Source organism: Felis catus, chromosome D2 (genome assembly GCF_018350175.1).
Source record: "Felis catus isolate Fca126 chromosome D2, F.catus_Fca126_mat1.0, whole genome shotgun sequence".
Lineage (NCBI taxonomy): Eukaryota > Metazoa > Chordata > Mammalia > Carnivora > Felidae > Felis > Felis catus.
Window position 1 is genome coordinate 1,518,597 of NC_058378.1, and position 71,920 is coordinate 1,590,516.

The window sequence follows — 71,920 nt, forward strand, 5'->3', positions numbered from 1 at the left end:
TGGGAAAGGGAGGAAAAGACGCGTAGCCTGTCAGGACATCAAGACAGCACAGGCGGATGAGGGAAACTGCCCGTGGAAACACCAGGGCGCCTGCTCAGATGCCAGCACCTCCTCTCTGGACTTATTCGGCCCCAATGCTCGTGGCGGGATGAGAACCATTCTACGCGGCATCTCGATCTGAAATCTATTTGTAACCCAGGAGCTTCTCTCCTTATTATGTGTGTTTTCCCCCTCAGGTGAGCGTGTGATGAGATGATAAAAACCGTTCACGGCTGGTCGCGTCAATGCTGTCAGCTTGTTCTGTTTGATTAGAAAGCAGGGGCATTTTCTATCACACGAAGCTTGTTTGTTTTCATTTGCTGGGAAAAAAAAATACACTAGAAACAGAAATATGATAAACACTTGGCTGCATATCTTCCTCATTTAGAAAGGGCTAGAAACGGAGCACAGCTAGAATTTCCGTAAGAAGATAAAAGCAAATATTTATATTTTCACATAATCTGAAATTCTGTCATTGTGCCCCTAGAAGGAAATCTCAAGAATGTCCTTTCTTGCCTTTAAAAGTTAATCATGTGAAAATTTTGGTCTCAGCTTCTCTGGAGTGAGAAATGACTCACTCAAAAATTTACATTGATCTCTCATCCAGGTATATTCCAACTGACTAAATTGATGTCCTTTTCCTCTATAAATGTATTATTCAGTCAAAAGAGATATCTTGACATGTTAATAGTGAATCCCTGCCGTCTGCTTGAATCCTACTGTTGGGATGTCGGTCTGTTAATCATAAATACACTCATCTGCGTATCGCCTTTTGATAAACCCTCCACTGCAATTTCAAGGGGGAAAGCATCTGTAGGGTGAGAGGAGAGAAAAGTACCCTCTCAGAGGGGCTGTAGCCCAGAGCTTGCTCTGGCTGTAAGCAGCCACTGCTATAGTCGACCCTCTCCACATCAAAGCAGCAAAATATCTGGAAAAACCAGAGGCCAATTAAATGCATAAATATATTCTTTAAGCTTGTTTATTTATTTTGAGAGAGAGAGAGACAAAGAGAGAGAGAGTGCAGGGGAGGAACAGAGAGAAAATCCAAAGCAGGCTCTGTGCCGTGTCTGTGCCGTGAGCGCAGAGCCCGATGCCGGGCTTGAACTCACAAACCGTGAAATCACGACCTGAGCTGAAAGCAAGAGTCAGACACTTAATCAACTAAGTCCCCCGAGGAGCCCCAAAGAAAGGCATACGTGTACTTGGCAACTGTCAACAACTATCTGAAACGTGAATTCAAGTTGGAGCAGTTAACTCCAAAAATTCCCATCTCATTTGAAGTAGCAGTTTTTGTTTATAGGGATTCTACTGAGGGATACGATCACAGGCAAAACTCCTCATAGAAATCTGCTGCTGAAGTGGCTAAGACCGAGCAGGGATGGGGACGGGAAAGGTTTGGAGAGAGACTCCACGCACGGGGGTGGGGAGCTAGGCATGGTTCCCTCTGGGAAACAGAAGAGGGTGACATCTCGGCTCTCCCCCACTGGAGGTGGAGAGGAACATCTCAGGGAGACAGAGCCCGAGTGTAGACGCATGCTCCCTGCGCACGAAGTGAGAAGATGCCGAGGACCTGGGGGGCTTGCCCAGGGAGGAGGGACCAGACCCTCCTCTGGCATGGTCCCCAGAGGATACGCCAAATCCCCTTAGGGGGAGAAAAAGTTATTCAGAGGGACCACACATCTGGACTCTCCTTTCCCTGCACTCGTTCCCCGCATGCTCATCACTCGGGGTGAGGGCTGTCCTCCCCACTGCCGGGTCCGGTCCACCCGGCCACCACGCCCTCTCCTTGCATCACCCGAGCACCCGAGGGTCTTCACAGCCTCCTCTGCACCTCCTCTCTACCAACCACATCCGTTTTTCACATGGCAGGTCAGAATCACTCCCTGATACATCCTCGACCATGTCACTTTCCTCCCTGAATTCATTTTGTGAGTTTCGAGCTCATTGGGATGAACTGCACCATCGACAAATGTGTCACGGCAAACTTCCCGCGGCCCCCCAACCCTCAGTGCCCTCTCCATCCCTGATTTGCTGATGTTGGGCACAGTTCTAGCCACTGTGCACACTCCAGAAATCTGCACGTGTGTCAATTTATACATTCATTCACCGGGTATTTCCTAGGCACACAGGTGCAGTGTGCACCCAGAATCGCCCGGATGGGGCACAGTAGGCTTTCAGAATCTCTGTCCTCAGGGAACTAACTCACCAACCAGGCGCTCATCCCCTCTGACTGCACTTAGTGCTTCTTTTCTGGCTTCTCCCAACATCCTCTGCCTACCTCCCTCCATCGTAACTCTCCTCAAAATAGAACTATCTCACGTACTTCCCCGTAATCCCAGCGTACCATCAGCTCCTTGAGGGTAGATAAAAATTGTTTGCATCTTTATTCCCAGCGTCGTGACTTGGTTTTATAAAGTTTGTTGAATTTAGAAGTGCCTCTATGGTGTTTTGAAAATCCGTAAGAATTGTCATCTGCATAAAACATGTGGATTATAAAACAACAGGCTATGACTGGGACTTCACATATAAAAACAGAATTAATATAAACTTTGAAAAACCTTAGAGAATAGAGCATAAATTATAGCCGAGAAGAGAAAACTGTACTAAAGATCTGTCACACACACACACACACACACACACACACACAGATCAGAGAGAAATCATGTGAAACACAGAAGACATTAACAACGTCTATAAGAGTCTAGTTATTACCTGGACAGTCACAGTTTGGAGATGGAATGTTACAAGATGGATGAATGCTGTTGGGAAATGGTGATGTATCATCCGTCAGCGAGGGAAAAATGATGATGACTCAGCACAGAAAGCTAAGGATAAGAAATGCTTCAGAGAAAACAGACTTGAGTTTGGTTGCGGAGGATAAAGGAGGAAGATAGTGAGAAGAAAGAGGACTTGTCATTTCTATGCACAAGTAAATTCTGCACCAAAGCTAGTCAAGAGGATCTGGGATCAAGACACAGAGGAACTACCTCCATGGAGGTTCTGAAGGGAGAGTTTGCAAGAGCGAAGCTCACACATCAGCATAAGCGAAAGTGGCTTTCACGCAGGCACACCTGTGGCGGCATCTTGGGGGGCACAGCTATCCGGGAAGCACAGAAAAGGAAATGTAGCATCAGGATGTGGAATAGGAGGAAAGAGTCCGAAGTCGGGGAGAGATCAGGAAGACAGAAGGCATGCACACAGGGCAGTGGGTTCAAGGTCGAGGACAGGTGCGGGGAAATGGCAGCCGAGTCGGGTGACTTGGGGAACCGAGGCAGGTGGAAGCTTCTAGGAGGGTCAAGCGGGAGCATCTGGCTGCAGGGAGGGTGGAACATGGTGTCCTCTGTTCACCCTTTGCTGATGGTTGGCCTCTGAGTGTTACAGCCGCTGGTGGGGAAAAAGAAGAAGAAGGAGCCTCTATGGTAAGGAATATTTGCTAATTCCAAGGCAAGATGTATCTGAACAGATAAGAAGGGGGTTAAAAGACTAACCAACAATAGGGTTGGAAGAGATTCCCGTAAAACAGCAGGAGAGCACGCAAACAGCAAGGAGGGAACGTTCTCTTACATCGAAGGACGGTTCCACAGGGTTATAAGCTGAGTGAAGACACGCTCCCTGCCACCCCCAGGCCCTTTACCAAGTAAGAGGGTAGAGAATGGATACCGCTCAGAACCACAAGTTCAAGTACACTGACAATGGGCGCCTGGGTGGCTCAGTCGGTTCAGCATCCAGCTCTTGGTTTCTGCTCAAGTCCTGACCTCATGGTTTGTGAGTTCAAGCCCCGCCACAGGCCCCATGCTGACAGCGTGGAGCCTGCTTGGGATTCTCTCTCTCCCTTCTTTCTCTGCCCCTCCCTGTTTGCTTGCTCTCTCTCAAAATAAATAAATAAACAAACTTAAAAAATTTTTAAAGACACTAATACCAACCTGAACACTTCACTCAAGGGCTAAAAAATAGCTCTCACTCATATTGAGGATATTGGTTAATTCTAGTTGATAAAAAGCTGTCAAATATAGACAATGGCTTTTTTTCCATCTTCCTATTGTGAATCAACTTGGGAGGAGGAGGCCGGGAAAGCGATCAGAGCTCAGCGTGTCAGCTATTGTAGGGCGAGACTGTGAAGAAGGGTGTGAAGGCATCACCCAGACACTTGAGTGAGCAAATGATGTGGAATAGAAATAACGCAGAAGGAAAAGAAACCGTGAGCCCGTGTGACAACAACGTGTGCGAAGAAGCTTCCAGAAAAAGTGACGACAGTGATAAAAAATGAAAGTACCTCCCAAGAAGAAGCAAACATTTTTCTCAAGTGATTAAACTTTAAAAAGAAATCAATTTCTGCTTTTAACATTTTATATTTATCTATTATTCTTGAAACGTCCCCGGGAGAAACTATGTTTGACATGTGTAGGCGTTTAATAATAAAAAAAAAATACATGGTATCTTTTTTTTTTTTTTTTTTGTATACAATTTGGGATCATTCTTTGAAAAACAACTTCTGTCTGACAATCAGCTTTTAGGCTTTTGTTCAGGGGAAGCCGCATTATCACATTAGAACCCAAAGGTCAGACATCTGTGAAACATTGTGTTAAAAGCCAGGAAGCTGAGGCAGAAAATTTCTCTCTGCTTCATCTCAATATAAATTGCAGATCAAACAGTGATCTGGATTGACAATGGCCATCCAATCTCAAATGAATTGTATTGCATTTAACATCCAAAATGTCACACTGGGTATTGTGTGTGGCTATAATTTTCAACTGCCTGGCCTTGGACTTGGTATTTGTACCTTCCAAATGTGTCTTTTGACCTTCAGACGATAGGATTTTGTAGCTAGAACGACCAAGTGAAAGCTTTGTTACATGGACTGTAGCCAGTGATTGCTTATTTGCTAATTCATTTTTTAAACTATATCCACTTTGTTAATAAACAATAAGAGATATAATTTTAACTGACTTAATTTTAGCAGATGGTAACTCACAAAGAAAAATACCTTTAGCATTCTGCGCAATGGAAATATTTGACAACAGGAACTTGAAACCCCTTTTCTCAAGCAGAATCAAGAGTTAACAGATCGAATTCTAGTAATTTCTGTATATTTGACGTTCACTCAATGTTGCACATTCTACTGATGGTTGCTAAGCCTCGTGATAAAGTCATTTAAACCCTCAACTCTGTTACTCTCCACGAAGGTAGTTTACTGTGAAGGTAAGGTGAAACCACCACTAGAAAAGTCCACTTTGAAAAAGCAAAATTAAGAAAGGAGATTGTTCAGGGCACCTAGGTGGCTGGGGTAGCCATGGGAAGTTTTTAGAATAAGACAACAGAGAAGTTTGCTACATTGATTGACTCGTCTTTCGTGAACAATTTCTCTGTAGCAGGTGACGGTTTGATTGCATCTAACCCCCAGTAGAACTTCTTTCGGAACTGGAGTCTGTCCTCTCCTACCTGCCACTGCTTTCTCAAATGAGTTCATGTGATGTTCTGTGTTGTCATCTCAACAGTCTTCACAGCACCTTCACCAGGACTAGATTCCATCTCAAGAAGCCACTTCTTTGCTCATCCGTAGGAAGCAACTTGTCCGTTCGAGTTCAGGTTTTATCATGAGGTGCAGACGTTCAGTCCCACCTTCAGGCTCCACTTCTGAGTCCAGTTCTCTTGCTGGTTCCCCACATCTGCAGTGACTTCCTCCCCTGAGGTCTTGAGACCCTCACAGTCCTCCATGAGGGTTGGAATCAACCTCTTCCAGACTCCTGGTCATGTTGATGACCACCTCTCCCCATGAATCATGAATGTTCTTATTGACATCTGGAATTATGAGTCCATTCCAGAAGGTTCTGCATTTTCTTTACCCAGATCCATCGGAGGAATCACTATCTATGGCAACTAGAGCCTTATGAAATGTATTTCTTAAATAATAAGACTTGGGTTGAAAGGACTCCTGATCCATGGGCTACAGGACGGATGCTGTGTTAGCAGGCATGAAAACAGCATTAATCTCATTGCACATTCTCATCAGAGCTCATGGGTGACCAGATGCATTGTCAGTGAGCAGCTGTATTTGAACTGAGCATCAGGTCTCAACAGAGGGCTCTGAACACTCAGTCAACCATGTTGTGAACAGATGTGCTGTCATCCAGGCTTTGCTGCTCCGTCGATAGAGCCCAGGCAGAGGGGATTTAGCAGGATCCTTAGGGGCTCTAGGATTTCTGGACCGGTACATGAGCACTGGCTTCAACTGCACGTCGCCAGCTGCATCAGCCCCTAATGAGAGCATCAGCCTGTCCCTTGAAGCCTTGAAGCCAGGCACAGACTTCTCCTCTCCAGCTATGACAGTCCCGGATGGCATCTTCTCCCAACAGGAGGCTGTTTCATCCACACTGAAAGTCTTGTTCGGTGTGGCCACCTTCACTCACTCTCTCAGCTGGATCTTCTGGATGACTTCCTACAGCTTGTACATCAGCACCTGCGGCTTTGCCTGGGGCCTGTATGTCATGGAGGCGGCTTCCCTCCTTAAAGGTCACGAAACAACCTCTGCTCGCTTCAAACTTCTCCTCTGTGGTCTCCTCACCTCTCAGCCTGCACAGAAGTGAAGAGGCAGGGCCTTGCTCCAGGTTAGGCTTTGCCTGAAGGAACACTGGGGCCGGTTCGATCATAAGTCCAGACCACACAACCTTTCTCCGTATCAGCAGTAGGCTGTGTGGCTTTCTTGCCATCCATGTGCTCACTGGAGAAGCACCTGTCCTTTCCTTCAGGAGCTTGTCCTCTGGGTCCTCCATTTGGCTGATGTTTGGTGCATCCCTTGGCCTCGGTCTCAGCCTGTCTCAGCTTTGGACACACCTTCCTCTCTGAGCTGACTCCTTCCTAGTTTGTGATTCGTGACAGACCCGTGACTCTTCCTGTCACTTGAACACCGAGCGGACATTACTGTAGGAGCATTAACTGTCCTGATTGCAGTATTATTGTGTCTCAGGGAATTGAGAGGCCTGAGGAGAGGGAGGCGGGGGAACGGCTGGTCAGTGGGGCAGTCAGAACCCACACACATTTGTCAAGTAAGTCGCCATCTCATATGGGCATGTATTGCGGTGTCTGAATACAATTACAATAGTAACTTCAAAGATCACTGATCACAGATCATATCAGCAGAACAAATAAATAATAGGAAAAATTTGAAATATTGCAAGAATTCCCCAAACACGTCACAGAAACATGGACTGACAGACTTGCTAGATACGCGTTGGCACGATCTTCAAGCACTATCTGTGAAGCACAACAAAGTGGAATGTGATAAAACGAGGTGTGCCTGTTTACATCCAGATAGAGAACAGGCCTTGGAGTCACAACGGGGTGTGAGGGTCAAGCTCACCGTTAGTTTTGTACCTAGGAAACCTTTGCTTCTCAAAGCCTCAATTTTCTCAGTTGTTCTGGCCTGAGCCATATTTGAATATGGGATAAGACGTCCTGTGTGGGCACTGCCCGGTCAGAACGAACAGGACCTGCAGTTCGAGAGACCCCAGGCCACATGAGGCTCTGTGTCAGGACTTGCTCAGTGCTGCTTGGGGGCTGGGGGCTGGGGCTGGGGGGTCAGGAGCGTCCAGAGAATCTGAGGAGGTTCCTGCTGTGGCTGGGACAGAACACACTCTTGCCACAACAGAGGAATTCTGTTTTTAACAACCAACACCGCTGTCCTGGTGAAAGTCAGATGAACATCAGAGATGGACAAGCATTCCTTCTTTTCCTTTTTTTTTCTTTTCTCTTTTTTTTTTTTTTTTTTTTTTGGCTTTGAAGAGCCCAGTTTGGTGATTAAAGTTTCAGTGCCTCTGTGGATTTAATGTTCCAGGTTGGATGAGACAGCTCTGGAAAGGGTGGGGACGGGGGAGCTTGTAGCTGCAGGGCTCCTATACACACGTGTACTCCTCCCTGTCCGCCTGTGTTCCAGGCACCTAAGGGACTGAATGGGGGCCAGGGGGAGGGCACGGGTACTCTCTCCCCCTGCTCTGTGCCTGCTTCCCGCTCTTCTCTCCAGACTTGCCTCCAAGATAGGCGCTCCTGCTGGGGGACACGGTCCCCTGCAGTTCTCCCTCTTGGGCAGGGTCACTATGGAGCTGATTAAGTCGCACACATGTCTTCCGTGCCATCAGAAAAGGCAGTGTTGCCCCGCCCCCCACAAATGCGGACCTCACCCACTGCCTCTGCCTGCACACCGCCCCTCAGAGGCACCAGCCTCACACCTGCCACACGCCCACCTCGCACCTGTCAGAGGCCAGCTTGGAACCTGGCACACCAGCCTCCCACCAGTTGGGCACACCAGCCTCGTACCTGTCACACACCAGCCTGTAGGCACTGGGCCTGCAAAGGACCTGTCAGCCTCTCCAAATGGTTCTCTGGAGCCCTCTCAGAACGCCCACTCAAACCTGAACCCCGAGGCAAAGTCCACATTCTACGTTGTGTTTTTTGAGTAAGAGAAGGGAATCCTGTTTTCTCCGACTTCTTCCTCAGACTCAGGGGAAAGCTCTCCTCTCTGAACTCACCCTCCTCGAGTCTACCCCCACCTCCACCCCCCCCCATCTGATCTGTCACGACTTCCCAACTCCAAAGTCAAGTCCCTACCGCTTGGACCGTTTGGACCACCTTTGTGGAGATTGGGAGAGGGAAGCCGGTGCAAGGAAGCGGCTCCTGGTCTTGCTACAATGTCAAGAAGGTAACCAGGTCACCCAGGCTGCCGTGCTGCCATTTCCAGGGTTCACCGCCCCCCTCCCCGCCCCACGCTCTCTGTGTTCAGCTGACGTGTAGCTCCCTCCAGTCCAGCCGTCCAGGTCTGAGCGTGTCCTCAGGCTGACCCTCAGGCTGATCTCCTTCTCTTCCGCTTTACCCCTTCTGCGACCACCAAAAGCGACAGTGTGTTCAGCAGCGGATACCATCTTTCAACTTTTCTTCAGGCAGTTGGTTTCTTTCCCCTCTTAATTTTATTACCAATTCATATTCAAGCAACTACGTATGTTCTACTCATAATGGTAAAAATTGAGAATCTCAATGTACAATAATAAAGACCTCTGAAATATACAAGTGATATTTGCAAAAATAACATACAACTGATGAATAAATTATGATGGGTTACAAAATGATCTGTACAGTATGCGAAGACCTTCCATTTGATTGATAATGGAAAATGAATCTTCAATTTTAAAAACTTGGGAAAACAGTTACACTTCACCATAAAATAGAAAGGAAAAAGGAAAAGGAAGATTCAGAAAACAAAACCCATGAATAAAAATGCTGAAAAACTCTACATCATCTTACTCTGTAACCTTTGTTTCCAGTATTTATCTTTTCACAAAGCAACCGATGATCACCAAAAAAGACAAAAACAAACTTATAACATACAAACAAGTTAGATATCCATGAAGGCCGGCCACAGCCACGCAAGCCCAGACCCCACAAACCTCTTTCCAAGCTCAGTGTAAAGAGAAGGTAGCTAAAATTCCTATCTGTGTGAAATGTCTATTTGCACACATAGAGAGAAGGGGGAGACGGAAGACTGAAAGTTCCGAGCTCTTGACGGCCCCTCTCACTTCCAAAGGCAATGAAACGAGTACAGATGTACAGTCTTACCTTTAGCAGGGGCACTAATGGGACTCTGAACGTGCAAATACGAGTCCTGAGCTTAGCAACATGGAGAATATACACTGTCCGCAGAGAAGGGGAGTCAGTTTTGGAGAAGATACCAAAATCAGTGAAGTCAGAAACAAACTAAACATGTTGGCAGATATTAAGAGGTGAGTGGGTGTCTAACCATATGATGCATACATATCCTGCGTTGCTGTAATTAGTTATTAAAATCTGCAGTTATGCAGGAATTTGTCTGTGTAAAACCAGAGCTAGGAAGGAGAGTAAAGGGTAAAAAGGACTTATGGCTGGAACACAGTTTGGTTTCGTTTTGATTATGGGAAAAAATCAAGGAAATAAATAGGCTGAATTCAACGTTTAAACCGTCTCAGCAGAAGAAAGTGAATAATCGTAACAATTATAAGATGAAGAGCCAGGCTTCCAGAATTTATGAACACAAATAACGGTAGGAATAAAGCCCACAAAGACGTTCACAGCCCCTTGCCTTTAGCCTCAGAAAGAATTATTCCCATTTTAGAGGTAAGAGCTAGTGAGGTCGAGTGACTCAGGTATGGGAACTCAGCTAAGTCCCTTGAAATCTAGAACAGCTGGATTTGTTTTTTGGCCTTTAATTTCTATTTTGTTTTCAGCGTATGGCTTATTTGGTGTTATTTTTCCCACTCCATGGTGTATTCAGAGGTGTCAACCCCACCTGGGAGCTTTGTGGAATAGTTATGTCCTGGATGAACACTTACAACAGACGCGTTAATCACATCATTTTTGTAGTGTGCTTCCTTCTTTCTCAAAGGAATAAAGGTGGTACATTTTCACCATATCTAAGGGGCACGGTCAGCTATTAATTAGTAATAAATTTCTCAAACGTAGAGAATCTTTCCCCTTCCCACATACAATACTGTTTGTATTTGACAAAGTTTATAGTGATAGAATTTCTAGAGATACCAAGGGAAATATCATTAAAGTAACACAATAATTGGGAAATTTTTAATGAGTGCAGAGTTTTTTGATGCACCTTTATTCATTTAAAACTTAAAAAAAAATTTTTTTTTCAACGTTTATTTATTTTTGGGACAGAGAGAGACAGAGCATGAACGCGGGAGGGGCAGAGAGAGAGGGAGACACAGAATCGGAAACAGGCTCCAGGCTCTGAGCCATCAGCCCAGAGCCTGACGCGGGGCTCGAACTCACGGACCGCGAGATCTTGACCTGGCTGAGGTCGGACGCTCAACCGACTGCGCCACCCAGGCGCCCCCATTTAAAACTTTTAATACTGGAAATAAGTACCTTTGTACACCTTAATTTAAAAAATACTGATAGCCATATATTTAGAACTGACAAAAATACCGGTAAATTGCTACTTTTAAAATGGCACAGTACACTGTGACATTGAAATAGTGAAAGCCTTTATTGCAATCACCAAGATTTTTAAACATTTTCACTTCCTCGGAAACCAAAAAACTATCCAAATCATGTTGGTTTTGGAAATCGTGTCTCTTTGCGATACAAAGAGATATTGGAAACGGCCAGGAGAGACTGAGTTTCATCATTTAATGCACCTTATCTAATGCAAATGTAAAGTTACCTGAAGATTTGTGACTTTTCCCCCCATTATCATGTTTAAACAGAAAAAAAGCTTTCACAGGGATCGGCAATCTCTGTGGAAATATTGCAATATTGGACAGTAGATGGCTATGAATGAAATGGGGGAAATCCCCGAATTAGGCTTCCCCAAGCCCCTAGCTTTCATGCCTGCGGGACACAGCAATCCCTCGGTGAATCTCCGTGGCTACTGAGCGGTAAAAAACAAATCAGCCCAGCACTCAGCTTAATCTGTGAAGGGAAACATAACTTGTTGAAATGCAAGGAAAATATTTATATGAAGAGAAATTTTCTCCCTTGAAAATTAGAGGGAAAGCAACAGGGACAATCTAAACATGATTAGAAGTGCAACAGATCCATAAACATGAGTTTGAGAACTGAAAATAATCCCTTTAGCTTTCAGGCTTTTGTCCCCGTGTTTTGGTTCATGACTGTCAGAAAACAAAGCGTCAGAAGCTGGACGGTCAGATCATGATTAGAAAAGATTCAAAAGGCTTTCGTGGGCATTTGCTCCTAGCGAGACATCCTTCCTTATGGAGGTCTCGCAGTTTGGTTGATGGTCTGTGTCCAAATGGCATGGATGCTGAGTTTTGATAGAATGACAGACTAAAACAGGAACAGAACAGGGTGTAAGTGACAATCTATGCATCTGGAACTAGCAAAGCAAGGTAAGAATTGCCTTATGATTCTCAATTTACATGCTACCCATGGAGCTTCCTCTAAAATGAGAAGTCGTGTGTTGATCTGAAAACTCCAGCAAAGCCCGGCTGTAGCTGACTCTAAACTGTTGCCAACTCTTAACACCACAGTTCACGGGCAAGTAGTAATAATAGCTTTATGAGTTCAAGGGTAAGGCTCGGAAAGGTGTTTCTTTTTTCTGTTTTTCCAAAAAAAATTTTAATGTTTATTGATTTTTGAGAGAGAGGGAGAGAGAGACAGAGACAGAACGTGAGTGGGTCAGGGGCAGAGAGAGAGGGAGACACAGAATCAGAGGCTCCAGGCTCTCAGCCGTCAGTACAGAGCCAGATGCGTGTCCTGAACTCACAGACCACAAGATCATGACCTGAGCTGAAGTCGGACGCTTAACGGACTGAGCCACCCGGCGCCCTGGGGAAGGTTATTTCTTAATTGCTGTTTTAGTGAAACCAAAATTCGAGTTTGAAGTTTATTGAGCAAGTCGACATTAAAAAGTGAATGATGGGAAACCACGAGAGGTAAAGACTGTAAATCGTGCTGAACATTTATGCAGCTGGGAGAGAGTTCACTGGAAAACAAGTCTAATCCATGTGGTATACACTGAAGCATTTACTGAGAGCACTTACAGGACAGGCTGTTCCTAAGAGTTCCTGCAGCCGTTCATGTTCTGACTCTGTGCAAATATGGCTCTCAAAGGAGGCTTATGGAAGTGAGAGCTCACGTTAATAGTACCCTCTGTGCCAGACACACATCAGGATACCTTCCAAAAATCATTTAGCTTAGTTTTTCACAAGAAAGCTGCTCATCACTATCCCTATTTAATAAATGAGGAAATCAAATTCTTGATTTTACTTAAATTGTCCAAGGTCACAAATCTCCCAGATAGTTAAACTAAGATTGAATCCCAATCTCTGAGTACAATGACCACGTTCTTTGCATTTTGCTATGAACTGTGCTGTTAGAGACCTGGTTTTCAGCACCTCAGGGAACAAGTAATCTCCTCTGATGAAATATCTTTAATCATCTGAAATGTATAGAAAATATAGTTGAAGGTATAAAATGATGAGTAAGCTAGTTGTTGGAGCGCTGTAACTGACAGGTAATTAACATAGGCCCTCTCCACCCTCTCAGTGTCTGAAGCTATCAGTAAATAAAGTTTTTAAAGTTCTAGAAACCACAAATATAAGGCATCTGTGCTTTGGGGGGAAACCACGACTAATGCAAGTACGTAGAACGGACAGGAACAAAAGAGCAAAGCAACTTCAAATCCATTTTAAACCTTTTACTGAGAACCAGGGAGGGCTTAAGATGCTGATGCCTGGAGGGAAGACAGTCTTCCACAAAGCCTGGTTTCATGGCCCAAACCCCTCAGGTGGGTGCAGGTAACTCCACTAAGCGCAGGTAAGGGAAAGAGCAGACTTTGGTGTTGCACGGATTTTTTCCAGATTTAGTTTGGCAACTTACTAGCTCTGTGGGCTTGGTTAAGTTACTCTGGTTATGCTTTGTTGAGCTTCTGTGTCCTTTCTATTAGTTTGGAATAATAAAAGTGCAGAGAGCTTCTGGGTGGCAGTTAAGTGAGAGCGTATTTATTACTTTTAAAATTCGAGTTTAGAGCTTTCGGATTAATAACTGTGAACTTCATCCATCCGGCACAAGGTTTCCACAGGTGCCAGGTGTGGCCCATTTTCTTTTCCAAATCTCAAAATATGCACCTTGGTTTAGAATTTGCTGTTGCTTTTTTCAAAACACTAAGATGACTGGGTCATGAAATTTTCAGAGAGGGTAGGGTTTTTTTTTTTTTTTTTTACATTTTTATGAAGGAGAAAAGTACCTAGTATGTCTTGACTTTGTCAATACATATTGGTGTCCTGTTACTGAAGTATTCAATCTTCATGCCTACCTTCTTTTTTTTTTTTTTTTACTTTTTTAAATGTTTATTTTTTTTTGAGAGAGAGACAGAGTGTGAGCAGAGGAGGAGCAGAGAGAGAGGGAGACACAGTATCCGAAGCAGGCTCCAGGCTCTGAGCTGTCAGGACAGAGCCTGATGCTGTGCTTGAACTCATGAACTAGGAGACCACGACCTGAGCCAAAGTCAGATGCTCAACCGACTGAGCCACCCAGGTGCCCCCATGCCTACTTTCTTTTAAACAAGTTGAGTAATTGTGTCAAGTTCTTTGACTTGAATATAAAATTCTTTCCGGAAGTGTAACTGGTCCAACCCTGTTTATGTTTAAGATATTTATCTGGAGAAACAAGAGTTTACTGGCCTGGAATTTGGTGTCACCAGCTCCAGGACACCTGGTAACGGTTGATCCTGTGTCTCATGAGTAAGGGGACTAAGTCTTCTCTAAAAATTACTGGCAGCCAAACTTTGAAATGTCACACAGTGGTACCAACAAGGTAAAAAAGCAAACAAGCAAGCAAACAAAAACCCCCCAAAACAAACAAAAATAAAAAACAAAAACAAAAGAAAAACCAGGCAAATGGAAACCAGACCACATATCTTCCAGCCTAACTCAGTGCAATCCATAACATTCCCCACCAGGCCTTTTGGGAGAAATAGATCAGCCACCGCATATCTAGGAATGCAAAGGATCTAGAATAGCCAAGTCGTTTCTGGAAATGAAGAAAAAGCTACAAGACATATACTTCCCAATTTCTAAATGGATTAGGAAGGTGCAGGAGTCCGAACAATGTGGTGCCACTGTAAGAATAAGAAAGTTGATCGATGAAACAGAATCGACAGTTCAGGAAACACAATGTGTTGTGGCCAATTGATTTTTAGCAAAAGGTGCCAAGACAATTACATGCCGAAAGAATAGTTGTTTTGACAAGTGGTGGTATAATAACTGGGGCGTCCGTATTCACATACAGTCATACCACACACCGTTCACAAAAATTAAAATGAGTCATAAATGTGAATGCAAGGATTAAAACTAAAAGTCTTTGAGAAGAAAACAGAAAAAAAAAAAAAAAAACATTTTATAACTTCTGCTAACCGAAGTATTCTTAACAGTTTAAAAGACACGGTTAAGAAAATGAAAGACAAGGGGTGCCTGGGTGGCGCAGTCGGTTAAGCGTCCGACTTCAGCCAGGTCACGATCTCGCGGTCCGTGAATTCGAGCCCCGCGTCGGGCTCTGGGCTGATGGCTCAGAGCCTGGAGCCTGTTTCCGATTCTGTGTCTCCCTCTCTCTCTGCCCCTCCCGCGTTCATGCTCTGTCTCTCTCTGTCCCAAAAATAAGTAAATGTTGAAAAAAAAATAAAAAAAAAAAAAGAAAAGAAAATGAAAGACAAGCCACAGGCTGGGAAAAAGATATTTTCAAATCATGTACCCGATAGAAAAGACTTCTATGTAGGATAGAAATAACTCTTACAGCTCAACATTAACTAAGCAAGTAACCATTTTTTTTAAATGAGCAGAACATTTGAAAAGATATTTTACCCAGGAAGGTATGCAAATGGATAATAAAGATATGAGAAGATGGTCATCCTCATTAGTCTTTAGAGGAAAATGCACATTAAAACCACAAGATACCACTTTTCACCCACTAGATGGTTATACTCGCAACTACTGGGCACACCTCCATTACTAGGGATCTACTCAAGAGCAATATACGCCTGTTTGCGTAAAAACTTTTTAGGGAATTTTCAGAGCAGCATTATTCATTAATGTCAATAACTAGAAACAATCCGATTTCCAATTTCACTGGTGAACGGATAATCTGCATGTGGTATGTCTCTACGCTGGAATACATTCATCAGTAAAAAGGGACAAATTCCCGATGCATGCTACAATATGGAGCACCCTTACAACATTGTGCTAAGGCAAAGAAGCCAGATGCAAGCAAACTCTACATATACTATGTTTCTGGACTCTCCAAGAAAGGCAAGTCTCTATAGAGGCAAAAAAAATACATCACTGCTGGTCTGGGACTCTGGGCAGGAACAGGGATTCAGTGCAAACAGGCAAAACAGATCTCGTAGGGGCGAAGGAAATGACAAAACTGATTGTACAATCCTGTAGATATAATAACATCATTGAATGTTACATTTTAATTAATAATTCATATTTCAATAAAGCTATTTTAAAAATTAAGTAAGCCAATTGGAAGTCCTTATTCCTAGAGCAAAAGTGAAGACACACACACACACACACACACACAACACACACTTCAAATATTATTGGTTGATAATATTTATTGGTTTATTGGTTGATAAACACAAAAGTTTTCCTCAAGACTTTGAGCCGCTATGAACACCTTTAGAATAACTGTATTCTGCCATATGATTAGCTTACTACGTAGATGTTCCCATCAGATATACAATTTGCCTTAATGCATTAAAACACCTGCAAACCAAAGGAATATTTATCACATTTTTAAATAAAATTTTCACTATGTATTTCATAATACTAGCTATTGAAAAACACCCTATAAGTTACTATTACCAAAATAACTTTAAAAAATTCAGCAAGCTAAATTATGTAAGTTCTGAGGTCCTACTTGGAGAATATTTGAGACATAGAAAAAAATCCATCAGTCAATGGTCTAAAATGATATAAACATAGAAATATTCCTATGTTTAGGCATATAGGAAAGAAGAAACACTCTTGACAGTTATATCACTCATAATGAATAAAATTTAATACATATTTAGGGATTTTTTGAAAATATCCTGGCGCATGTGCTTTATTTACCTAAATCACTATTATTGCAGCCTCTGAATTAATGCAAATCACAATGGAATTACATTTTAGTAATCTGTGTGTGATATGTGATGTGGAAAGCAAAAAAGTCAGTGATTCTGTAGAGAAAAGGGTCTAGTGTTAAAATTATAGGAGAAAATTTAAGAGATTTTAAAATATTACTTTTCAGCTAATGTTTATGGTGTAAGATACACAAACACACATATGAAGATATGTGTGAAGATAGAGATAGATTGATCAAAAGGTAGATAGATAGAGAGATAGATAGGTAATGTATATATGAATATACAGACCTATTTATATATAATGTTTTATTCATTGGATTTCCCATGACTCACTTAGAGGAACTTGCCACAGGACAAAGTCTGGAAATACAACTTCAAGTCCTAAAACAATGCTGGGAGAGCTGGACATACCAACCAGAAGTTTCTGTGAAATGGGAAATCATCCTCTAAAATATGATATATTGTCTTTAATGTTTTATAAAGTACCAGAGGCATTTTTCTGTAGACAATTGAAAAGATCTGTCTTATGACATTACTTATATTTACTTAATGCTCTATGAATTTCAGATGAATCTGCCCCATAATCACTTCATGCATCCCAATAAAACAGTTGATGTTCCATTTGAATGCTAACATAAGTACTATTTTCAAAACCATTTCACATGCGCTACATAAAAACTTCAACATGAGTGAAGAAATTTTGTTTCCAGGAACATATGCTTTATTTTTTATCTTCCATTTGTTCAGTGACTGAATAGATGTTACCATCCTAATAATGAAAATATAATGCCCATATCAATTACATGGGAAGGGAATTCACTTCACTTCACTTCCTTCCTAGTTGTGCTATTATTTTTCTGCAACAGAGGAAGAGTGAAACAAAATTTCTGTATATAATTTATGGAGGGCATCAGAGTTTGATTAGCTGCAAACAAGCACTCTTTAAACCTATAAACACAATTTGTGTATTTGCAACTTCTTTGCTGCAAATGTGACATTTTCTAAACTATGGAATTATTTTAACCTGTTGGTTACGTTGAAATTAATGTAAATGTAAACTTTGTGCACTTAAAATACAGGATATTCATATCTAATGTACCTAAAAGTTTCTTTGAACCATTACTGTCCAATTGAACTTTCTACCAATGGAAAGATTATAAAATTTGTATTGTGTGGTATGGAAACCATTAGGCATACATTGCCACTGAGTGTTGAAATGTGGCTAATGTCATTTAGAAACTAAATTTTTAATTTTATTTAGTTTACCCTAACAATATTTAAATTTAGACCTAAAGTGAGGTCATTTACTATAGTTGGGGAAAAAATGATTCGAAAGTCAGTATTTCCATGGAAAACTTTTTTACATGTTCATTTATTTATTTTGAGAGAGAGGGAGAGAACGATTTGGGGAAGGGGAAGAAGGAGGTGGAGAGAAAGAATCCCAAGCAGGCTCCGTGCTCATTGCTTAGCACAGAGCCTGATGCGGGGCTCGATCTCACGACTGTGAGATCATGACCTGAGCCAAAATTAAGAGTCGGATTCTCAACCGATTGAGCCACCTGGCCCCCCAGGAAGATTCCTTACTGCTAGCACAGGGAAAGCATTTCTCATTAGACTAGAAGTATGTACAAAACACAAATTACAGTGGAGCTTTATTAAAACCTCAGTGCAAAACTACCGATTTGAGAGCTGGCACGAATGAATCCCAATGCATTCCGCCAAAATTTTTCTGAGAACTTTCCATAGTACATACCTCCATTTCTTTGCTTTAATGCTTCTATATAATCTGCTTTGTATTCACTCTATATAATCTGGCTTCTAGGTTCTTACCGCTTTATCAAACATTTCTCTCAATAAATTCTAACAATCACCCTGCTGTTAAATCCAGCTGGTAACTTCCACCCCATCTTACTCGACCTCTCAGTATTTCTCTTTTTTGGAAACCATCTTTTCCCTTGACTAACAGCACACCACACTTGATTGCATTTTCTTTTACCACTCTAGACTTTTCTCTTTCATTAAAAACCATCTTTTCTCCATAAATCCATAAGCTACCAGGGTTGCTCAACTATACTGGTTCCAGCCATCTGTTCCTTTTCACTATATATTGTCAACCTAGAGAATGGCATCCAGTTCCATGGTTTCAAGTTCCTGTATATTTACAACTATGAAACATATATTTCCTGTTCTGACCTTCTTCCACATCCTAAGCTTACTTGTCCATGTGCCTTAAAAATACCTATTTGGTTAGCCAAAATTCCTAGAAGGTCAACAGGAACAAGTCAAGGATCTTTCCCTGTCATTCCCCACACAGGACTCTCTTCTTGTTAGAACCATCATCTAAGGAATTATAACATAATTCATCCTGTCGCAGAGTCAGAAATCTCAGCTCATACTTGATACACAGTTTAGCAATTTCAGTGTATCCAGATCCACTCAATCATAACATGTATGGATTATTCCACTTGAACACATCAAGTTATTCCCACCTCCACTGCCCCTGCACCAGACAGAGTCATCCTGCACAAATGTTCTCATCTTTTCTAAAACTAATGGAATGGTATCATCTCCCAGTCTTTTCTTTCTTTCTTCCTTCTTTTCTTTCTTTTTTTTTTTTTTACCCAGAATTCAGGTTTAAATTTACTATACTGAAATCTGACTTGCCATCTAATAACCAAGAAACCTTCAATAGCTTTTAATTCCTCTTATGATAAAACCAGCATCCTTAAAACAGCCTACTAAGACCCGGCATAAACTACCTCTCTTATAACGTGCATGTAACAAATTATTGTTAATTGCTTACCATTGGTTATGAGCAAACATATATCCATCTCACACCCTCAGTGAGCTTGCTGATTAGGAAAGGAGAAAGATATCAATCAAATAATTCTATAATTCAGGGTGCCTTGTTGGCTCAGTGGGTTAAGCATCCAACTTCGGCTCAGGTCATGATCTCGCAGTTGGTGCGTTTGAGCCCCACGATGGGCTCTGTGCTGACAGCTCAGAGCCAGGAGCCTGCTTCAGATTCTGTCTCCCTCTCTCTCTGCCCCTCCCCCGCTCAAGCTCTGTCTCTCTCTCTCTCAAAAATGAATAAATGTTAAAAAAATTTTCAAATAATTCTGTAATGAAATGTAACAATTAACTGTAGTCAGTATTAAAAAGTCCACAGAGTTTTGTGAACCTATGATAAAGAGGCTTCATCTAGGCTCATAGGTAAAGGATTTTGAGCAGAAATCTAAAGAAAGTTTAAGAGTTAACTTTAATTAAAAAAAATTAAAAACAGTTGCTCCGTCTTTAGAGTACATCATCATTTTTAAAACATAGAGGAAATTATTTAGATCCTTTACAGAAATAAAACACACTTTGCATGGTTCTACTCATTTATAAGATGCATTTTATGACCAATAGTATGGACTTGTTTGACCATGTGATGTGCACTGGGGAAGAATGGATATTCTCCTGTTAGGGGTAGTATTCTATCAAATATTGTAAATGGCTTACTGAAATCCTAACTGTGACTATAGATTTATTAAACCTCAGTCATTTCTCCTTGCAAATCAGCTGGGTTTGATTCATATGTTTTGACGGTTTCTTATTAGGTGTGCATAAACTTTTATGACTATTAAATTCAACTGATGAGCTGACCACTTTATCACTATGAAATTACCTTTTTTATTTCTGGTAGTATGTTTTGTTTTGAGTATATGTATATATACTAAAATAACCACCCTAACATTCTTTTAGTTAGCATTAGCACGTAAAGTGTTCCCGCCCTTTTACTTGTATCTATTTGTCTTTATATTTAGTGCATTTCTTAATGTAATTGTTTTGGTTTTGGATCCAATCTGATCATCTCTGCCTTTTGTGTATTTAAGGCACTTACAGTTAATGTAACTATTCATATAATTAGCCTTAAAGTCTATCGTTTTGCTATTTGTTTTGTTTCCCTCATCTTTTCCTCCTTTCATTTTTTGCCTTCTTTCAAATGTGGTATTATTCAGATTCAAATTTATCTTTTTTGGGGGGTTATTAGCTGTGACTCTTTACTTTCATATTTTAGGAGTTGCTTCTATTAGTTTTCTATTGCTGTACAACAAATCACCACAATTTAGCATCTTGAAACAACACTCATATGTCATGTCTCAGTTTCTGTAGGTCAGGATTTCAGGCAGTTTCTCTGGGACAGGATTTTATATTCTTCTCGGGGGACTCTAAGGTTGCAATCAAGATGTTAACCCAGCAGCGTTCTTCTCGGGAGGCTCAATTAGGGAAGAATCGGCTTCCAAGCTTATCTAGACTGTTGGCAGAGTTCAGCCTCTTGTGGTTGTGTGACTGAGGGCCCCATCTTACCAGCTATCCGCTAGGATCTCTTCTCCAGCCCTGGATCCCACGTGATCCTCGCTGCTGGCCTTTGCAACCTGCCTGTTTGCTTCCCCGAGGCCGGCAGGAGAGCTCTCTCCTTTGGTTTGCTGGGGAACATTGTACAACGAAAGGGCATCACACGAGTGTGTGATTTGCTTAATGCAGCCTAATCAACAGATTGATACCCCATCACCAGTACTATATTCTGTTGTTTAGAAACAAGTCACAAGTTTCACCTTCACTCAAACAGATTATACTAGGGAGTGACTCACTAGTGGCCTCCCTGGGGCGGGTCACACCGCTTCTTAAAGAGATCACAGTCCACAGCTTTATCTTTAGCCCAGTCTACTTTCACCTCACACAAAACTTTAAATAAACAACAAAGATGTGTAATTTACTTGTGTTTCTTTTCTCCCCACACTTTTTTTTGGGCTACATTTTACTTATGCATACAATTCCCTATTTTTATTAATATAGTTTATTAACTTTTAAAAAAAGATTTAAGTGGTAAAAAAAAGACATTTTTATTCGTGTAGTTGCCATTTCTGGCACTGTCCGTTTCTTTGTATACATTCAGATTTCAATCTAATGTCGTTTCCTTCTAAGTTAAAAGATGTCTCGCCCATTTCTTGTAGCATGGATCTGCTAATGACAAATTCCTTCAGCTTTTGTATGTCTGAAGTGTCTTTACTTAACCTTTGTTTTTGCAAGGTATGTTTCCTGTAACTTTCTAGCAGTGCTTTGAAGATGCGGCCCTAGTGTCATGTTTTTTCCATGGTTGCAATAAGAAAGTTACTGCAATCCTTATTGTTGTTCCTTTGTATATAACATATCTTCCCACATAAAGCTGCTTTCAAGGTTTTCTCCTATAGGTGATTTCAAGCTGTGCAATCATGGTATGTCTTGGGATAGTTTTTTAATGTTTTAATGTTTATTTGTTTAGAGAGAGAAAAAGTACGGGGGGGGCGGGGGGGCTCTGTCAGCAGAGTGTGCCGCTCCAACCCAAGACCCCTGAGGTCGTGACCCTAGCAGAAATTATGGGTCTGATACTTAACAGATGGAGCCACCTAGATGCCCCTTGAATAGCTTTTATTTACAATTATGTAACCTTCTCCACATTTTAGAAAATGTAACCTTCTCCACATTTACCTCCTAAAAGAAACCCCAAGTCCTCCTGCAGTTGCTCTCAGCAGACAACTAATGCCCATCTCCCCACCCTCCTGCTCCCCTGCCCCCACCCCAACCCTGGATGACCACTAGTTGGCTTTCTGATTCTCTACAAGTGCCTAATCTGGGTATTTCATGTAGATGGAATCATACAACATGTACTCTTTTGTGACTGGTTTCTGCCGCTTACCACAATGTTTTCGACGTTCATCCATGCTTCAGTAAGTATATCTCATTCTTTTATTTCTGAAAATACCCCGTTGAGTGGATGCAGATTTGTTTTCCAGTTCACCAGCTGATGGACATTTGGGTTGTTTCTACTGTTTGACTTTTGTAAATCATGCTGCTGTGGGCACATGTGTGTAAGTTTTTGTGAACACAGTTTCATTCCTCAGATCTATCCCTACGAGAAGGACTGTGGTCCATATGGTCACTCATGTTTAACATTTTGAGGAACAACTATACTGTTTCCCCAGGCAGATGAATCATTTAAAAAAAATTTTTTTTTAAACATTTTACTTTTCAGAGACAGAGAGAGACAGAGTGCAAGCAGGGGAGGAGCAGAGACAGAGGGAGACACAGAATCCAAAACAGGCTCCTGGCTCCGAATTGTCAGCACACAACCCCATGGGGGCTTAAACCCAGAAACCATGAGATCATGACCTGATCCGAAGTCCTACCCTTAACCGACTGAGCCCCCCAGGTGCCCCCTAGGTGATCACTGTAAGTTTTCTTTAATGGTTTTTTTTTTTTTTTTGAGTGAGTGGGGGAGGGGCAGAGAGACAGAATTCAAAGCAGAGTGGGGGAGGGGGGACCCAAACACACCAACTGTGAGATCATGACCTGACCCGAAATCAAGAGTGGGACACAGCAACCTGAGACACCCAGGCGCCCCCAGATGCATCATTTCATATTCCCACCAGCAACGTGAACATTCCGCTTTCCGCACGTCCTCACCTTTTATCATCTTTTTATCTCTTCTTATTTTTTGAACATAACTGTTTTTAATATCCTTGCCTGTTTGATTCTATTTGCTCTGATCAGTGATTTTTTTTTTTTTTTACTTCTCATTATGGATTTTCTTTACCTCTTTTTTTGCAAACTTGGTAGTTTTTATTTGGCTGCTGGACACTGTAAATTGTGTGATACTGGCAGCTGGACATTTTTGTTTCTATAAATATTACTTTGCTCTGGCCTGCCACTTCCTTGGTGATGTGCTAGCAGTCCAGCGCTACCTGCTCCCTGCCGGGAAGGCACACCGGTCAGAGCTCTCAGCGCAGGGCCCGCGGCCGCTGAGGCTCCCATCCTGATGGGAGGAAACTGCCCCGGCTGTTTATTCCACGTTCCCTGAGCCAGTTCCGGGAGGGCCCGGGGGGGCGGACCCCGGCCGACTGGTGGGCGGACCCCCACTTCCTGGGCGGCCCCCGGCCCCCGCCCAAAGACCGCTGCGCCTCCGGGATACGTGTTCTTCCCGACTGAGGCCAAGCATCTGGGGAGGTCCTTCACCCCAACATAGTTTAAGCCAACTGGATGCCGAGTGTCTCCCCAGAGCCCAAACTCAAACTTGGCCGTCGGTCTCCCGCTGGACTAAAACCAGCTCAACTACTCTGCCCGGCCCACACCACGCCCCCAGGCTCCAGCACCGCCTACGGGCAGCGCGCGCAGGCGCAGAGCGCCGGCGCGCCGGCCACGCCCAGCCAAGACCGCGCAGGCGCTAAACAGCCGTCACTCCAACGGCTCGTCGGCGTCTGCCAATCAGAGTGCACGGTGACCCTCGCTTCCCGCCCACTGGCGCGGTAGCCAATCGCCTGCCCCGGTGCTCACAGCGGCGAATTCAAAGCTCACTGAAGGCTGGAGGCGGAAGAGCGGGAGCTCGCCGTCGGCAGGATGGAGGTGGCGGAAGACGGGGTGCGGGGCCCCGCGCTAGAGTGAGTGTGTGCCGCCGGATGGCCGCCGGGGGCGGGCTGGGAGGACCTTGCGGGACCCCGCGTACTCCCGGCGTCCCTGGACCTCGCCGCGGGACGTGCAGGCAGGCACCCCCTCTCCCTGCACGAACCCCGGCTGGGTCCCGGGGGCCGCTTCATCCCTGCGGACCCCGAGTCCCTGGACCTCGCCGCGGGACGTGTAGGCACCCCCCTCCCTGCCCGCACCCCGGCTGGGTCCAGGGGGCCGCTCCATCCCTACGGAGCCCGAGTCCCTGGACTTCGCCGCGGGGCGTGCAGGCAGGCATCTCCCCCCTCCCTGCACGCCACCCAGCTGGGTCCTGGAGGCCGCTCCATCCCTGAGGACCCTGCGTCCCCTAGCGGGTAACACCGTCCAGGCATCAGATGTCTGGGAGGGTCTCTTAATTTTGGTCTGGCCTGTGTCAGCACGCACTCTTCGGGAGACTGTTCTACCCGCACCCCTGCCTGCTGGTGAGGCGGCTCGCAGAGCCTAGACCAGGCACCCAGCTCTCTGTCCGATCCCCGCCCCCAAGTGTCCCCTGCCCGAGACCCCCTGCTGCCCATCAGAGCACTGCCCCTTTCCTTCCCTGTCCAGTATTCCCTGATGGCCTTCAGACCTTCCACCCAGTGGTTCCTCTTCCGTGAGACCTTTTCTGCCTAAGATCCTAGCCCCTTATCCTGACTCCCCCTGCTCTGCTTGTTTTTACTCTCCCTTCCATCCCCAGACAGCACTGCAGACCTTCCTGTAGATTCTGGTTAGGGCAAGACCCAGCGTTGTTGCGCACCTGCGAATGCGTCTGTGCGCACAGGTCGGCCAGGACTAGCGCCCCAGGAGTGTCCAATTTTCCCCTTTTTCTTGCCCCGGCAGGGCCCTGGGCAAGCTGGCTCACGTCCTGGAGCCTACAGGCCTGCAAGAGGAGGCGGAGCTGCCGGCCCAGCTCCTGGCGGAGTTTGTGATGGTATGGGCAAGCCTGGGAGCTAGGGAAGCTCCGGGGTCCCCTCGTGGGGGTACTCGGCAGACGTCCCTCTTCTGCCCTCTCTCTGAACAGGACTCCCGGAAGAAAGACAAGCTGCTGTGCAGCCAGCTGCAGGTGGTAGACTTCCTGCAGAACTTCCTGGCTCGGGAGGACACTGCCCAGGGACCAGAGCCCTTGGCTTCTGAAGACGCCAGCCGTGAGCAGGAAGGGGGTTGGGGTGGAGGTGTGTCAGGTCAGCAATTTGGCTGATGGGAGGACGGAGGCCCCAGTGTGGCAGGCAGACAGTCAGGCCAGTCTCATCTTTGTTCTTGTCTTCGGTGGCTCCTTTCAGGGCAGAAGGCAGTTGCTGCCAAGGAGCAGTGGAAAGAGCTGAAGGCCACCTACCAAGAGCATGTGGAGGCCATCACCAGGGCCCTGAGCCTGGCCTTGCCCAGGATGGAGGAGGCCCAGAGGAAGCGGGCACAGCTCCAGGAAGCCCTTGAACAGCTCCAGGCCAAGGTGGGGCCAGGAGGAGGGAGAGGAGGGCAGGCACGCTGGGGTGGACCCCTGGCCACCTCCCCAATCCAACCAGAGAAACACTCTTCCTTCTTTGTTCCCCTTCTTTGCAGAAGCAAGCGGCCATGGAGAAGCTGAGAACAGCCCAGGAGCAGTGGCGGCTGCGCCAGGTGGGTCCAGGCCCCTGGGGGAGTGTCCCTTCTGCACCCCTGCGCAGCACTGGCCACGTCCTCTGCCCTGGAAACCTCCATTCCCTTCTCCTCTGTGAGGCCTCCCCCCACGGGCCAGGTCCTCTTCCCACATCCTCTGCCCGGAAAACCTTCACCCCCTTCTCTGTGAGGCCTCACTGCTCGGGCACCAGCAGGGAGTTGAATCGCAGCCTCGCCACTGACAGTGTTAGGACCTTGGGTGTCCCCTGACTTCCTGTGCTGTTTCTTTGTCTACTCCATAAGCCAGGTGGATGACGTCATCAGTATAGCAAGTGCTTAAAACAGTACTTGGCACATCACAGACTAACGTTCGTTTGTGTGCCCCTTCCTCCTAACACTTTGCACTAGAATAGCTCGTTCTGACCCCTAGTCCTCTCTAGGCCCCTGTTTCCCCTAAAGTGAGTAGAGTTCCTCTTTCCCTCTGTGGGTCTGCACCCCAAGTCGTGCCTAGGCTGGGGATTAAGAGCGTGGCTGAAGGACCTCCACACCTGCTGAGGCGTTTTGCTCTCACTCCGGTAGGAGAAGCGTCTGCAGCAGCTGGCGGAAGCTTCTGCGGAGGTGAGGCTGCGGCAGACGGGGGCCCAGCAGGAGCTCCAGCGTCTGCATCAGGAGCTTGGAGCCCTACGGCAGCAGGCGGGGCAGGAACGGGACAGGCTACAGAGGTGAGGCTGGGAGAGTGGGCTGCACACCCCCGTGTGGCCCAGTTTTCCTCCCTCACCAGCCACCTCTTCTCTGCAGGCACCAGACCTTCCTCCAGCTGCTGCACACCCTGCAGGGTCAGCTGCCGTTTCCCGAGGCAGAGACGGAGCCCCCACGGAAGCTGGACCCTGCTGAGGATGAGCCCCAGCAGCGGAACACCGGGGATGCCGTGGGGAGAGACAGGGCTGGGCCATCCGAGGTGAGTGAGAGGTGGGCCAGGGGCAGGGAGGTGGACAGAGGAGCTGGGAGCCAGGTCTGACCCATCACCCGCACCGTGTGTCCCCAAGGCTGACGGCCCACCACCTGCTGTGGACGCAGGCTCGCCGTGCCTCCCTGAGGGGCAGCGCCACGGAAAAGGAAGCTAGAGCTGCACGGCGTCCCCGGACTGCAGGTATGGAGGGAGGGGCGGCCTCAGTCCACCTCCTCTCTGTGTCTGAGCTGTTGTCCCTCGGGGACTGGAAGTGGGAAGGAGCAAGGATTAATCTTGTGGCTCAGGCCTAGCACCTCCCTCTGTGCCCAGCCTGCCCTGGGCGAACCCCTGTCTGTCTTCTCACCGTCCCCCACCCCCATTCTTGTTGCGGGATGCTCAGGGCTCTGGAGTGCAGCCTGGTTTCTGACCGGGACCTGGTTGGGGTGGGCTCCCGAGCCTGGAGCTCTGTCTGTTCCCCCTTTTGTGTCCATGGTCACGTGTCGGTGGGCAGAGCCACACGTGGAGCTAGCAGTACAGCAGGTGCCCGGACCAGTGTGGACAGAGAGCAAGTGGGTGGGGAGGGGCCTGGCCCGCAGCCCTGACGCTGCTTGTCCAAATCCACGGGAATCCAGCTCGCCGAGCGTATTCACTGGAGGAGGATGCTTCGTGCAAGGTGGTTGGATGTGGCGCAGTGACGGAAGTGGTGATGGCGTCCCTGCCTCAGGCTGGCCCCTTGCTGCGAGCCGGGGCCCGGCAGCCGCGGGTCTGGCTGGGCCGCGCGCACCTGCCCGCACAGTGTGGTCCGCACAGAACAACCGGGATGAAGAGCAACCCTGAGAGCAGAGAGAAGCCCTGTGTCTGCCTGAGCTCCTACTTCTGTCCGTATTTGTGTGTGTGTTTCCGTGTTCACTGTCTCCGTTGCTCTTGAGTGTGTGGCTGGTGTGGGGACACTGGGGGCATTGCTCTCTGGGGGACAGCGCGTCCCTGTCGGGAGTGTGAGGACTGTCGTGTGAGAGACACCAGCGACCACCCCAGCGGAAGACCCGTCGTCCATATGAGGACGGGACCTTCCTGAGTGAGCGGGATCCGGGACCCCAGTGGCTCTGGGAAGAGCCTCGGGGGCTGTGTTTTCAGACGCCTTCCGGCAGGTGGAGATGGATGGAGGTCTTTGAGTCCTGCTCTTGACTCTACTTCTCTGAGGGCCCGAGTTCCCTAGTGTTCTTTCAGATGTGTTGGCCCCGTTGTTTAGGTGTGAGATAGGTCTGATCTCAGAGGTGTTTGAACACCCCCTCAGGGCCGAGTGAGGGGGTCAGGATTGAGGATGCTTCTCAGTCTACCATGTGTGAGGGAGCAGGCTTCTAGCTCCCAGGTGTCCAGTCCCACTCACCCCTCTTCTTGCTGGGGGACTCCCTCCCCGACCTTCTGCCTTATCTCTGTGGCCTTGTGGGCCCTGGGATTTCTACACGGGAGAGCAGGCACGTTGGCCCTGGGGAGGAGAGCTGCTAAGGGGTGCTGGGGTGCGGTTGGGATGCTGTGGGGTTGCCCGGTGCCTGCGCGCTGGTGGCTGATGGAGCCCGCAGGGACAGGAAGACACAGTCCCCGGAGCCCCCCAGGCTGCTCCCAGTCCGGTCAGGAAAGAGCTGGGTGGACGAGCAGTGATCACCCGAGCACACCCGAACTTCTGGCAAGCAGGCTTCCCTCCCCGAGTTGGGGGCGGAGCCAGTGCGCGCTTGAGACCTAGGGGAGGGAGGGCTGGTGTTGCACCGGCCAGTGTGGCTGCAGGACTGACCAGCTGGGGGACCGGGCTTTATTCCCCGAGATGAGCAGGGTCTTGGCTGTAGCGATGCTCTGTGCTCCCGGTCCCCTACGGACCATCCTGGGACCCTGGTCTCATACATGCACTTGGGCCTGTGGGCCTGTGGGCCTGCTGCCTGCCAGGGACTTGCTCTCTTTTCCACCTGCTGGAGGGACGGAGGCCAGTCCCTGAACCGCTGGTCTGGACGCCATTGCGCTGTCCTAACCGAAGTCTCCATGGTAACTAACACGGAACATCGGCTCAGTCCAGCACCAGAGAAACTCTTCTAGTTAAGAATAGTGTTTTCCTTTTAAACATGATATTCTTCTGTGGCGAAACACTGCTTTGCTTTTTCTTTGCTAGCTTTAATTTCCCGCTTCCCAGCTACTGTTCCGTGTTTCTAGGAATTTCTCTTTTCTCAAGCATATTGGTGTACCGTCATACTATATTTTTTATTCTTTTAACGTGTGCACACTGTTGCAGGGTGGCCTAATGTGTATTCCTGATATTTTTGTGCCGTATCTGATGTTCCCTTTGATCTGTCTTCAGCTGTGCATTCATTTTCACATATTTAAAGCTTCAGAATTGCCTTTTGTGACCAGCTCTTGTTTGTGTCTGCTCTGGTTCATTGGCCCGTAGGCCTGGCTTGGCCATTTCCTACCTTCTGTTTCTAGGTGGAGAAGATGTACTTGTTTTGTGAACTTTTAATTTTTACCAGATAATAAACTTGTGTATCTGGTTCTTTGTTTTCTCAAATAAAATGTAAGGCTACACATTTCTTGTGGCTTTCTCTAAATATGTTCACATTCAGTTCATAGAATTTTCTATTTCCCATTATTTGATTCGTGAGTTTCTTAGAAAAGTACTTTTGCAGTTTTCTCTGCATGGGAGGATAGTCTTTCTAAGTCTACTCTAATTTGGTCAGAGAATGTCATCTATATAAGAAATCTTTGGAAGGTGGCGAGGGATGCGGGTAGAGCCAGGAGTGTGGTCTCTTGTCTTTTCTTTTTTTGTGCTTCGCAGGGGTTTGAAAGGACGTCTGTTTTGGAATTGTCCCCTGTGGTGGTTTCTATGTGTCTGTCACATTTTGCTTGTTATTTTTTCAGTTTTTGTCTCCCGGATACCAAATTTTTTGTTTTCTGAATGTCACCTCCTGAGAGGTGTGTTCAGGTCTCCGAGTATGATCTCCTTATGATTCTGGTAGATTCTGCTTCCCCTGCCCTGCGCCTACTGTGTTAGGGCACAAGTTTACACGTGGGTCTTCCTCTGAGCCGGGCTGTACCACTGTTGACGGGCGAGTGTCTCTTAGCCTTGCGATCTGCCTGCGTCGGTACCAAGAAAACTGCAGCTCCCTGTGTACCTTTGCCTCGTCCGCCTCTCTGACAGCCTTGTGAGTTTCAACTTCTCTTCATCCTTGTGTCGTGTTGTGTTTTTAGAGAGCGAGCGAATGAGAGCAGGGGAGAGGCAGAGAGAGAGAATCCCAAGCAGTCTCCGAGCTGTGAGCGCAGAGCCTGATTTGGGCTCGATCCCATGAACTAGGAGATCATGATCTGAGGCCAAAATCAGGAGTCAGACACTCAAACATCTGAGCCATCCGGGTGCCCCCACTTTTTATTTTTATTGCTTTTATACCACATTAAAGAATGATGTTTTAAAAGCCAGTTTCATAATTTTTCTATCTTTGGTTTTGTTTATTTTTTTATCATTTTGTTTTCATTCCTTTTTTCTTTTTTCTTCTGAAGGTTGTCACTGGTTGTTACCCCAGTTTAGCTTTTGAGTTAATAACGTCTAAAGTTAAGTGTAAGAGTCTCGATCTTGAACAAGAAAGGAAGCTTGGCACCACTGATGGGTCAGCACACTTGACTAGTAAGATGTTTCCGTCTGGTTCATTACTTCCAGCCTGTTCTCTCCTCACAAAGCGGACTGACTCTTCCCTACATTTTCTGGTCATGTTTACTCGTTCACTTTGGTTTTCTGCCTGCCTGATTTTATATGTCAGAGCTTTCACATGGGGTGATTTCCCATCTGAAATACATGTGTCGGACTTTCTTTTAGTTATAGGGTCGGTAGGCTGTGCAACACTTCACTGTTTCTTACTGTGAAATGCTTTTATTCTGTTCTCATTCTGGAAAGAGGTTTTCATTGCGTAGAGAATGCTTAGGGCACAGGGGCTTTCGTTTAGAACGTGACTCTAGCTTTCACTGTTGCTGATGGGAAGTCAGCTGGCCACTTAAAGTTCTTCCTGTACATCCGGTTCGTTCATTCATTCATTCGTTCATTCATTCATTCATTCGTTCATTCACAATGCTTGTGGTTTGTTGGGCTTTCTAAATCTGAAATTGCCAGTCTTTTCCACAGTTTAGGAGTATTTTCAGTATCTTCTGTATAAGCTTCTTCCACACGAGTTAGACATCAATTAGATTTTCTAACTTTGTTCTTCATGTTATATAGACGTTCTTCCATATTTATAGTTACTTTTTTCTCTCTAGAATGCATTTTCTTTGTTTAAATCTAGTTTGTTAACTGTATGTTACTAACCTATTGGATAATCATTAATTTCATTTTTTGTCATCAATTTTTAAGCAGCTCTGTTAGACCCCAGTCTACGTTATTTGGAGTTTTTGTGTTATTCTGGCCTACAGTTTGAGCTGATCCTTTCTGACCCTCATACAACATGTTCCGGTCTTTCCCCGGCGTTGGAAGGGTGCGTAGTTTCCATCTTTGCGGCCCTGCCTAGGTCCTCACCTTCCTCATGTGCTCCTTGTTTCTTTGTGTAGTTTATGTAGTTTTACTACCAAGTGTCCATTTTTATTGAACTTCGCTGTTGCGAATACTTTGTGGCTGGTCACAGGGGGAGAGGGTGGGTGTGTTTTCTTTTAGTAGCTCGCGGACGCGCTAAATGTTCCTTGTGTCTCTCCTACTTCTCATTCTTGCTGGTTGAAGACTCTTTTTCATTCATATTTCTCAAAGACTTTTTTCTGTTTTCTCTTTCAAAAGCACAAGCTTGTGGCTGTATTTTAATACTGCTTTAATGTTCTTTCATTATCCTCCTTTCCAAGGTGCCACCCTACAATTCTTTATTGAATTCTATTTTTATGTGACTGTTTCCACCAGGAAGATAATTCTTGTCAACACTTGGATGGCTTCAGCAAAGTTAATCCCTTGCATTCTATATTTACGATTTAAAAATTTGTAAAGCCGAGATTTCACTTTGGATATTCTACCCTACTGTGAAAAGAAAGCTATTCTAAAATAGAATAATATAAAATATAATATGTGTTAAATAATAACAAATTACATAATAATTAAAGAAAGCTATTCTGGCCATTCTGGTTAATACACGCCATTCCTATCTTACAGAATTTATGCAACTTTTTGTATTGTAATTTTTATGGGTCTTCTTTGAGGCAATTATGCGTAAGTTTTAAAATACAGAGGTTGAGGGGGCGCCTGGGTGGCTTAGTTAAGCCTGCGACTTCGGCCCAGGTCATGATCTTGTGGTCCGAGCCCCATGCTGGGCTCTGTGCTGATGGCTTGGAGCCTGGAGCCTGCTTTGGATTCTGTGTCCTCCCCTATCTGTACCCTTCCCCCACTCGTGCTCTGTTTTCCTCTGTCTCTCAAAAAATAAATGTTAAAAGAAATAAATACAGAGGGTGAGGGGGCGCCTGGGTGGCTAAGTCGGTTAAGCATCTGACTTCAGGTCATTGTCTCACAGTTTGTGAGATCGAGCCCCGTGTGGGGCTCTGTGCTGACAGCTTAGAGCCTGGAGCCTACTTCAAGTTCTGTGTCTCTCCCTCTCACTCTGCCCTTCCCCTGCTCACGCTCTGTCTCTGTCTCTCTCTCAAATAAACATTAAAAAAAAATTTTTTTTAATACAGAGGATGAAATAAATTAATTTCATTATTATTCCTAACCCAGTCTTTAAATGCCCCTTTTGCTACTTTGAGCACTGGGCTCTGAGGAATTTAGTGTTTGGACCTTGATAAACTTTGCTTTTGAAATTTGGGATAACCTAGGCATTAGATCTCAGTCTCAGGAATCAATATCTTTTAGTTTGTTTTCAGGACTTATTAAACAGTTTTTTGAGGGCATGTACATTCTTTTATTTATGTTGTTAAATTGAATTTATATAACTGTTGACATAGTTAGGAAAATCTTCACAGAGCTCTCAGTATACCAGATTAGGTGTCGGATGCCTGTTCCCATGTACCTATAACTTCTAAACTGTCAGATGGACTCCAGCAGACCCACCTATGTGGACATGCGTGATTTAGTTCATCGTGCATTTCTTCGTTGTCACGCCCTAGTGAGGAGTTCATAATTACTTAAATGGATTGATTACTATACACCTAAAATAGCATTTCGAAATAGGAAAAAGAAGGAGTAAATCCAGAACTATAGGAGATTGTCGCGTATAAACATTATAAAAGAACTAAACCATAAAAAATCTATATGTGTATACGTAATCTGCTACGGAAGTGTTCTATTTACACATGCTATAAAAAATCACAGGAGAAGCTAATGTGAGTTGGAGTAATCAAAGTGAGGTTTGTCTTAGGGAAGAATGAGTTTAAAACATCCTCATGATTCTCAGTGTTATGAAATTACATTGCAAAAACTTCAGGTCTGATCTTACAAACCAATCATAAACAGTGAGCCTGTTTCATTAATTAAAATACTAGCTTAAAAAGGAGGTATATTAAATTCTCAAGTTTTCCATATAACTTAGCAGTGGACAAGAAGTCATGTTTTGCATGTCTTTGAGGGAAAACACTCCGGGCACAGAGGCCAGTCCACCATCTCCATGTTTGTAAGGTCTGGATTACCTGGGCCAGATGTTCTAGAGTTAAAAGAGGGATTAAAGTAATCCATTTAGTGAAGTTTAATGTTATCTCTGGTTGTTTCACTTGGTCACCATGAAGTCAGGACTCTATGGGAAAGACACACAGATTTCGTGTTTAGACTGCTCTTGATGGCGACCCAGATGCTGATCCTTGTTCCGGTGTGCCTTTTTCAACACACGAAGGAGGGGTGTGTTCAGAGTACGTAATACTTGTCACATAAACACGTGGACACGGACACATCCACACCTAAAACAGGTGGAGAACACGCGGATCAGATGGGGGAAGTGGTTTCAGGCTCCTTTTCTCGGACACAGGTCCTGTCATTCACACTGGCTCTGATTCCTCTGTTCAGGAATATGCGTAACTTTTGTCCACAAATGAACTCACACCAGTGCCCTCGTAATTTAAAAGGACTTAAGAAATGCTCATTGCATTATATTTAGGGAAGATTTCTCAAAGAGCTGCCTGTTGAACTCAATTTCAAACAAATGCAATTATCCAGAGGCAGATTTCATCATGTGTTGAATGTCAGCTGTGTGCTCAACATAAGTTTTGAGAATTAAAAGAAAAAAAAAGGAAGATGATAAAGACAATCTGAGTTTACATTCGGAGACAGGAAGGAAAAACTAACTCTAACAAGCAGTACTGACTGTTCTCATGGAGTGAGGGCTGGCGTGTTCAGCAGCACCGGGATGGCCACGTCCTCAGTAAAGCACAGAATGTGACACCAGTGACCTCAGGAGCACAAGAGGCCCGGCAGAGCCTGGATCACACTGTCAGGAGGCCGTTACCCCGATGGCTTGGGGGAGGCCAAGCCTTTACCCAGGAGCCAAGGAAACCTGCTGAACAAGGTGTTTTCCACATTTGGCAAAAAATCTCCAGGGGCGCCTGGGTGGCGCAGTCGGTTGGGCGTCCGACTTCAGCCAGGTCACGATCTCGTGGTCCGTGAGTTTGAGCCCCGCGTCAGGCTCTGGGCTGATGGCTCGGAGCCTGGAGCCTGTTTCCGATTCTGTGTCTCCCTCTCTCTCTGCCCCTCCCCCGTTCATGCTCTGTCTCTCTCTGTCCCAAAAATAAATAAACGTTGAAAAAAAAAAATTAAAAAAAAAATCTCCAAGCCCCTTTTAACCCATTGAAATAGAAAGTCTCAGGGAAGACCCGCCCCCGGGGAGGGCTTTGTGAATCCTGGCAGATGCCCTTGTAGCAAGCGGTACCGCTGCCTTCACTATGCGGAGGTGAGCAGTCTCCCTGAGCATCCACTGCCTGCTCCTGCACGTGCCACAGTGGCAGCAAGCAGAGGGCTGAAATCCATTCGGGCTCCAGAATGGACCTCTGTTCTAGAATGCTGGTGCTTCACACTAAGTGCAGTAGTGATCACGATTACGAGCTCTCATGTTCTACCCAGGAAGACCGTCACTAGAGCAGCTCAATGACGTAGTGCTCTTGGCTGGTGACAGTTAACCGTCAGGACGAGTGCAGAACAACTAGACTGATGGATGGTCTCTCCCACAGCTCACTGTTGTTTGGCGTGTTACTGGAGGCTCATGACTCCGTGAGAATTTTGGAAAGTATCACAATGCAACATCACTCACTGTGCCTCGGGTGTAGGCTACTTATCAAGGTTTTAGGGACTTACAGTTGAAAACGGGAAAAATCCTCAGCCATAATTTAAAATGTTTGTGATAAAGAATGGTGAACTATTTCCCATCAATTAGCAAAATGACTGTGGTTTTTAAACACTACCCTGTGACTACCATAATAACTTTGGTGTTAATGATTACACTGAACAATATTCGGAGACTTCCGGAATGTAAAGATGAGAGGAGCTTTATGTTAGGAGTCTTGTCACTGCTGGTGCCGGCGACAGGCTGTTCTTACTGTTTTGAGAAAGAATAAGACAAATATTGTTTGATTAAAACAGAAGTGTGGTTGCTACCATAAGAAGAGATTTTCCATTTTCCCCCTTCCATCTATCTCTATCCCATCTCAGGGATTTTTAGTTTTCAGGATCCAATGAACTAATTAACTCTGTTAGGGTGGTGGTGGCAGTGGTCTAAAGAAGTAGGCAGTGAAAAACAATGTTAGGTTTATAACAACAGAAAGAAAGGGCTAGTAGATATTCAGGTAATTCTAATAGTCATTATTGCATGTGGTATATCTTTTATGTAGGCGAAACACTGAAACTATGGAGTTCCATGTGCCTCAAGGAAAACACTTTGTTTTATAGCTAAATAATGGAATTGGGTTTGCTTGTTTTCGACATCATACAACAGTTACTGGTGTGAGTCACAGTGCCTGCAATTTAGCCTTGCCATTGTCCAGCTCGAACAGGGGATGGTCTGGCCAGTGGTGGTGAGATTTTCTTTACAAGGTTTACAATTTCTGGCAAATTTCTTGCCTTGTTCTTTTTCTGAAATTTGTGTGTGTGTGTGTGTGTGTGTGTACGCACACACACACATACGCAGTCATATTCATTCATTCCTTTATGTTTTGAGACTAAGTTGTTAATTACATGCAGATTCAGAATCGTACTAACTCCCTGGTAGTTGTGTTCTGTTAGTATTTATTGATCACACACTTAACATTTCAGAGTAGCTATGTGTCAGTTACTCTTCCGTTTTTTAATAAAAATATATTTGACATAACGTTGTATACATTTAAGGTGTACAACATGTTAATTTGATGTGTTTATATACTGTAGTATGATTGCCATTGTTGTGTGAAGCTACCATAATTAGTACCTCTGTCACATTAATAATCATTCCTTTCAGTGGTTAGAATACTTAAGTTCTAGGCTCTTAGCAAGCTTGGTGATTATATAACAGTATTGTCTGGGTTCCTTTGTTCTGTGCATTAGATTTCTAGGGCTTATTTACTACCCGTTACAAGTCTGTCCCTTCAAACAGTGTCCATCCTGTTTTCCCCGCCCGTCCTTTGTAGTCATCATTCTGATCTGTTTTTACAAGTTCGGCGTTTTTAGATTCCACGTGAGTGATCCCATGTATTACCTGCCTCTTCCTGACATACGTCATTTAGCTTAACTGCTCAAGGTCCATCCACGTCTCAGATGGCAGATGTTCTTTAACATGACTGGATAATAGATAATGATAAGTGTAGGTACCTGGATATGTACGATATATATGGAGACTATTTTATATAACGTGTAACGTATCTGCTTCTTTATCCATTCATCCAACAATGAACATTTAGGTTATGTCCACATCTTGGCTATTGTGACGAATGCTGCAGTGAACAGGGGAGTGCAGATCTCTCTTTGACACCCCGTTTTCATTTCCTTTGGGTGTACATGCAGAAATGGAGCTGAACCAATGTACATTCCCACCATCAGCGGAAAGGTTCCCTTTTCTCCACATCCTCACCACACTTGTTACCTCTTCTTGTGGAAGTTTAATTCTGAGCTCTGTATTCTGTTCTCTAGGTCTACGTGTCTGTTTTTTATGCCAGTGGCATATTGTATTATTACTGTGGTTTGTAGTATAGTCAGGACGTGTGAGGTGCCTCCAGCTTTGTTCTTTCTCCAGTATCGGTTTAGCTATTCAGGGCCTTTTGTGGTTCCATACAAATTTTAGGATTTTTTTCTTTTTTCTTTTTAGTTTACTTGAAGCCATTGGAATTCTGATGGGGATTGTGTTGAATCTATAGATGGCTTTGGGTAGTATGGGCATTTCAACTATTAATTCTTTCAGTCCACGTACAAGGTGTCTTTCCATTTGTTTGTGTATTCTTCAGCTTCTTCCAGCAAGGTCTTGTATTTTTGAATGTACAGATGTTCACTTCCTTGATCAAATTTATTCCTAGGTATTTTATTGTTTTTGAAGCTATTGTCACTAGGATAGTTTTCTTTATTTCTTTTTTGGATGTTACATCATTAGTATATAGAGTTGCAACTGATTGTTGTATGTTGATTTTATATCCTGCAACTTTGCTGAAGTTCCGACAGGTTTTTGGTAGAGTCTTTGGGATTTTGTATATACAAAATGAAATCATTCACAAATAATGACAGTTTTACTTTTTCTTTCCCAATTTGGGTGCCTTTTATTTGTCTTGACTAAATGCTCTAGCTAGGACTTCATTACTGTATTGATGGAGTAAGAGGGGTGAGAGTGGGCATCCTTGTCTTTTGCTTGATCTCAGAGGAAAAACTTTCGATTTTTCTCTATTGAGTGTAATGTTAGCTATGGGTTTGTTATACATGGCCTTTTATATGTCATGTTTCTTTGGTACCCAATCTGTTAAGAGTTTTATCATGAAAGGATGGTGCATTTTGTCAAATGCCCTTTCATCATCTATTGTGGTTATTATGTGATTATTTAAATCTTTCATTCTGTTACTGTGCTGTATTACATTTATTGATTGGTATGTGTTTGAACCATCCTTGCATCCAGAGATAAATCCCACTTGGTCATGGTATATAATCATTTTTATGTTATTTAATGTGTTCTTGAATTTAGTTTGTCAATATTTTGTTGACAATGTTCGCATCTATATTCATCATGGATGTTAGTCTTTAATTTTCCTTTCTTGTAGTGTTCTCTTCTGACTTTGGTTACATGGTAATTTTGGCTTCATAGAATCAATTTGGAGGTGTTCCCTGCTGTTTAGTTTTTTTGGAACAGTGTGAGAATACTTGGTGTTAATTCTTCTTTAATTGTTTGGTAGAATTCACCAGTGAAATCACCTGGTTCTGGAGTTTTCTGTGTTAGGTTTTTGATTACTGATTCAATTACTTTACTACTAGTTATTGGTCTGTTCAGATTTTCTGTTTCTTCCTTATTCAGTCTTTGCATACGCTGTGTTACCAGAAATTCATCCATTTCTTGTAGGTTATATTTGTTGGCATATAATTGTTTATAGTAGTCTCTTAAGATCCTGTGTATTTCTGTAGTGTCAGTTGATTTCTAATTTTATTGGAGTCCTCTCCCTTTTTTAATTAGTCTAGCAAAAGGTTTGTCAATTTTATTTACCTTTTTGAAAAACTAGCTTTTAATTTCATTGATCCTTTCCATTGTTTTTCTGGTCTCTATTTCACTGATTTCTACTGTGATCATTATTATCTCCTTTCTGCTAACTTTGGACGTAATTTGTTCTTTTTCTAGTTCCTTGAGGTGTAAAATTAGGTTTTTATTTGAGATCTAATTAATAGATGCACATAACACTAAACTTTCCTCTCAGAGCTGCTTTTGTGGCATCCCATAAGATTTGGTGTATTTCCATTTTCCTTTGTTTCAAGATAATTTTTTATTTCCCTTTTGATGTTTCCTTTGACCCACTGTTTGTTCAGAAGTGTGTCGTTCAGTTTCCACATATTTGTAGAATTTCTACCTTTTCTCTTGTTGATTCCTACTTCATACCATTGTGGTGAGGAAAAAAAAAAAAACCCTTGGTATGGTTTCAGTCTCCTTAAATTTGCTAAGATTTGTTTTGTGTCCTGTCACAATCTGTGGTCCACGTGCATTTGAGAAGAATGTGTATTCTGATGGTATCGGATGGAATGTTGTATCTGTGTCGGTTAAGTCATTTGGTATAACGTGTGGTTCATTTCCAGTGTTTATTTTGTTGATTTTCTGTCTGGATCATCTATCCATAACTGACAGCAGAGTATTGATGTTCACTACTATTTTTGTATTATTGTCTATTTCTCCTTTCATATCTGTTAGTATTTGCTTACTGTACTTAGGTGTCCCAATGGTGGGTACCTATATGTTTATGATCATTTTATCTTCTTGATGTATTGACCCCCTTATCATCATATAGCAGCCTTCTTTGTCTCTTGTCACTGTTTTTGGCTTGAAGTCTGTCTTGTCTGATGTAAGTATGGCTGCCCTCGCCGTATATTTGATTTCCACTTGCACGGAGTATCTTCTTCCATCTCTTCACTTTGAGCCTATTTGTGTGGAGAGCTGAAACGAGTCTCTTTTGGCGGCTTAGAGTTGGGTCTTATTATTTTTATCCGTTGAGTCACTCTGTGCCTTTTGACTGGATAATTCGGTCTCCTTACATTGGAGCCATTATTGATGTGTAAGGACTTGGAAACGCCATCTTACTGTTTTCCTTCTGGTTGTTTTCCATGGTAATGTGTTCAGTGCCCTCTTTTTCTAATGGTTTGTGAATCTGGATTGTTGCTTTGTGGTTACCATGAGGCTTATGTAAAACATCTCAGATAAAAGTTCTTTGATGCTGAAAGCAGCTTATCATCATTCCCCTGGAAAGGCTCCACCCTATTACTCCTCCTCTTTTATGTTTTTAAATGTCACAGTTTACCTATTTTATGCTGTGAATTTATTACTTTATAGAGTGTTTTTACTGTAGTTAAGTGGCCACGGTGCTTTTCCAATACAGAGTTAGTTTTGTAATTCTGGCTGTTTACTTCTCACCTACCCAAGTGCAGTGCACTGTCCTGCTTTCGTGTCACCGATTAGCACCTTTGCATTTCAGCTTGAAGAACTCCTGTTAGCATTTCTTGCAAGTCAACTCTCGTGGTTGGCAACCTTCCTCAGCTTTTATTTATCTGGGGATGCCTTTATTTCTCCTTCGTATCTGAAGGGTGGTTTTGCCACGTAAAGTATATTTGGCTGGCCAGTTTTCTCTGTCAGCACTTTGAATGTGCCATTCTACTCTCTTCTGGCCCGCAGGGCTTCTGCTGAGAGCCTAACAGGGTTCTTTTTAAGGGTTACTTTCCCTGGCTGCCTTTAAGGTTCTTTATCATTGAGGGGTGCCTGGTTAGCTCAGTTTGTTAAGCATCTAACTTCGGCTCAGGTCATGATCGCAGGGTTTGTGGGTTTGAGCCCCTGCGTCAGGCTCTGTGCTGACAGTTCGGAGCCTGGAGCCTGTTTTGGATTCTGTGTCTCCCTCTTTCTCTGTCCCTCCCTGCCTTGTGCGCGCGCGCTCTCTCTCTCTCTCTCTCTCTCTCTCAAATATAAATAAACATTAAAAAATTTTTAAAGAAATATTCTTTATCATTGATTTTCGACAGTTTCATTGTCATGTGTCTCAGAGGTCTTTTCACATTGAGATGATAGGGTGTTCTAGTAGTTTTGTGAACCTGTGCCAATTTCTTCCCAGGTTTGGGAAGTTCCCAGCTATTATTTAAGTAGACTGTCCCCTTTTCCTCTTGTCCTTCTGGTATAGCAGTCACTCTTCTATTTGCCCTTTTGACCTTTGTGATGGAAACTGATGGCTCTTGTAGGGTTTCTGCCCTACTTTACAATCTTCGTTCGCCTCCTCACTGAGCTGCACTCTATCTGTGTCCTCGAGGTTACTTGTTCTTTCTTCTGTCTGGAGCGATGCTTCCTTCCTCCCCTCCTTTATTGAATTCTTCAGTTCCAGAATTTGCTTGGTTCTGCCTTATAGTGTTACTCTCTTTCGTAAAGAAGTGCTCTGTTCATTAATTTTGTTCCTCAGTTCACTGAATTACTGTTCTGAGTTTTCTTGGAGCTTGTTGAATTTCTTCATGACTGCTGTTCTGAATTTGTTATCGGATTGCAGTTTTCCATACCATCGAGTTGTGTTGCTGGAGGGTTACTGTCTTTCTGTGACACCACGTGTCTGGGATTGTTCATAGTGTTGGGAGACATGCACTTGTGCTTCAGCCTCTGAAGTATCAGTCACCGTCCTTAAGTAGGGTTTTCTGTTGACTGTGGATCTTACAGTTCAACGGTTTGGCCATTAGGAACCTTGTTTCTTTTGGAAGGTGGCTCCGTAGCTTGAGCGTGGTTTCTCCTTTGACTCCTCTGGCAGACGCGTGCGCACAGGGAGCTGGTGGCACAGCCCGGGCAGTTGTGGGCTAGGCGCCTGGGGCTCTGGGGGTCCCTCTGGGCCTGGTGTGGTATCCTCCAGGGGCCCAGGGCCATCCTGCTGCTGACGTCCTGAAGCAGATGGCATGAGGCCCGTTTCTTCACGGCGCTTTGCCACTGTCGTCTTCCTCTTTCCCTGTCCTGTCCCTCCCCCGGTCATGGGTGGTCCTCAGATGTGCAGGTGCTGCTGGAGACACGGCCTCTCCTTGGCAGCCTGTATAGCTGCTGCGGGGGTCACTCTGCCCACAGAGGAGAAGGTGTGGCCTTTGCCTTGTAGTTCACCTGTCTCTAGACCTTGGTTCCCAGTCAACGAGAGCGCGATTTAAGGGAGACGTCTTTGTTAAGTGACTCATCCATAAAATCAGTTTTTGTGGTCAGACAGGTTATAATATTTAATTTTAGTTTGGAAACTTAAGTTATAAAGCTGTTTAGTGTTGTGTTTTGTTTTTCCTGGCGAAGTATCTTGAGTGTCATATTTTTTAAGTGTATGTGCATTTACATAAATTGTAAACTGAAGGCAGGCATTGTTCTTTCTTTATAGCTTAATTTTATCTTGTGTTATTTCTTAAGGAGTCATTTATTTCAATCATGAAGGCACCCGGAAGCTACGGGAAACCTTCCTCACTTCATCGTAGGACTGATTGCTATCCATGGTCTGCTATTTTTCATCTGTGAATCTAGTTTACCTCTAAGGAAGCTGAATGGACAGCCTGGCTCATTTTAAATTTTGTATTAAGAACAGAGTGCACTCATTTTGTTCAATGTCAGGTGAAGCCTATCTAATATTTCCTAGATGGTTAAGTATATGAAATTATATATAATAAAAAATTATAGAAAAATTAAAAATCTGTCTTCCTCCAGGCATCTCTGTCCCCACAGAAGTATACATGCTTAGCAGGAATGTGGATGAACACTCTCCATCCTTGGGGCACCTGAGTGTCCCCGGGGGTTGGGCATCTGATGCTTGATCTCTGCTCGAGTCATGATTCCCGGGTCACAGGCCCCACGCTCTGCATGGAGATTCGCTCTCTGCCCCTCCCCCTCTCTGTTTCTGTCTCTCTCTCTCAAAAATAAACATTAAAAAAGATTTTTAAAAAAGGAGTTAGAAGGTAAGAGACAAAAGCGAATAGATGTTTAAACTATTATCCATTTATTTTCATACTGATTTTGTCATCTTTTAGATTATCTTAGTGAAAATAGCAGAGTTTTGTCAGCATAAATTTTAATTTTTTTTATGTTTTATTTACTTTTGAGAGAAAGCACGGGAGGGACAGAGAGAAAGGGAGACACAGAAGCTGAAGACAGGCTCCCGGCTCTGAGCTAGCTGTCAGCACAGAGCCCCACGCGGGGCTCGAACCCACAAACCGCGAGATCATGACCTGAGCCGAAGTTGGACGCTTAACGACCGAGCCACCCAGGTGCCCCTGTCGTGTACAGTTTTAAATCAGGATTATTAGTTCATAGGTACTAGACATTTAATGGTTTTAGGTATTAACTAGTTATATCGCGTTGTTACTGATGATAGTATAAATAACTGAGGATCTATGGTTTCACCTACAGAAACAAACCGACTGTAGCAGCAGCCGGGATATTCGGGGCCATCGAGCTCGGTTTCTTTCCACGGGTCACTGGCACATACAGTGACTCCCTGCAGTGACCCAGATGTGTTATCTGGGGAGACAGATAGCTAACCTTAAAGTGTGATGTGCAGTAGACTCATGTTGAGGTTTTTGTTGTTGTTTGTTTTGTTTTGTTTTAACGTTTATTCATTTTTGAGAGACAGAGACAGAACAGGAACGGGCAAGGGGCGGAGAGAGAGGGAGACACAGAATCCGAGGCAGGCTCCAGACTCCGAGCTGTCGGCACAGAGCCCGTGGAGGAGCTCGAACTCGAGCTTTGAGATACGACCTGAGCCGAAGTCAGACGCCCAAGCGACTGAGCCACCCAAGTGGCCCAGATGTGTTTTTTTTAATGTTGATTTCAGCTGTCTCTGAAGATTCTGGTTCCCAATCCCCTGTTCAGATTTTGCAAATTTGCCAACCCCCTCCCGTGATTATGACGCAGTGGATTTAGGGGCTGTTTCGTGAGAAACGCTGCATGATTCCCATGACGATCTTGGCACACTTGGCGCTACCAGCTTGCTGGGCTGGAGACCCGGAAGCCATGGACAGACCCGTTTTGAGCAGGACTGGGGAGCCGGGAGGGAAGGGAGGGCCTGGTCTCCCGGGACGGCTGGGGCCTGGTGGGATGACAGGACGCGGTGGTGGCAGGAGACGCAGCCTGAGGCCGAGGGGGTGGTCCTGAGGCAGTGGAACTTGTGCTGGAGGAGGTGTGACGGCGGGCTTGTGCGAGCGCAGTGTGTAACACACGCACCTGCGGAGTTGTGCAGGACGGGCACACCTCCTGATCGGGGAGTGCACATTTCCGTCTCCGAAGAGCTGACTTGCCGGAGTTTGTCATAAGCAGAAGTAGAACGTGATGAGACGTCCCCGGACCCGAAGCTCATCTGCGCTGAGTGAGGCCCCACGGGTGCAGCCCGGCTGAGACGGGAGTCCAGGCCTGCCGGTGGCCCTGCCCAGGCCCCCACCGTGCTCCTGCGCCGAGCGAGGACAGAGTTGTGTCAGGTGGCAGGCACGTGATCCTGCTGGCCCCGCCGTCGGCATCCACTCCTGGTGCCCGGGCAGGTGTCTGCGGTGACAGGATCGTGTGCCCGGAAACGGCCACTTGTCCCTTGTCACTCCACACATCTTCCTCTTGGGAGACAAGCCTACAAGGCGGCACGGGAACGCTGGGCTCACCTGGGGAGGCAGGTGCGCCCCCCCCCGGGAGCTTCAGCCCTGCCCCTTCGGGAGCGCGTGGGTCCTCCGACGTCCCCGCGTCCCAGGGGAACCAAGCGGAGGGACGGCTGCACCCCACCCCTCCTGGCCGGGCCCTGCCCTGCAACCAGGTGTGTGATGTGCTCACCTGTCACCTGGGGCCCCGGCGACGCGTCCGAGTGACATACCAGTGACAGGCGCCTTGGGTCCCGGGCTTGCTCCGTCGCTGCGTCTCCCCCGCGGTGACACAGGTATAGCCTCCCGGGGGGGCTTGTGACCCTCTGCCCCGCGAGTTCCCTTCGACGGTCCCCAGGCCCACGTGCTGGGCCTGGACTCGGGGGCTCCGGGGAAGACTTCTGAAAGCTAAGAGCTCCTTCCTCCTTGCTCTGGTTTCCGGAAGTCACGTGTCTCACGTGCGGTCCTGGTCCTGTTCTGTTTGATATTTCCTTTGTGATGAAGTCCCGCCCCCTCTGCGCTCCGCAGGCCTCAGCCAACCCACACCGACTCCCCCTGCAGCCCGCATGGTGGCGGGGGGGGGGGGGGGGGGGGGGGGTTGCTGAGAGCTGTTGGGGGGTGGTGGTGGTGAGGTTTCTTCGGGGGCGGCCGTTTGTCACAGACTCTTCCTGACCTCAATGGTCTCCAAGACTTTCCCTATGAGCAACAGTATCTTTTAAAAAAATTAATGAATCTCAAATAATTGTCATCTTTTTGTTAAAAGTATAATTAGTAAAAGTGAAAATGTTGACTTTGAACAGTATGGTGTTTTAATCTAATCTCGGAGGATCTCCAGATGACTGAGTTGCCATGGCAACCTGTTAGCGGTGGAAATGCAAGAAAACTTTAAATATGAAATGTTTTGATCGTGTCTGTTCCTAATTGGTACTCTCTCCTCTCCGGTGTTTCTGCTGATCTTTTCATAACACTTCAGTGGAGTACACATTTATCAGCAGTTAGAAGTTGTTTTATAGACAGTGAAACTATCACAACTTTATGATTGTTATCTTAAAAATATGTAATATATTTGTGACGCTTTGACAAACCTTTTCAAAAGCTGTTCTTACCTCAGCAATCTTTGGCGCATCTCAGAGCAGAGCCCCAAGATTGCTCCTGTGACCTTCCGCACCCCGAGCCCGGTTCCACCTGGCACTCCCCATGTTTTAGGGAAATTATCGCTGACACTCTCTCTTCCTTGTTTGTGTATTCTGACCACAGAATACACTGCCCTTCACATTACAGGTACCCGAGAGTTGTTTCTTTCCTTATTCTTCTTATAACTTGTGAGCCTTATTTCTCAGGGGCTCAGACTCAGTTCAAGCCAGGCACGGGTCAAGATATATTTAAAATTGCACACGAATTGGGGCAGATGCAGCCTTTTAGGAAATCTCCAAATGAAGGAGAGAGGCTCATTCGTACTACAATGTAACATTTTGAAATATATAGATCTTGCAATTTTTAAAAAAAATGTTTATTTTGAGAGAGAGACAGTCAAGGAGGGGCAGAGAGAGAATCCCAAGCAGGCTCCACGTTGTTAGTGCAGAGCCTGACGCGGGGCTTGAACTCGTGAACAGTGACTTCATGTCCTGAGCTGAGATCAAGAGTTGGATGCTCAACCGACTGACCCACCTAGGCGTCTCAGATGTTGGAACTTTATGGTGGAAAAGCATACATGACAAAATTTGCCATTCTAACTACAAGTGTACAATTAAGTGGCATTTAGTGCAGTCACACTGTTGTACAGCCGTCACCACTGTCTGCCTCCAGAACTTTTTCATGTTCCCAGACTGAAACTCCTTACCCAGTAACAGTAAGCCAGCCCCTAACAACCACCATTTACTTTGTGTCTCTATGAATTTATGAGACTTATTATGAGACTTAATATATTTAGAGTTATTATGAGATTGAATATAAGTAGAATCCTACAACACTTGTTCCTCTGTGGCTGGCTTACTTTTAGCACGGTATTTTCAATGTCAAATTTTTCTTCATTGAGTCTGAATAACATTCTCCTCCTGTATGTATATATCACATTTTGTGTTTGTTCATTCATCAATGGGCACTTAGGTTGCTTCACGTTTAGGCTCTTTTGAACAGCGTTGCTATGAATGTGTATGTACAAATATCCATAGGAGTCCCTGTGTTCACTTCTTCTGAAATTCCAGAAGTGGAATTGCTGGATAAGGTGATCCTAGGCTCAATTTTTGGAGAAACTACCATACTGTTTTCCACAGTGGGTGCACCATCTGACATTTCCACCAGCTATGCACAGAGGTTCCAGTTATTCTACATTTTCACCAAAACTTGTTACTTTCTAGCTTTTTTTGTTGTTTTTGATAATAGCCACACTAATGGGTATGAAGTAGTATCTCATGGTTTTGATGTGCGTTTCCCCATCAATTACCAGTGACCAGTGTCGAGCATCTTTTCATATACTAACTAGTTGGTCATTTTTTAGATGAAATGTCTGTTCAGTCCTGTGACTTTTTTAATCAGGTCATTTGATTTTTTGCTGCTGAATTGTAGGAGCTCTGTATTTTCTATGTTAATCTCTTATTGGATATATGATATGCAGATATGTTCTCCCATCCCATGAGTCACCTTTTTGCTCTGTTATAGCCATTGATGCACAAATATATTTTTTCTTTAATGTATATTTATTTTAAGAGAGAGAGCAGGGTAGGAGCAGAGAGAAAGGGAGCGAGAGAGAGAATCTGTGCTGACAGCACAGAGCCTGATGAGGGGCTCAATCTCATGAACCATGAGATCATGATCTGCGCTGAAATCAAAAGTCAGATGCTTCGCTGACTGAGCCACCCAGGTGCCCTGATGCACCTTTTTAAAAAATATTTTAATATTAAGTGTTTTTAATTTTGATAAAATCCAACCTACCTAATTTTTTGTTGTTGCCTTGATTTTGGTGTCCTATCCAAGAAAACAGTAGCAAATCAAATGTAGTGAAGCTTTCCCTCTGTGTTTTCTTCTAAAAGTTTCAGAGTTTAATTAGTTCTTAGATTGAGCCTTGGATCCACTTTGAGTCAGTTTGTATGTGGTATAAGTAAGAGTCTAACTTCATTCTTCTGCACACAAGTATCCGGTTTTCCAACACCATTTGCTGAACAGGGCCCTTTTCCCATTGAATGGTCATGGTGCCATTGTCTAATATTTTACCATACACGTGAGGATTTATTATTTTTTTGGTAACTTTACTGAATTTGTTTATTCTTTTTTTTTTTTTTTTTGGTGTGGAATATGTAGGGTTTTCTGCCTGTAAGATCATGTCATCTGTGAACAAAAATAATTTTATTTCTTCCTCTTTTATTTGGATGCCTCTTATTTCTTTTTCTTGTCTAGTTGCTCTGGCTAGGACTTCCATTACTATGTTGAATAAAAGCAGAAAGAGGGGATCCTTGCCTTGTTCCTGATCTTAGAGGAAAAACTTTCAGATTTTTACTTTTGAATTTGGTGGTTACCATGCATTTTTCATATATGGCCTTTATTTTGTTAGAGGGTTTTCTTCTAGTTTGTTGAGTGCTTTTATCATGAAGGAGTGTTTTATTTTGTCAAGAGCTTTTTTTTTTTTTAATCAATTGAGATAATTTTTTTTATTCCATTCTGTTAATGTGGTTTATGTCATTGTTTGATTTTCATATGTTAAACCATTTTTGCTTTCCAGGAGTAAATCCTACTTGGTTTTGTGAATAGTTCTCTTAATATATAATTTGAATTTTGGTTTGATGGTATTTTGTTGAAGATTCTTGCATCGATGTTCATGAGAAATAATTGTCTGTAGGTTTGTTGTTACTGTTTTTCTTTGTCTCACTTTGATATCAGAGTAATGCTAGCTGCATAGAATGAGTTAGGAAGTTGTCTTAGTTCAGGCTGCTTATAAACTGGTGGCTTATAAGCAACAGAAATTTATTTTTCACAGTTGTTAAGACTGAAGAATCCAAGATCAAGGTGCTGGAAGATTCAGTGTCTGGCAAGGACCCTCTTTCTCATTCATACTCCTGACCTCATTAGGTCCTTACATGATAGAAGGATGAGGGAGCTCTGTGGGTTCTCTTGTATAAGGGCGAGAATCCCATTCCTGAGGTCTCCATCATCACGACCTAATCGCCTTTCAAAGACCCCAACTTTTAATATCATCACTTTGGATGTTAAGATTTCAACATATGAATTCTAGGAGGACACAAACAATCTCTAGCAGAAGTGTTTCCTCCTCTTCAGTGTTTTGGAAGAATTTGAAAAGGATTGGCTTAATTCCTTTTTAAATGTTTGGCAGAATTCATTGGAGACACTGGGCTGGGCTTTTCTTTGTTGGGAGGTTTTGATTACTGATTCAATCAACCTGTTAATTAGAGATTTATTCAGATTTATCTCTTAACGATTCAGTCTTGGTAGAGTGTGTGTGTGTGTGTGTGTGTGTGTGTGTGTGTGTGTGTGTGTGTGTATTTTAATGTTTAAGGGAGGGAAGTAGGGCCTGGAACATCTCAGTCCCCCATCTGGCTTATACCTCTGTCTGTTGCACTCTGTTTACATTGTGTTCTGTCCTGGAAATCATCGGCAGCCGCACTTACTGTTCATGCAGTAAGAGCTTCCTTCTTTTCCAGCCAGCTGTTCCCTCTCACTTTTGCATGTGGCGTACATATGGTTACACCACTGAAATTGATGACTAGGACGTATCAGTTCCCTTGCTGTGATTGAAGACTGTATTTCACCCTGAAGGCACATGTCTTAGTGCAGGGGGTGGTGACTCTGCTTTTGAGAAACATGGATTCGTGTTCCAAACCTGGTGAATAACAACACTAGTGTTTTGGAGACTCAGTCATCTTATCTGTAAAATGAGAATGTTAAAGTAAATGTTTTTTAAAGGCTCTGTTTTATCTAACTCTATGGTTTTATAATGTAGATAGTAATTTAAAATTTGATACAGTATAAGTGAGCGTGAGAAGAGTTTTATGTGTACCTACTCAGGACACAGCTACCTGGAGCACTTTGGATTAGGGCAACAGGCAGCCCTTATGAAAATAGTGAGAGGGCACTGGAATAAGTTACTGGGACCTAAGGAAACAGAATCTGATTCTTAAATCAGTATGCACCTGCCCCAGCCTTTCACAGAGTGTTACAGGTTGTCTGTGAACTTTTCCCTGAGGGTAAAATAGACCCATCTCTAGACATTTTCCTGGAGGAAAGGCTCATTGTTGGCAGGGAGCATCTTTGGAGACTAATACTATATGATATACTTCAACTGTCCTTTGATTCTGGCCTAGGAGAATATGGCTCAAATTCTTTGATAAATAAGGTTATAAGAATATGACAGAAAAAGCCATAATATAAGAAAATATGGAAGGAATGTAATCTAAGAAAATATGGAAGGAAAAAAAAAACAGTGAACAACTGTTGCAGACTTTGAGGCTGGAGTAATCTGTTGTCCAGCAAGAGATCGGGTGCAGAATTAACTGTGAGGGAGGCTAATGTCCAGGAGGAAACAAGAGCCGGGAGGAAGCGTCCTTGCTCCGTCTTTATTAGGATCAGAAGGCTTACAAGCATGATGGACATGCACAAAGAGACAGTGAAACCGTGAACATTAACTCTTGTGTGAGGGAAAGGGGGTTACGAAGATATGCGGTGTTAGGGGTTTGGGTCAGTACAAAACAGAATCCTGGCGCGGGGCACATGGCTGTTTACAGCAGGCACCAGGCGGGTATCTGTTCACCTTAACTGGTCTAGGGGCTAAGACAGATGGTGCGTGCTACTGCAGGGTCAACAAGGCTCCTTTCTTTCACTAATTAGCTCCTGGAAGTTTCACCGTGCTGTGGTGGTATGCCCTGTTTTATCTGTTTACCTATTGGGAGGCTTTAGTCCTGTGGAAGCAGCTTTCTGCTTTTATACTATGCTGAGGCACTTTTGCCCTGTTTATCTATTCTCGGGTGCTTTTGTCCTGGGCCTTGTTAACTGATTGGTGCAAGCTCAGGGAATTCCTTAACTTACTCACCACAAACAACTTCAGGGTCACTAGAAAAATAAACTAGGCTCATAAATGTGGAAGGAACTCAATGGTATTCAAATGCAAAAACCATCCAGAAAACTCACAAACTGGCCCTTCAATTCCCAGAGAAAATAAGTTTGCTTTAATATTGCTTACTGCCGAAAAAAAATTATTATTGGTTATTTTAGGACTTGAAGCCTGTGTGTTTAACACTGCCGTGAAGAAAATGTGTGTACACAAAGGAGATTCTTCTTTATTTTCGGAAATCATAGCATGGAAAATAGAACACAGAATATACTTGAAGAGGCTTCTAAAAGGAAACAAAATTCTATAAATAGTTTACTTTCCATGTTAAAATGTAATGTTCATGAATAGTAGCCACAAATATTTCTTTTGATCAATACGCTGTTCTGTTTAATTATAATTTATACATAACTGAAGGTTGTTACACTTTATAAATGTATAATAGCTGTTGCCATTTATTTCCTTATCCTATTAAAACGTGAAATGCCACTATCTTCTATTATTTTCAGATAGTTCTTTAGCTCATGTTTTCACGCATGTGGCACCGTTGGTTACGTCACTTCTCATTAATGTCAGCAACGATAGAGAAAAGAGAACTGAAGTATAAATGCTGAAGTATAAATGCTGAATCCATCACAGTGTGGATAAAACAGTTCAAAACTAGGTGAAAGTTAATGAACTTTGCAAAGGTGTTTCATGAAAGTGAAGTTCACTGATGTGAATTAGAAACTATCGTATTTGGTCAAGATACCCGGTTCTATTATTTGCATTAGTTGGATTCAGGCAAAATACAAGAGACCCAAGTGTGAGAAAGTGTGGTCATGTCCTTCTGCTGGTATCCTTCCGGCCCTTGTGGGGTGTCCTTCCGCCTCCATCCTGCCGCCCACCAGGGGTTTCCTTCCGCCTCTGACCTTCCAGCCACCGTGGGGTATCTTTCTGCCTGCGTTCTTCCAGCCCCCGTGGGGTATCCTTCCGGTGCCCTCTTGCCACCCCTGTGGGGTGTCCTTCTGCCTCTGTCCTTTCGGCCCCAGTGGGGTGTGCTTTTGGCCCCATCCTTCTGAGCCCCCATGGGTGTCCTTCTGGCTTCGTCCTGGCTCCCCCGTGAGACGTAGCTGATGCAGACACTTGAGGGAGAGGACCCTGGGAAGCAGGCAGAGAAGGAGGCACCAGGAATCAGTCTGCCCACCAGGGCAACACATTGCCCTGATGGAACCTGCCTCCTGCACCTATTTTGGAACTTTGGAGACTTGAAACCTTACAACTTCAGGGGATGGCTTAGATGATGCCTTGCGATTCATTTCAGTCAATTTCATCTCTGAGCTTAGCAACTTTAGCTTTTGCTGAAGCCCAAGCCCCGGGGCAAACAGCCGTGCGCGTGCGCCCGGAGTAGCTTGCCCCCAGCTGGCAGGAAGTCAGGGTGAGCAGTCAGAACCTGCCCTCCAAATATCCACAGTCTTGTTCTGATCCCTGAATGCTGCCTTGGACTATATCCTGGATGTCTGAATAAGACCTACTCGTCCCCCTGGGACTCACAAGTGACTGGGCAGCCTGGTTGAAGCCGGTGCATGGGTTGGCCTCATCTTGCTGCTGGAAGTTCTGTTGATAATAGCCATAATTATACTCTGTGCAGGACAAATTAAATATCTTTAGCCCGAGTCTCTGTTGGTCAGATTGATCAGGATGACAGATGGAGCTGTATACTCATGTGAAGAAATATTCAAGTTCCGCCAGGAATGTGCAGGGTCAGATATTGGGGCAGGCAAACAGCCCTTGCCTGAGCATCACTGCTGGGCATGGCAAGAATGCACAGTCCGACCACCCTGCCTGGGCAATTTCTCAGGGTTGTATGTGCAGCCAGCCACCTTGAGGAAGGAAGTGACGTCTCTAGGAGAAAGTGGGTTTGTTCGCTGTCTTCTGTAAAAGATGACCCCCATGGCCCCCCATGGCCTGTGCTCCTCCGATATGACAAACCCACTGTATGTGTAGCTCACACTAGGGCCCTCCATGTTAGCCCCGTGGGACTGGGCCCTGAGGAGCGGGATGCTTTTACTACTCAGTGTGCTGTGCGTAATAAAGTTTTTTGTCTCTGGGAAAAAACATCCAATCCAATAGAAGCCTGAAAAGAAAAATAAATACGTAGTAAAGGAATGTATAAAATAAGATAGAAATTAGTCCAGATAATTGCTAATAAAAAATTTACATAGACTAAATATACTTGATAAGATGCAGCAGTTTGAGAAGGAATTTTAAAATGATCTATGACGTGTACCAGAGACACTGCTATTAGAGGACAGGACAAGTGATGAAGATCCTGGAGCGGTCAGGCATCAGACAATAATTAGGCTTCAGCTGTAAAATTTTAATATACACCAAGTATCTTGCTATATTAATATTTGTAAGCTCTCATCAAACTCGAAACAGTTGATCTGGTTAGAATGCCGCCAGATGGGATCCATATTGATCTTATTTAAGGTTTACAACAAACTCGAAAACCAGGTGTTTTTAAAAAGCAGAGAATGGAGCTGTGAACCTTCGAGTGATTTCTCAAGAGCTTGCCTAGAACATGTGGCCCAACTAGGACTCAGTCTGCGTGTTTGGTTCCTTCTTTCCTTCCCTTCTCCACCCCTCCTCTCCTCCCTCCTTCCGTCCTTTTCTTTCTTCCTATCCTATTCCTAACTCCAAAGCTGTTACGCTTTCAGATCTGTCTTTGAGTCTCTTATTCATGCGCTAGTTACGAGTAACTTAATAAATATGAGATCATTTGGCAGCTGCCTAGGATGTTATAAGTAAAAAAGGCCGCATTACATGTTAGCTTTGGAGACCTGACCAAATTATTCCAACCTATTCTCTGTGGTGTTCTACCCTCACCGTTTCTTAAATAATGAGATTATCTAATGTCAGAAGCGCTGCGTCCTTTGCAGTGGTCTTGGAAGGGATGTGTAGGGGGGAGGAGGAGGCTAGAAGGCCTAAAGAATGTGCTACTGTACTTGTGAAGAGGGAGTCCTTTGTTCTCTGGGTCCTGTAGCTCTGGTGACAGTTTTCCCTTTCACACCCTAACGCCAGTGACTACAGAGAAGAGTGTGCTTTCTACTCTGTGATCCCCTTTGCGGGTGGTGGGTGGGAAATAAGGGATAAAGGGGCCTGTTGCACGTGCAAGACGGTGGGCACATTGCACCTGCTCAGGAAGTCATGGGGCATGAACAGAAGAGCCGCCAGTTGCAGAAACGTGGCAGAAGCACAGCGGCACCTTGTTCCTTGTTCGTTTTTCTGCTGTTACAGCTTCAAGGCGACTCCCTCTGGGGCCCTGCTCTGCACTTTGGAGGCTTAAGTTTGGTGGCCCTTTTTACCAGTTTGCACCCCTTTCTCCTCAGGCGACCGTTCACACTGTGAACCCCGGTGCCCATATCACGGCACCTATTAGTGTCTGTGACCAGAGAGCACACAGACTGATACGCCCTCGAACTCTATGTAAACTGTAGAACACGCAAATTAGATAACTCGCTCGTGCAAGATGACTTTTTAACTCTTAAAAGACTAATGTACACAAAATGTAAAAAAGGACAGTTAAGCAAATGCCAATTAAAGCATCCTCTGAAGACCAGCAGCATCCGCAGGGAACTTCTTAGAATATTCTGAGTTCCCGCCCCCAATTACTGAGTGAAGGCCGTTAGTCTGTGGGATTTTTCTAAATGTTGATTTTATTTATTGAGAGAGAGAGTGAGGATGAGCAGGGGACGGGCAGAGAGAGAGGGAGAGAGAGAAAAATTCCCATGCAGGCCTCGCACTGCCAGCACAGAGCCCGATGCAGAGCTCGAACTCATGAACCATGAGATCATGACCTGAGCCAAAATCAAAGAGTCGTTCGCTTCACTGACTGAGCCCCCCCAGGCGCCCCACGTGAATCTCTGTTTAATAAATACTCCAGATAATGTTAATGCAAAATAAAATGTGTGAACCAGCGGCATTTATTTATTTATTTATTTATTTATTTATTTATTTATTTATTTATTTATTTTCTGTAGTGACATGACAGGTAAGACTTCTTTGGACTCTTAATTTTTATTTTTTTTAAGATTATTTATTTATTTATTTAACGTTTATTTTTGAGACAGAGAGAGACAGAGCATGAACGGGGGAGGGTCAGAGAGAGGGAGACACAGAATCTGAAACAGACTCCAGGCTCTGAGCTGTCAGCCCAGAGCCCGATGTGGGGCTCGAACTCACGGACCGCGAGATCATGACCTGAGCCGAAGTCGGCTGCTTAACCGACTGAGCCACCCAGGCACCCCTGGACTCTTAATTTTAAAAGAGTGAAGAAATAATTTCCAAGTAGTTCAGTGTTGGGTTACTGGTATAGAGGAGGAATTAATTTTGTAATAGAGCAGACCGACAAAAGTCGTGAGGATTTGGTAACATACGTGTGCCACTTGGACATGACATTCTATAAATGTCAATTATCACGGAATTCTAACATGCCGGCTTTTACATTTTAATATCTTCACAATCATGTGAGTCTTACAACCAATGCAATTAGAAGTGTTACGCTGATGAATTAACAGCTGTCCTCTGGCTTGGTTAAGAGTGAAAAAACGACTGCATGTTTGCATATGCATGCCATGTCAGTGTTTTCACGTTCTGTCTGTCTCGTCCCTGGAACACAGTCAAACTCTGATTTGTTCAGGTCTTAGCTCTGTCGTGAACTTACTGTCCTCCTTAGTGATTCCCTGAGGTTATGTGAGCGACCGTCTTCATCTGTGAACTAGGCCGTCAGAACCGCGCTGTCCTCATCTATATGCCGGGGGAACCAAAGGTCTCTACAACTCTAACGTTCTGTGGTTTCAATGAAATACTATTAGAAATAAGATCAATTCACAGTGGTGGATGTAGACAGTTAAGGTTGCAGAACTGAACGGGATAAGAATGTCAGGAAGCAATGATTTTGCACAATAAAGAGCTTTCTGGCCTGGACAGAAAGGATGCAAGAGGAGGAAATATGATGATCCTAACAAAAAAAAATCCCGACTGGAGGGGCGTCTAGGTGGTGCAGTCGCTTGGGCATCCGACTTCGGCTCAGGTCATGATCTCACACTTTGTGGGTTCGAGCCCCGTGTCGGGCTCTGTGCTGGCAGCTCAGAGCCTGGAGCCCACTTCAGATTGTGTCTCCCCCTCTCTCTGCCCCTCCCCTGCTCACACACTGTCTCTGTCTCCCAAAAATAAATAAACACTAAAAAAAATAAAATCTCGATCTATTCCCTTTGTCACACACGGAGAGACTTGGGATCATGTTTCCAGGACAGAATGTGCCCCAGGGGAGGTAATTCCCGTGCGCCTGTGGGTCCTCAGAAGAGCCAAGAGAGATCACCTTCTTGATCATGGAAGAATTAGGGGATGAGCATGAAGGCTGGGGGACACACCAGACGGCTTGGGCCACTTCCAGCCTTCAGAGCGGCCAAGAGTGTCAGCAAAACTGGGGGACGTAATAAGGGGGCGAGCATACTTACAAGTCCCGCACACCTACTTGGAAACAGGAATAAAGCGATAGTGCTGTGCTCTTAACTTTGTTTCCCAACATGCCGTGTGGTCAAACATGTTTGTCTCCTATCCCAGATATTCCTTAAAGTGCTGGAGGCAAAAGTAAGTCCCCTCAGATACAGTCATAGCATAAATTGTCTTTGGCTCAAGCAGACCACCTGCCATAAGGGTCTGAGCACACGTAATTCGGGAGGCGGTTCTCGGGAGCTTTGGCCTTGAGTGTGGAAAGCACGGGAGAGGGAAAGGAGGGAGGCCCTTCCTGCACTGCCGCTGCAGGTGATCAGCGCACCGCCGCTCGCATCTCTGGGCCAGCGTGTAAAACGTGTACGGTGTGCCAGGCGGCAGGCAAGCCAGGCTGGATATGCGTTTGCCGGTCGTCCTGCATTCGGGTTGCTCAGAGGATGACCCTCCTGGTCCTTTCTCCGCTTGCACAGCGTGTTCGGCTGCCAGAGTTCCGTACAAGACAAGGCAGCGCTAGAGCAGAGCGAGCAGGGCACCGGCGGCTTCTGCGGCCCCCTCTCAGCACCCCATGTCCGCCTTGGTCTCACGTTCCGCTCCTCAGGGCTCATCCTTGCTTTAGCAAGGTCACGGCCACTCAGGATTGTACTGCACACCTACAAAAACTCTTTGTTTTTAAATAATAATTGTAAAATCACATGCACTGTTAAGAAATAACACAGGGTTCTCGTATTGCACTCAGGTTTTCCCTTTTGTACCACAGATTCCAGATTTACCGCAGCCAGCATCAACACACGTGACGATCTAGGTTGCCCGCTCCGCAAAGTGATCAAGATATTCGTGTGTACAGACATCTGGGTTCTGTGCTCCCAGACCGTGATTCCTACAGTTGCCCACTGAAGGTCTTCGCAGAGGCTGGATGGCCCAGGAGGGACCCCAGTGAATCTCCTGAGCTCCGGATACACCCACCTTTGTCCTTGCTTGTCATAATCCCACCTCCCAACCGAAGGGTTAGTGGCTTCCGGTACTAGAGTATTTTATCTCTTGGCCACCTGCCGGTCTACTGGCAGGAGAAACTCAAATAACCATTGGTTGTCATAGCTTTCTATTTGTCGAAATTCAAGTCTCTGCTACGAAGAATGTCCCCCATCCAGCCTTCCTCCAAGACAGAACCTGTTTACATAGACTGATTTAATAGGGGAGAGAAGTATAGATTATGCGCTGGATCCTGAGAATGATAATGAGATAGGTCACTCCTAACCACCACACCTTGGTTCCTTGACCCGTACATTTTAGCTTCAGATACAGATGTTCATGGATTGGGATAAATGGAAGAATAAATATCGTAAGATATCCATGCTGCCCAACCAGTCTACAAATTGCTTTCAATCTTTATCACAATCCCAAAAGTGTTTTTCGCAGAAATGAGAAAAAATGATCCTAGCGTTCTTATGAAACCACAACAAAAGATCGTGAATACCAAAGCAATCTTAAGAACATGAGGTATCATGAGAAATCTAAAAAAGTCAAACTTGTAGAAACAGAGACTAGGATAGAGGTTGCCTGGCTGGGGAGGAGAGACATAGGGAGATGTTGGCAAAAGGGCTCAGACTGTCAGTTACAAGACGAGTAAGGTCTCATGATCGAATGTGCACTGATAACTGGAGTTCACATGACGGTATTGCGTGATTGAAATCTGCTAATAGACTAGAACATAAGTGTTCTCCCCTTTGCGCCCTCCCCCCCATAAAAAGGTCAATATGTAGGATGATGGATGTGTTCATCAACTTGGCGGGAATCCTTCCACAACGTACACGTGTATCAAATCATCACACGGTACACTTCAAATATATTACAATTTGTCAATTATTTCTCAAAGCTGAACAAAAAGCAAACACAAAAAGAAGGAACAATGTTCAAAACTCTATTCTCCTAGAAAACCGTATGTGACGTCTCCAGAAAATTCATAGTAAACATTTATAAATCCTTTTTTTTTTTGTGGAGAATTGGAATAAAAAGTGAATGCATACACGTTAGGTAGGAAATTTTTATCAGCCCAGTTTTGGCCAGTCAACTGTGAGAAAGGGGAGAAATGATGACTTTAGTATAATTTGCCCGAAGTCTCCATGAGAATACTACCCCCTCTGGGATTCCTTTCTGCCCATGCAGAGTTCCTAGAAGGTACTTTTTCCAAGCGTGTTGTGTGGGAAAACGTGACTTAGTTTCTTCGTGTCCTGACGATCCATGTACACTCTGGTTTGTCAGAGCCAGTTGTGCGCCTTTGTGATATAATGTGTCACAGACGATTCACATGGGGCTTCTGATCATGAGTGATTCTCCAACTCACATTGGCAACTACCGGTGCCGGTGCCTTGTCTCGTTTTTGTGTGCCTACACGTGACTTGCATTTGAAATTGTTGTGTCAGGTAAACTGACTGCAGAAATCACGTTGTTATAAAAGACGTGAGCAGCCAGCCTTTTCAACAGAGACCTGGAGGTGGTGTAGACCGGGAGAAGAGCTGCCCGCGTGGGGGAGCATGGAAGTGACTGTCGCCCAGGACGCACGTCCCGGGTGGCCTGGGCTCCTTGCTGTCTTGCTCCTTCATGCTGATTCTGTAATTAGTGACCCGTCAGTAATGTGTGAGGCCAGCCATTGGCCACATTGGTTCTGATCAGGAACATTTGAAACCACAAAGGAATGTCCTCCCTTACATTTGTTAATCCAGTCTGCTATCTGGGAACCAAACGCCGTGCTAAATACACTGCTTTCATTTTATCTGTCAAGAGTTCAGATTTTAAGACACTTTACCCTATTTTACAGATAGTTAGGGGGCACCTGGGTGGCTCAGTCAGTTAAGTGTCCGACTTCGGCTCAGGTCATGATCTCACCGTCCGTGAGTTCGAGCCCCGTGTCGGGCTCAGAGCCTGGAGCCTACTTTGGATTCTGTGTCTCCCTCTCTCCCCGCTTGCACTCTGTCTCTCTCTGTCTCTCAGAAATGAATAAACATTTAAAAAATTTAAAGATAGGGGAACTGAGGCTCAGCGAGATTGAAAATGACTGGTTAGTTGATAAAGGAGAGCTTATAGCTCGAGGTCCCAACGCCCTGTGCAGTGAGCGCCAGGAGGTCTGGACGGAACAGAAGCTGGCCTCTGAAAAGCTGGATATTCAGTAATTGTTGGAGATGCTGACAGTAAAACTCGTTTTCTAATCCTCTCCTGGAAACGTATTTTTGCGAGGAAAAGGAGAGGTTTTTTTGGTTCTTATATTAAACTCAGTTCTCATCTCGGATCTTAGGACAAACGGGAGCAGCCAGTCTCAAATGACCTCATTTGGATTTTCCTCCCAAAGATACTGCCATTCAGTTTCTCTTGCAGATTGCTAACGTAGGCGTGAGACCTTTCCCTCATGAAGGCTGCCTCCACTTGAGGAGGTAGACGTTTGGTATAGTTTCCCTCAAAAACCTCAGAACCTATGAAGTGTGATATTTAAGGGCAAGAGATGTTATTTCCTCTCCGGCCCATGTGACTCACACATTAAGATTAAAAAAAAATTTTTTTTTAATGTTGGTTTATTTTTGAGAGGTAGAGCGTGAATGGGGGAGGGGCGGAGAGAGAGGGACACACAGAATCCAAAACAGGCTTCAGGCTCCAAGGTGCCAAAACAGAGCCTGATGCGGGGCTCGAACCCACAAACTGTGAGATCGTGACCTGAGCTAAGTTGGACACTTAACCGACTGAGCCACCCAGGCGCCCCAAGATTTTATCATCAAGGTTAAAAGTTTTCTCAAAACCTTGTTTTCCTTCATCATAGCCTTTTTATCTCGATATCTTTGTTATTGTCTGAACAGTTGACTATTTGCATGCATTACTCATATATTTTAAAGGTTTATTTTGATTTGTATAAAGAGTCATGCGAAGTTTGATGGGTTGAGTGTTAGACCATAGCAAAATTTTCCCAAGTCAACTGTTTGTATTTAAATATCACATACTACACGAAAGTATATACTTTATACCAAATACAGTATAAATGAGAGAATTTAGCTGTGTGTTTCTAGAGCTGCTGAGACAGTGATGTTATTTTCACTGTTTAAGTTTTCACCCTTCATTATTTATGGGTTACCAGCACTGTTCCCCATTTTTAAGAATTGTCTTTGGTATGTATGTATGTATGTATGTATGTATTTAAAGTTTATTTATTTTTGACAGAGACAGAGTGTGAGTGAGAGCTAGGGAGGGGCCGAGGGACCGAGAGAGAGGGAGACACAGAATCCGAACCAGGCTTCAGCCCCGACGTGAGGCTCAAACTCACGAACTGTGAGATCATGACCTGAGCCGAAGTTGGACACTCAACCGACTAAGCCACCCAGGTGCCCCTAAGAATTGTCTTTGGTATTTAAAATATAATTCGTGGGCTGAAGGAACATAATCCCAAGGTGTTTATATGGTTAAACATCAAATAATGCACCTTGTTTGGTAAAAAGCATGACTCTATGCATATGGTGGTTGGGAGGTTAAACTGGGAAGATTATATGTTACTAACTTTAGAACTTATGTCCTGATGGATTGATGGTTGATTTAAATATAAATTCGTGCCAAGTACCTGTTTTTAGGAGTGGGTTATTATGGCTGCAGTTTCCCTGAAGTCTTAGTTCTGTTTGCCTTTATGTGGCTTTAAGAAAACGAAGAATGGGAATGTGCAAATTGAGTTCTTTTTTTCCCTTTTGTATTTATTTGTTTTTATGCTTTTCTATCAGACAAGTGCCCTCCTCAGTCCCCATCCCCTCTTTCACCCAAACCCCACCGACCTCCCCTCTGGTGACCATCAGTGCTCTGTGGTTAAGAGTCTGTTTCTTGGTTTGCCCCCTCTCTTTTCCTGCCTTTGCTCGTTTGTTTCTTAAATTCCAAACATGAGTGAAATCATATGGTATTTATCTTTCTCTGACGGACTTATTTCACTTAACATCGTACACTCTAGTTGCACCCACATAGTTGCAAATGGCAAGGTTTCATTCTTCTTTATGTGTGAATAATATTCCATTGTGTATACATTACGCTTCTTCATTCATCAGCCGATGGACACTTGGGCTGTTTACATAATTTGGCTGTTGTAAATAATTCTGCTATAAACATTGGGTTACATGTATCTCTGAATTAGTGTTTTTATATTTTGGGGGTAAATACCCAGCAGTGCGATTGCTGGGTCATAGGATAGTTCTATTTTTAACTTTTTGAGGCACCTCCACACTGTTTTCCAGAGCGGCTGCCCCAGTTTGCCTTCCCACCAGCGGTGGAAGAGGATTGCCCTTTCTCTACTTCCCCACCAACACCTGTTGTTGATTTTAGCCATTCTGATAGGTGTGAGGTGGTATCTCATCGTGATTTTGATTTGTACTTCCCTGATGATGAGTGATGTTGAGCATCATTTCCTCAAAACGTTTAGGAAGAAAAGCACTGACTGTAGCCAGGTCTTCCCCTTTGTGTCTCCTCAACACGGACGGTCTAGGAGCTGGACGCCAAGTAGTGATGCAGCCCACTGAGGCACGTTGAGGCACTCACAGATGAATGTGCCCGCCGTACAATCCCTCCCTCGCTGCTGCACAAGCAGCCGTCCTGAGAACCTGGTGCATCGCCAGAAGACAACAGCAGGTGTGGACGGGACGCCAGGCCTCCCTGCCAAGCACCGCGCTGGCCTGGGCCCGTCCAGCGTGGCCGTCGGCGCATCTGGTACACATCGTCTCCAGTTTGCATTCAACTCTGCTCTTTTGTGCAGCATCTCGGGACACGCTTACTTGCCAGTCACACACAATAGCACACGCTTCTCCCAGTAGCGATTTATAAAAATAATTCAGATGAGAGACTACTTTCAGAATTGTTAAAGAAGTCAGATACAGAGAATGTCAGCATTTCTTTTCCCCAAACTCACATTCTTTTTACGATGCCAGAAAGCTTTTTCCAATATGTCTTGGGCCTAAATAAACACTGCAAAATGGAGGTAACTGTGTAAAATAAACTAAGTATTAGCATAATGTGGTATTGGGTTTTAGACTCCATTCACTTTCCTGGTATTTTCTATATGACGCATAACTATACGAAGTGAACTCCAATCAACAAGTATTGAGGCAAAATACCCTTGCAGATATGTGATTTTTGTTTGTTTTGTTTTTCCTGTTTTTCAGCTTTATTTCCTTGCTCCTATCACTTCCTAATCCGAGGAGCCCATTGCACTAAATTCCCTACGTCCCTACGTGGTAGTTGTGTGCTCAGGACTTCTTTTTTCCTCTACCCTATCCTGCTGCTTACACTTCAGTGCAGGTGTTGAACAGACTGATAAATAAAACATAGCAGCAAAAAGTGCTGAGAATAAAAATACAGCACTGGGGAGAGGATAACTAGCTGAGGAGGGGGACCATCATGGGTTGGGTGCTGGTTAAAGGGATCATCATGGGATGGGGTCCTGGTTAAAGGGATCATCATGGGGTGGATCCAGGTTAAAGGGATCATCATGGGGTGGGTTCTGGTTAAAAGGGATCATCATGGGGTAAGTCCTGGTTAAAGGGGATCACGGGGTTGGTCCTGGTTAAAGGTATCATCATGGGGTGGGGTGCTGGTTAAAGGGGATCATGGGGTGGGTGCTGGTTAAAGGGGTTCATGGGGTGTGGTGCTGGTTAAAGGAGGTCATCATCAGGTGGGGTGCTGGTTAAAAGGGATCATCATGCTTTGGGATGGGGTGCTGGTTACAGGGGGTCATCATCAGGTGGGGTGCTGGTTAAAGGGGTCATCATGGTGTGGGGTGCAGGTTAATGGGGGACATCATGGGGTGGGGTCCTGGTTAAAAGGGGTCATCATGGGGTGGGGTGCTTATTAAAGGGGGTCATCATGGGGTGGGTGCTCATTAAAGGGGATCATCATGGGTTGGGATGCTGGTTAAAGGGGGTCATCATGGGGTGGGGTGCAGGTTAATGGAGATCATCATGGGGTGGGTGTTGGTTAAACGGGATCATCATGGGTTCGGGTGCTGGTTAAAGGGGATCATCATGGGTTCGGGTGGTGGCTAAAGGGGGTCATCATGGGGTGGGGTGCTGGTTAAAGGGGATCATCATGGGTTTGGGTGGTGGTTAAAGGGGATCATTATGGGTTTGGGTGCTGGCTAAAGGGGGTCATCATAGGATGGGTGCTGGTTAAAGGGATCATCATGGGATGGGGTCCTGGTTAAAGAGATCATCGTGGGGTGGATCCTGGTTAAAGGGATCATCATGGGGTGGGGTGCTGGTTAAAGGGGGTCATCCTGGGGTGGGGTGGTGAGTAAAGGGGATCATCATGGGATGGGTGCTGGTTAAAGGGAATCATCATGAGGTGGGGTGCTGTTTAAAGGCGATTATCATGAGGTGGGTGCTGGTTAAAGGCAATCATGGGGTGTGATGCTGGTTAAAGGGGGTCATCATGGGTGGGGTGCTGGTTAGAGTCATTAAATAGGGCTCTGACAGTTGTGTTGAGGAGCTGGAGACATGAAGCCATCTCATACTGAGATATGGCAGGTGGTGTGGTGTGAAGATGTGTACCACCTTCTAGGACCTCAACGAGGGGTTGTTGGGTTTGCGATCCAGGGCTGGACAGTCGACAGCTGCATTCGCAAGTGTGCAGTTGGGTTGCGGTCCACGTGGAAATAAAACCTTGGATGCTTCTGCGGTAGACATCATTTGTGACCGTAAGAGTGTGTGTGCTCGGCAAGGGTAGGAATTAAAAAGCACGACCCAGGAGGAGGCCAGCATTTAAAGACGGGAGTGTCAAGATCTCGGTGCAGAGGATCTGGGGGCGGCCAGGGAAGGGCACAGGAGGGAGATGGGCGCTGAGGGAGGGATGGTCTCTTCTGAGGAGGCCTTTTATTTGTTCGGTGGGGCAGTATCGTCGCCCTTTTCCGCAGTGACTTGTGTACCTTATGGTTTATGAAAAAATAAGAAACGTATGGTTCTGGAGATAGGCATTTTATCCGCCGAGAAAGAGAATTCGATTGATGTGCTGGAGATTTGAGGAGAGAGCGAGGTCTGTAGATGTTGTGTGGGACAGGTAAGCACTGTTGAATCCCGGGATGTGGGAAGATGGCCTCACTGAGGGTCCACGTTACTCCGCTTGGCCGTGTTGTGCACATACATGGTGCACACGTATGCATATGCAGTGGGCTAACGACTGAATCTACCCAGAACTACGGTTTTGACCAAGAAAACAGCATGATTCAGCAAATCCTTCCATTGGGGATTGGCGTGACCATGTGGTCGGCTGTGGCCAAAGGAAGAGCTGGGAGTGGTTTTCTGCCCTCTGGGCTGAAGCATTTACAAACCTAAGGGTCATGTTGGTGAAAGGACCTGGTATGAGCTGAGGTGGCCTCGGATGTTGACCGAGTGCAGGGGGAGAGCCCCCCTGAGGACTTAGATTGATGGAAACTTTTATGAGAACGGGAATTAACCTTTTGTTGTTTCCAGCTGCTGTGCGTTTGGTGATGTTGTCACGTGTCATCTGGTGTGTCCTGCCTGAGAAACAGGCATGTTTGCGGGAGCAGGTGCCTGAGTTCGGGGGAAGGACGAGGGCAGAAATGCTGAGATGTAGAAGCATGAAGCCTGTGAAGATTTAAGTCACTGGGAGTCGCGAGGGCGTAAGTGTCGGGTGCGGAGATGACGTTAGGACGGAGTGGGGAAGGAGGAGAGCATGGGGTTTACTGTGGTGTGTGACCTGCGACCACGGAGGAGGGGGACCAAGGAAGGTTCTGGAAGTAGCTATAAAAAGCAGAAGGAGATAATCATAAAACAAAATTAACCTCAAAGGATGTGGCTTTTCAAAGGGAATATATCTGAAGCACATAACCTTTTATCAGAATTTCAAGGTCCATAGCAAATGGCAACTTTAAAAATGGGTCGTGTCTTGGATTTCAGACCTCAGAAACAGCATCGAAATATACTCCCAAAGTAAGCACTTTGCCGTGTGGGAGTCTCCAAACAATAAAAGACTATTTGGACTGAAATTATAATGTGTTCACACAAATTACAAACCTTGACCTCCACTAATGTTGCCTCAAGGTTGGTTTTTCTTCTAATTAATTAACAGTTATATATATTTTTAAAAGTATATCAGTTTCTTACATTATTTGGAAAGAAAAAGACAACATCTGTCCCTTCCACTCAATTTTAACGTGAAGTCAAAACTGCGAAAAAATACAGTCCGCCTACTTCCTTTTACACGAATTTATATTCATTACACTTTTCTGTCAAAAACCTGGAGTCATATACTTGACAACGTGAACTTTTGTCTCTATTACCTAGTGATCAATAGTGTTTGCTTTTTCATTATTATTATTCGGCAAAGTTCGTTGTGTTCCTTGGCCTTGTTTAGTGCTTTGTAGAATTTAGGAACATGAAGGGGTAAAGCAGCACACACCGCACCGGACCTCCAGGCGGTTTGGTTACATAGTACGCGGCCAACTATGTTACAAAGGGGGGAAGGACCCCTTGTCTTCGCTGGTATTTCAATGGCGCTTTTATGATCCTACTACCTGCTTTAAGTTTCCAAAGTCCTTTATAGTAATTCGCTTGGAAAATTCCATAATTATATCTATGTGTATTACACCTGTTTCCTAAAATCACCCTGACAATCCCGTTAAAATACATTTGGCGGGAAAACGAGTATTGTTTTCCCTCTGGATTTGGTTTAAAAATATATGTATTATCTAAACTGAGATCATCTAAAAGTGACATATAAAGGGGATATTGTGGCTTTAAACTTTACAAAATGAACCCTTTTCGCTGTTTGCATTTTGTTTCTTAATCAACAAGACTATTTGTAGGACCCTTTTGCCCATATTTTTTACAACCTTATGAGCAAATGAGCAATTGACGACACATATTGAGAATGTACTATCCGGTTGGTTTTCACATCCACGTACACAGGTGAAACTATAATGGTCACGATGACGAATGTACCACATGGAATACTGTCCTGCTCCTTCGCAGCCCACCTCGCCAGCCACTGACCATGTCCCCAGGCACAACTGATGTGCTGTCTGTCACCCTGAGTTTGCCTGCATTTTCTAGGATTTTATAGAATCGGAATCATGTAATACCCGCTCTTTCTTTCTTTGGCTTCCACTCAGCGCAGTTTGAGGTGCCACGTCGTGTGGATCCCCACGTTGTGTGGATCCTTTGCTTGTTGCATTTTGGCTTATTTTATTTTATTTTTTAATGTATTATATAGACCTGTCACAGTTCTCTTCTTCCATCACTTGTTAATGGGCTTGTGGTTTGGGCTGTCCCTGGTTCTGGCTACCATGAGTAAAGTTGCTGTGACGTTTCGTGTACGGTCGTTGTGTGAACATGTGTTCGTATTTATCAAGGGTAAATCCCCATTCCTGTAGGGGCTGAATTACGTGGAAGTGTCAGGAACTTTTGAAGAAGCTGACAGCTTCTCAAAGTGTTTCTGCCCCTTTACAATCCCACAGTCGTGTACGAGAATTCCGGTTGTGCCCTGTCTTCAACACTTGGTGCAGCTTTGTTATTTTTAGACATTTTTATGGGGATTTAACAGGTGTGTCCTTGAGTTTGACTCTTTAATTGGTTTGCAGCCACTAATGTCGAGCATCTTTTCAAGTGCATTTTTACCATCACGTATCCTGTTTGCTGACGGGCCAGCTCAAACCATTTGCCTCTTTGTGAGAAATTAGTTGTCTTATTTATTGTGAGTCTTTATTTATTGTGGATGTAGGTTCTTTATTGAATGTACAATCTGAAAATAATTTGTGGTTTGTTTTCTTTTTCACTCCCTTGACTTTTGAAGAGCAGAGATCCTTGACTTTGATGCATTATGATTGATCAGTTGTTTCTTTTTACGGCCCATGCATGTGGTGCTGTGAGTAAGAAACCTTTGCCCCACCCAAATATTGTCTCTGGCCCAGCCGTTCCTAGCCCTGTGTGGCTCTGTGGTTACGCCCTGTGCTCTGTTCTGGTGGTTCTTTCTCTGGAGGCCAGTGGCCTCTTCACACACATGTTCAGAACACATCGACACAAGGAGGACTCTCACATCCCCAAGCTGGTGTCTCTCTGTTCACTTCTTTCCTGTCCAGTATTCTTCCCCGTGTGCCCCGGCTTCCTCAGCCTCCTGGCCTTCCGGCTCCATCCCCTCAATTCAGGGGGACTTCTGTGCTGGGGCCACAGCCTGGGAGCTGTCTTGAGGCAGCAGGTGAGGCAATCGTGGGGATACCGTCATTATTTCCCCTTCCTCAGCAATCTGTGTTGTACACAGTCTCACCACCGTTGTTTCGTGTCTTTGTGCAGTTGTTCATTCGTTCTGGGTGATTCCTATCCCTGTTAGTCTGTCTCAGCCAGAAGTGGAAGACCCAGTGGTGTCCACCTGACATCCACTTATTTCACTCCCCTTTCTTGATCTCGTGTCTGTTACATAGTCGTTTTGCTGTCCCGCTCTTACTGCTGTGACATGTGCTTCTTCATTAGCCTCATTACTGTTGACTCCAGAGTTGTCAATGGAATTGAGCGAATACATTACTAGATCTCCATAAATCAACTAAGTCATTTATTTCTAAGGGTCAGTCAGGATGAATTAACTGCATGCTTTTTGGGGAGACAGCTCTATGGGTTCTCGTGTTTCTGCATGTCATGTAAGCAGAGGAAGTAACTTCTTCTTGATTATCTTTTCAAAGATGTTTGCATGGAGACTCGTTGGAAGACAGACCTGACATTGTCCTGTAAAGCGAAGGGCATGTTTGCTTACAGTCTTGGAAGATAGAGATAACCTGTGCCTCCAGAGCAAAGGGCAGGCATGTGTAGTGCCCTTTATAAAACACTCGGGTTACTTGACTTCAGGTTTCCTCTCCTGTACTCTCTACCCACCTGTAATCTGGCCCTTTCCTTGTAGCCCTTTGGGAATTAGCACCTAGGGAACCAGCACAAGAAACTGTTAGTATTCTGACTGCTGCTCTTTCTGAGAGTCATAAAATCCTGTGTCTCGGACCAAGGAGTCCTATGTCTTCTGCCAATGCTCATGATACTGTGGCGGAGTAAATTCTCATTTAAAATAAGGGCAAAATCTCAGACTTTTTACAGTTTTGATGCGCTTTTGCAAATAATTTGCAAACACAGGTTGAATAGAATTATTAGTGGGAATAAGTTTCTTCCACTGGTTTTAAATCATTATTAATGTGTGACAGCTATGTAAAAAGGGTGTTTTAGACCACACTGGTGTGCTATGACACATCATGCTAACATCTCTTGAAAGTGAGTAAATGGAACGAAGGAAACATTTTGGCACACTTCCTGAATTGGTAGTCAAATTTAACATCAATGCATCAAAAGAAATTCACTGCAACTAAGTGAGTCTTGAGGAATTTTTTTACTGCTTGCCTTACCATTCTGTCTGGGACATATCAAAACATAAGGAGTGGCAGGAAATAATAGCCTGTTGGATAAAGAGGACTGACTTTTCCTTTTCTTCGGGTCTTTCCATTGGTCCCTTTTTCTGAGCAAGTGGAGAATGACAACTATAACAAGATGAGGTCACTTTCCATGTTTACATGTTCATGCTTGAGAGGTTGTAACCACTTGGATGAAGCAACCTGACTCCCAAGTAATTCACATTTATTTTGAGTGGTTGGTAATCTATCACGCAAAGTGAAGTCCATAGGAAACATACACCACCATCGATATGAAAGACAAACACACATAACGTATCCAAGAAAGTTTTGTGTTTCTTTGAGCCTATTGTTTGACCTTTGTGTGACTCTGCCTCCTCATCTGGAAAAGGCAAAATAATGGCATTTACTTCAAAGGAATGTTGTAGGTATTAAATGAGTTTGTATATGCAAAACATTTAGAACATAACCTTGCACTTGGAAAGGGAATTCATAAGTCTTAATTGGCTCTAATTGTAAAGGAATAGACTCATTACCAAAGTGTTACACAATAAAATTAATAAGTGAAGGAAGAAAGATGTATGATTCCTGTGACAGCAGTAACAAACTATCACAAATTGGGTGGCTCACAACAAGAGAAACTTACTGCCTCACGATTTGGGAGGCCCGAGGTATGAAATCAAGGTGTTGATAGGGCTTTACTCCATCCAGACCCACGGGGTTGCGTCTTCCAGCTTCTGGCAGCCCCAGACGTTCATCGGTTTGTGGCAACATAGCCCCAACAATCCCTGCATCCGCCTTCATATGGTTTCCTCCCTGTGTCTCTTCATCATCTTCCCTCTGTATGTATCCATATCTGTATCCAAGTTGTTCCTTTTCATAGGGGCACGATCATATTGGATTAGGGCCCACCCTAATGACCTTATTTTAAAATCTGATTACCTCCATAAAGACCCTATTTCCAAAAAAAGTGACATTCTGAGGTAGTGGAGGTTAGGACTTCATCACATCTCTTTGCAAGGAAGAATTTAGTCCATAGCAGGAGGAATTATGCTACCTGTGTAATTAAGTAATATGGATACTTTATTGAAAAAAAATGTATCTAAAAATATAAGAATATGCTCCATAAACTTACCGTTACTTAACATTAAAATATTTTAGGGTAATCTTGACAACGTACAGAGGATGCTTTATTAGTTACAGTGATATCACCCAAGTGGCAATGGTGTAAATGCGATTTACAATTCAGTTCACGTGGTCATGTTTCCTTGAAAGCATATGACTGGTGATCATGGGATCGGAGCAAAGATTAAAAGACATAGCAGTTTTTGTATTAGGTCGATTTTTCTTAATAAATAATAAAATAATTTGAATGACCTAAAACACAACTGCGTCGAGCAGCTGGGTCGCGGGGTGGATTTGTACGGAGCTAGCCTGCTTGTAGGTGGTGCCTGTTGAATCCAAAGACTCTGAAGTCTATGTGTCTGGACATTAAATCCCAGTAAGCAGTGGGGCTTATTATACTTAACATGGTCCTGATTAACTGGTGACAGTTAAGAATCATTGCTTAGGTCTTCAAATCACATTCATTTGGTACAATGTGACTTAGTTCATTCAGCTATGGCAACAAGACCTAAAGATATACATTAAACAATTATCTCCATCACTTTACATTTTAGATTCGAATTTCATCATTTTATTTCCTATTTGCAGTGACAGACATTAGGGAAGCTAAATAGAGCTAAAACATTTAGTCATAAAAAATATGCCCTCAGAAAGGATTAGAACTCAGGCATTTAATTCTGGACTCCTCTTTGGCAGTGTAGTGTGAACTGGGGGAAACAGTGGACAGCAGATCATCAGGGCTCTAGATCAAGCATTCTGACAAAGGGAGACATAGAAGGGATCGAAGACTCTACCCCACTGCCTCCACATCTAGGACTTTGTGGAACAAATGCTAAAATAATCCAGACGTTTTATCATACACCCAATCAAAGAACCATATGTATGGATGGGTATCACTTTTTCCCTGTGTTTTCTCAGAGCAGCGCTTCTTCAGAATTCCAGGGGCTGAGTTCAGTCAGCTACAAAAGAATCAGAGATTTTGAGAATATGTGAAGGTGAAATATAAGAATTTCATGAATAGACTATTCTGAGCCTTTCCTAGAATTTAATGTTAAAAGAGGGTTGTATGTTAGCCAATCTGACAATAAATTATATTTAAAATAAATAAATAAATAATAAATAAAAATAAAAGAGGGTTGATTTACATTGGAAGATCTAAGGTATCGCTTAGAGTTAAATTATTTTTAACAAATTCAGATGGCCTATGGTGGGGCAAAGTCTCACTGTACTGGGCACCATATTCTAAGTCTCTTTTCTACCATGAGAATTATAGAGCAATCCCAAATGTACAGGATACATTGCTTGATTTAAATTAGCTACAGTCTGACGTTGCACAAATATGAATGAATAACAAGAAAAAGAAGCAAAACCAAGTGGAGTCAGGGCCCACAGAAAATTACTGAAATGTGGAATTTCCCTCTATTACGGCAGTTAATCATCTAAGGCTTGAGAAAAAAGGGACATGAGGGGCCTGAACGTGGTTTAGGAATGTTACAATATCCATTCATGTATAATACTAAAGACAGTTATAACTCTAGCTATTGTATCCTGAATAGTCTCTATGTGTCAGACATTGTGATAAAACACATTTAATTGAAACAACCCATTGAGTTGATAATATTGTTCCTGTGTAGAGATGAGGAAAATAAGACTCTTGTATATCAAACAACATGCCATATCCATGAAGCTTCAGGTTAACATCATGGTAGACGTTGTTCAGGTGACCAACAGCCATCACAGTCTTCCATGGTCCTTGGTGAGAAGTCCACATATAGCATGAAGCCACAGTCCAGCTTCCCACAGAATCAGGTGGAGAAGAGTTATGGAGAAGGAAGGATTCCAAGTAACTGCGGTGAGGCTACAAGCAGGAGTTATCTCACTGGGGGTTAGAATGTCAGACAGAAAAACTGAGTCTATTTAGTAGTAAAAGAATGCCAGACGTGGATTGTGGATGTACCACACTTTGCATTCACCCTGCCTCATCTTGACAAATTACCTGTTCTAAGTCACAACATAGTGACGGTCTCAACCAGGATTCAGACCCAGCTCTCCCTAAGTGCCAAAACTATGTAATTTCCATTATATGTTAATAGTTTACCTGTAGGGACTGAAATAACAGGCATAAAGCAGGCATGGCCCCTAAATGTTCAGTTGCTTAGGAACTGGTTGAAAGTGACTTTAGGTGGCAAAATGACTTACCTTAGCTACTCTATATTTCAGAGGGTGAGAAAAAGTCTATTGAAGTAAGAAATTTAAATAAAAAAGTGACCTGTCAGCCGGCAAATAAGCACATTAATTAATTAATTCTGATATTATCAGTTGATCTCTTCTTTTTTGATTTTTCATTTTTTATGTTTTTTTCTTTTTTTCTTTAAGTATAATTAACATACAGTGTTAGATTAGTTTCAAGGGTATGATGTGGTGATTCAACACTTCTATACATTGCTCAGTACTTACCACAAGTGCCCTCTTTAATCCATCACCTATTTAATCTATCACCCCCCTCCCCACCCCCGCCACACTTTCTGGTAACCATCGGTTTGCTCTCTATATTTAAGAGTCTTTTCATTTGTCTTTTTTCCCCTTTGTTTGTTCCTTGTGTTTTTTTCCTCAAATTCCACATATGAGTGAAATTATATGGTATTTGTCTTCCTCTGACTGATTTTCTTCACTTAAAATTACACTCTCCAGCTCCCTCCATGTTGTTGCAAATGACAAGATTTCATTCTTTTTATGGCTGAGTAATATTCCAGTGTGTGTGTGTGTGTGTGTGTGTGTGTGTGTGTGTGTGTATGTGTGTGTGTGTGTGTGTGTGTGTGTGTGTGTGTGTGTGTATACCACATCTCCTTTATCCATTCCTCCATGGATAGATACTTGGGTTGCTTGCATAATTTGGCTGCTGTAAATAAAGCTGCAATAAA

General features: G+C 44.3%; 1 protein-coding gene across 3 annotated transcripts; it reads left to right on the forward strand.

Annotated features, from left to right (window-relative positions):
• The first annotated feature begins 23,969 nt into the window (after window positions 1-23,969).
• ZWINT (ZW10 interacting kinetochore protein) lies at window positions 23,970-56,835 on the forward strand. 3 transcript variants are annotated; one of them, XM_006937712.4, is made up of 9 exons: window positions 23,970-24,117; window positions 25,001-25,091; window positions 25,182-25,305; window positions 25,441-25,607; window positions 25,718-25,774; window positions 26,333-26,475; window positions 26,552-26,711; window positions 26,800-26,903; window positions 56,232-56,835. In XM_006937712.4, exons 1-8 carry the CDS (start codon window positions 24,077-24,079, stop codon window positions 26,875-26,877), a joined length of 861 nt encoding a protein of 286 aa, XP_006937774.2. In that variant the 5' UTR covers window positions 23,970-24,076; the 3' UTR covers window positions 26,878-26,903; window positions 56,232-56,835. The 3 variants fall into 3 exon arrangements, with proteins under 3 accessions (XP_006937774.2, XP_019669748.2, XP_019669747.2); XM_019814189.3 differs by lacking the exon at window positions 56,232-56,835 and adding an exon at window positions 41,723-42,441; XM_019814188.3 differs by lacking the exon at window positions 56,232-56,835 and adding an exon at window positions 27,335-29,272.
• Window positions 56,836-71,920: the final 15,085 nt, after the last annotated feature.

What these genes read in the sequence shown, in the direction of transcription:
- ZWINT (XM_006937712.4), top strand. Translation starts at nt 24,077, where the DNA reads ATGGAGGTGGCGGAAGACGGGGTGCGGGGCCCCGCGCTAGA. An exon ending in GTGCGGGGCCCCGCGCTAGA is followed by an intron (nt 24,118 to 25,000) that starts GTGAGTGTGTGC and finishes TTGCCCCGGCAG; the next exon opens with GGCCCTGGGCAAGCTGGCTC. An exon ending in ACAGGGCTGGGCCATCCGAG is followed by an intron (nt 26,712 to 26,799) that starts GTGAGTGAGAGG and finishes TGTGTCCCCAAG; the next exon opens with GCTGACGGCCCACCACCTGC.